Consider the following 62,664-nt stretch of genomic DNA (forward strand, 5'->3'; position numbering starts at 1 on the left):
CCAAAGTTGGAAGAACAGTTCCCGTGGGGCCCAACTTAAAGTGGGAACCTTATCTCCAAAACAGAGAAATATTGGATATGTCGTTTTATGTTAGTTGAGCAGTGATGCTGTTTGCTTGTTTTCGTGTCCTGAGGAAATAATGGTGATAGAGATATGACATTGTCATAATTTCACAAGAAATCTGCACATTTTCTTTTCCAGATAGATCCAGAAACCAAAAAAGGACACATCTTTTAATTGATCTGCCGATCCCAAAACCTCAGCTATTTTCACGATGGCGCTGAACTTGAAGGCATCATTAATCCTAACTCATGTTCCGAGTAGAACTGGGTTGAGATCCACTAGGAAAGGGGTGCAAAAAGTGATGATGAGCGGAGCGACGGGAGTACCCAAGTATAAGGGGACGCAGATGAGAGAGAAACAGCTGACGGAGATGATAGAGAAGAAAGTGAAGGAAGCTAAGGAGGTGTGCGGGGAAGACGCCAGGTCCGACGAGTGCAAGGTGGCATGGGACGAGGTCGAAGAAGTCAGTCAGGCTAAGGCCCATCTGCGCATCAAGCTTCAGCTCAATCAAGATCCCCTTGAACCTTACTGTCAAGATAACCCTGAGACCGATGAGTGCCGTATCTATGAACATTAATTAATTAATTACGCTCTTTCATTGTTGTACTTCTAGTTGATCTCTACTGTATTTCTCTCTTCTCCTGCGTACTGCAGCAGTTTACTTAATAAATGGAAAGTCCGAGCTTTCATCTTCACAAGTTACGAGCATTACTTATGATCATTAAAGTTATTATAACAAGCCCTCAATTTGGCCCTCACTTTATTAACATAACATCCCTGGTTTAGTTTATGTCGCTGTTCTATCTTTCCCTTTAGCAAATGCAGACTCCTGACGCACCCAACGTTTTTTCGTATTGGTGCACTGAGCAAGTCTATAAAACAAAAGGTTAAATTTACCCTTTTACTTTCAAAATTAATTTATATATTTATCCTTCATTGTACTTTCCGAATAAATTTGTCCCCTGTTAGACGACTTTTGTTCAATATAACGAAACCAACGGTATAGGCAAATTATATGGGTAAGTTTAGCCATTTTTTGAAGTACATATATAAACTTTCTCCCTTAGGTATAAGTTTTTCTTTTGTCACGTATGTTTCACGTATAATTCTTGAGATGATTTACTTTAACGGTACTTAAAGTAGTTAAACTTCAGCTCTAGATAAAAAAAAATTAAATTAAAATCTCAAATATCTTATTAATTTAAAACACACACTAAAATCTCATTAAAAAAATTATATCTAGAAAATATATATTTTATTCAAATTTTACAAGCTAATCTTAAAAAGTACAATTTTTGTTTTATTAATTCTCAACAGGGGAAAAAGTAATTTTTCTTGTGAGCAAATAACTTCTATTATCATAATAAATAAAATCTCATTTATAAACTTTTTCATGTCATATATATAATTTACAACGTATCCGAAAAGTAGTAATGATAATAATTACCTCAAATCATACTTATCAAGTTTTTCTTAAAAGTTTTCACTTGAAAGAAAATATGTACCATGTAAATGCAACATATAACGGTTTCAAAATTTGTCAAAGTTACGGGGTCTGACATCTACGTCATTATTTTTCTCCGTGATTGAACACAGACACTTGGTCACTTCTTGAATAAAAACACGTTGCCCTCTCCTGATAAAATGAAAAGTTGAAAGTCTTAATTTTTATGAATACTGTTGACACCCAATTTTGTCCCGCCTCTCCTCCAAAATACCTATTTACGCTTCTAATATTTTTAGAAAATTAAAAATATATATATTTATTTTTTACTAAATTATTAGCCTCTTATCAATACCGGCACTTTATTATTCTATTACAGTTACTAATTATTGTTATTATTATTATTATTACTATTACTATTATTATTATTATTATTATTATTATTATTATTATTATTATTATTATTATTATTAGTTCAAATCCGAGCCCAATCAACTCATACTATTTTGGACCAGTCCATTAATAACCAGCCCATATTTTAATTCATCAACACCCTATTCATAAAATCAGCCCACATTTTAATTCACCTCAGCCCAAAAAAATAAATACTCAGCCGACATTTTCAGTCCATTCCTTCTACCCGACCCGGCCCACCACCCTACCCGACCCGGCCTAATATTCTTATTCCCTACCCTAATCCCTTTTCCCTCATCCTCTTTTCCCTTTCTCTTTCTCCTTCATCTCCTCATCGTCACCCCCACCACCGCCGCTCCTCTTCATCATCTCCCAACCCCACCACCACCGCCGCCTACACCCCACTCCCACTTCCCTCTGTTCCCCACCTTCGTCTTGTCCCCCCGCTCCTCTCTCTCCTTTTCCCGCTCCCTCTCCCTTTCTTCTACACAAAACCTAAAAAAAACCTATAAATAGTTGAGAGTGGAAACGTGTTAAGGGACGAGATTTTGGAAGGCGAGAATCCCTTTACGAAAACAGGTTTTAAAACCCCAAAAAATTGCCTTGCAAAAAAAACGGATCTGGAACCCCGAAATCCCCTAAGAATCAAGGCTTTTGAATCGCAAAATTCCCTTGAAATTATGTTCTGAAACAAGCTCCTTTTTGTTGTTTTTTTTTTTGAAATCTTCGAAAAATCTCTAAAATATAAGCCCTTTTTTGCCGCATAGAATTCCTTAAAAATCAGTTTCTTTAGCAGTCGTAATCTTATTTTAATATCGGGTCAAAATACTAGCTTCAATTCGTATTCGTTTGCCCTGTTGTTGTCGTGAATCCGAGCATCGCAAGCTCGGATTTAATAGTCTTCGAGGTAGATATCGAAACCTTCGCCTCACTTCGCTGCACCCGGAGAAGGTAATTCCCCTTTTTCTACTTGTTTTCGAATCCTTCAGTTGCTATTCTACATGCTGTTTAGTAGTAGAGTTGATTAGCTCAGTTTAAATAGTTTGTTTGCATGTTGATAGTAATTCGGACTTAATTTGTTTGGTATGATGGTTTGATTATCGAGCTTGGCTCTGTTTGTGTAATTACATGCATTAGGTGCGATAACTGGGCTTTAATTGATTCAAATGTGTGGGTTAATCATGTTAGCTGGTTTAAATGGCGTATTGTTATACAAATCTGGTTAATTGGTCAGTAGGATATTCGAACTCGTTTAAGGGTTGTTGTTAGGTCAGACATGATTAGTAGTCGAATCTGTGGCTGATTTCTGTTTTACTTCTGATTATATTAACGAAGAATACCTCTATAAGTTTGTTCAATGTGTTTTAATAATGTCATAGTAATAAGGTAGGTTAGCATAATCCTCGGAGATTCACTGATTACTTGTTTATGTTCAGTTTTAATTAGTTTTCAGTCACCTGTGATTTGTTGAAATGAAATCAGTATGATTAGACATGCTATTAGTATAGTCCATAGATCTTGTTTGATATTGAAGTAGCCTGGGGTGCTGTTTGGTTTTGTTAACTGAATCAGGATTCTGTATCGAATTATTGACTCATAATTTGTGAAAACATGGTTAGTTTAAACTTCAATAATGTAGAGGATTTTACCTAGTCCAATCCAGTTTGCACATGTCACTCTAAATTGGCCTTTGTGTCCAAATTCGTATGATGAATTACCTGCAATTTAGTGGTATATTTAATTAAGACCTTCTGCCTAATATTTAAGACTCTGGTTGTTTTGTTCTTGTCATGTTATACCTTCCCCTTCTTCTCTGCTATTTTCCTCTATTTCTAGGTAGCTAGTTCATGCCCTGTTAAATATAAGTCCAGTCTGCAAATCTGTTTGTTTGTATGTTGTGTGTTGTCTCTTTCGAGTGCTTGTTGCAGTGTCTCAAAATGATATCTTAAGTACGCTAACAAGTTGAAAATTGCTGCTGTTTGAGTATCCTTTGTCATCATAGATAGGACATTATCAAATATTTTTTTAAGGTCTAAATACAGGTTCGGCTGGGATTAGTATATTCAGTTGTAATGGGGCTCTCTTTGCTTTGTTTTGTTACCTGACCCTGCTGTCCCTGTTCTCTGTCAAAACTGCATTAAAACTAAGCAGCTTATTTCATTTCCTGATGTTGTACAAAGTCCCCAATTCCTATATAGAGATAGTGAAAGCCAACAAATCAACCACTGCTCAACTCTGCAAATGTGCAGATTAACTTGTAAACCATGAGAAACTGTAATAGTTTCGTTATGATTGTTTGAGGTAATATAAATGTGAGGTTTAATTCACAGATCAGTGTGTGTTTATGTTTAATGTGGACACTGTTTGGTATAATTATTAGGATGTGTTAGCATCAGTTTCCTTCTATTATGATTAGTGTAAGTTGATTTAATGTGGAGCATGATTTAAACTTAAAAACCTCTTCTACCCGAAACTTTCTTTTGGGACAACTGATTAAGGATGTAGCCTTGTAACATGATCCTTGTGGTTATTATTGTTGTTGATTCCCATTTGCACTCTACATTTAGGTTGAGTATAATTAGTTGTTGAAACATTTTAGTTTGACTTCCCTCTGGTGGATTGGTTGCTGCATTAGGTTTTAATGTTCATTACTTTGTTATGTACTGATGTATCTAGTAGCCTTACTTTGTGTCGGTTGATGTCAAGTGTTGATCTTTGTATAGTTTGTTTGGGATTTACTGAATAGTAAATGGTTTAAGGGCCAAAGCAATGTTATTATGGACATGTGTAATAGGAAAAGGACATTTCATGATGTCATTCTTTCGTATCTCATCTTTGGTTCAAAAATTTAGTTCAATGCCCTTTCCCCTATCCCTTTATAACTGTTAGCCTTTGTAATACGTACATGCCCATTCTGAGATTTTAACTATAAGCTCTAAAGCATGAATTCTGCCAAAAAAAAAAAAAAGTAACAAAAAGTGCTTTAACCTTGACTTTGTATGATCACATCTTTCAAATCTATGCTTCCTTCTATTCTAACTAGTTGTTTTGAATACTAAGAGGAATTCCTAAAACGCCATACTCTGTGTACTGTCATATTCAGTGTAGGTTCTAATAAACTGGAAATTGATTCGAACTGAAATTTGCCTCAGTGATATTTGGTGTCCTCTTAAGTGTATGAGTTGTTGAAATAAAAAAGGGGTCATTAGCTTTGTTTGGTTTGCTGGCTTATTGCTGGTGCATTTGTAAGCTGCTGATACTTAAAATGTGTTAAATAGTAAAAGAATAGTTTCAGGTCTATATGAATGTTGTGATGAGTTTATCCTTGTTTAAGTCCATACATGTTTGTGCATTTGCAAGTGTGGGTTGTTTGATTATGTATATGTATATACATAATATATACATATATTACACATATAAATCAGTCGCCTGTTGAGATTGCTCTATTATATTGGCACGTCAAGGTCCTACTCTTGTTTATTAGTTATGTGATGGTTTATTTGGTTTCGATTACTTGTTTTTTTCTTTTTTTTTTAGCGTGTCTTGCATATCTTCACTATATTAATCCTTTTCTTCCTTTTTTTTTTATGCATGGCTATCGCGTACGAGTCTAAGACTCGTCGTCTTCCGCAGTCGATGTTGGGCCAAGGTCCAACGAAACAGCCTTCTCTCTCTCCGTCCAGCCTTTATAGGAAAACAGGAAATCTTCTGGGCCAAAGCCCAACAACAGCAGTGATCGCAACAGTCTAAGATGGGCTGAGCCCATTCCTGCTCGCAGCAGTTGGGCCTGGAAAATGGGCCAGATCCATTTAACTTTCTTCCCCTCTCCTTTATTTTATTGTTGTATATTATGATTTGCTTTGTATGACTAACCTTATCTTATTTTATTTTCTTAACCTAGATGAATCCTAATGAATTAGTAGGTTTAGTTTTAGTAGTGGGTAGTTTAGTTTAAGAAAGACCAACAATCAATTCCATAAATTTTACTCTCTTCTTTTCATGTTAAAACTATTTATAATGTCTAATATTTATTTTATCTGGAACAATTGATTTGCTAAATGGCATGACTATATATTTCAAGTAAAGGGAGTCATATTTTTATCATAAACGTTTCAAAACGTCACTAATACGCAAGTAAAAGTATATTTTATAAGTAACTCTTCAAGTTTTGAATCAATCATGCATATTTTTAGCTAAGCATAATTAATAATAAATAATAAAAAAAGGAGAAAGAAAATTCACTTCCTTTTGAATCCTATTTATAAGCCTAGATTTTCTACATTGCTACATTCATATAATATAATTTATTCAAAGTTCAAAATTACTAAATCTTTTCTCAAAAGCTATTATTTATGGGCAAATTATCATATTTTATACAAATCTTATATTAAACAGCATTTTATTTTAAAGTTTAGCCACATTTATAAGTCTTCTTCAAATGACATTTTTTTCTTAACAATGCTTAAGTTTTATTTCATGCAAATTATCACATTTCCTATAAATCTTATTAAATATTATCTTTTATTTAAGGCTTCATCAATATTTTCAAGTCCCATTTAAATTTTTAGAATCTTCTTTTACACACGTTATTATGTTTTTCTACGAGTATTATTTTAAACAACACTATTATACTTTCGTCTAAAACCTTAACAACATTCATAAATCGTATTTTTTTTAAAATGGCATTCAAAGTCTCTGATTATTATATTTTCTGTAAATCTTATTTTAACTAACATTATTTTCTTTTAAAACTTTAGCAATATCTAAAAATCATTTTCTAAATTTTAAGCATTTTATTTACTCTCAATTAATTAACCTAAGTTTGGTCGGATAACCGTAAGTTAACGGATTCTAAAGGATGCCTAACCCCTTCCCTTTAGGATAATATAGAGCCCTTACCTAGAATTACACTGGTTAAGCAGACTATTAATTGAGGTTTAGTTTTACCTTTCCCTTAGTTAATATTTAGGTGTCCTAATTCACCGTTAAATCAATTAGGTGGCGACTCCTTAAAACAACAAAAATAGGAATCACCAATACGTCATACTCCCTAAATCAATTGACCGGGTTAAAATGGGGTGTGACAAATACGCTATCCTACTTCCCAAAAATAAAATCTGAAAGTTTTATTGTACATTAGGAATTATGTCCACTGAACAGAGCACAATCCTTATAAGTGGGGTTTGGGTATACTCGCATACGTTGGATGGTTCAAATCTAAATTCGACAGTACGAGGTGTAACATCTTCCCCTCTTAGGAACATTCGTCCTCGAATGTAAGGTGCGGCTTCGAGGGAACTAACCTTCGGAGTACTAAGATTGTTGGCTATAACTTTACCTTATATCTATCACATCACAAGGGAAGGATATTATTACTGATATATTGGGTTTATGCGAGGCCAGGATATCTCTAGTTCATTCAATCCATTAATAGCTCGTAAATAGAATCTAGTTTTGTTGAAGTGTATACTTAAGAGGCTAAAATAAAATGCTATCGTCAAACCACATAGATAATTATATGTTTAAGTATTGACTATATAAATATTCCTTTATCATGATTGGAACCACTAATTGCTTCTTTCTTTCGTCTCGTATAATTATATGTTTAACCAATTTTAGATAAATTCTAATTCGTGGACTAACACTAACACTTCGATTTAGTGACATTTTCATACAAATTAGAATATTTAAATTTGAAATGGCTTTTCAACGTGAAATTTATGTTTCTATCTACCGGCTCTTCAGCTGCGATCATTTCAGGTTCTCCCAAATTGTTATATTATGCCTTCACTGCTTATTTATGATAGATTCTAATTGAATTTCATAAAGCAAATGAAGTACTCCTATTAGATAAGTGAAAGTATCATGACAATTTTTATGCGATACAAACTACAAAGTCAAACAAGGCAATTGATTATTGAATTGTTCAAGATGAAGTCAACTTCAAACCTCATTATCTAGCTATGTAACATCAAACAAGAGCTAAGCTTAGCAAAAAGAAAAAAAGGAATATAAAGAATTAGAGGTAAAAACTGAACACAAACTTGTTTTCAAGCTTATGTAATTGTAAACAAGGCTGGTATTATACAGATATGGAGGGACTTTTTGGCAATTGAAGGTCACAAACATAAAGATTTGATCATTTTAAAAGTTGGGTTCAAGGAAATAGATTTTCTTTTCCTTGTGGTTAATTCAAATCACTGAAAGATTTTAAGGAATTTGTTATCTTTTCAATATATCAAAAAAATAATTCACAAAATGCGAAACTTAAAATAACCCTGTGTGATAAGTATACTTCATTTAAGCAGTTGAATTAGTGTCAGGTGGTCGAATCCGAACGGCCTTTGATTGGGCTTACGGTTTTAGAGGCTGGGAAGGAACCACGTCAGGATCTTGTCAAAAATAACAAGAGTGCTGAATGCGAAGGAATGAATGCAGGAGTCATGAGCCTGCTCCATCCATCATCCTCCACTTTGATTGGATCCGATTTCATAGTCTCAAACCACCAAAGGTTTTATCGCAGTCCAAGTGTAGTCGATTCATTTTCGCGCCACAAAGCTTCATGGCAAGAGGTGTGTGTGTGTCTGTTTGTGTTTGCTTCTTCGGGTAGCGATTGAATACCAAGACTAACCAATTTTCTTCATTGAAGCTCGCGGGTGTTGTGGTATTCTCAGCGATTCCTTTCACCGCCGTCAAAGCTATCGCCAACAGTAGCTTCGGCGAAACACTCCGTAAACGCTTGCAAGAGAAAAAGAAGGTTGCGCTACAGAATTCCGCAAAGTTCAAGGCACTTGCACAAATGGCAAGAAACGATAGGTAATCATTCTATCCCTATCACGTGGTAAGCAGCGCCCCTTGTTTTCACTTGACTGTAGATATTTTTTGCCATAAGTTATTTCCAGCTTTGACATACTTACCACTCTTTTGGTAGTCCCACCCCCCAAAAAATGCTTTCGTTGAAATAGATATCATCCAATTACTCTCAAATGTATACTTCAGCGTGCAGTCTCTTGCTGCTGGAAGTGAATCAGTATAATATGGTGGAGAAAAACAAGACTTTCTTATAAGTAATGCAATACTGCGTTCAGGCCATGTACTTTTCGTGACTATGAAAATGTTTATCCCTTATGGAGATAACCACAATTTTGCTAGATATTGTACTGTATAAATCTCTGAAGTTGCACCTGGCCATGCTTGAAATTTTTGTCTGCATATCCACTTTGTTTTCACAACTGCTGGGAATTCACTAACCTGTGATCTATTATCTCTACTTTGCAGTATCTGGTATGGAGAAGATCGCCCCCGCTGGCTTGGTCCAATTTCTTATGACTACCCTGCTTATCTTAATGGGGAGCTACCAGGGGACTATGGATTTGATATCTGGGGGTTGAGCAAGGATCCCGTGGCCCTTCAAAAGTACTTTAAGTATGGATTAGATTTTGCTTCTATTAGCTAGTTCAAAATTGCTTTTATTCTAAGTAGATAATGGTGATGTACTACATCATGTCCCATTAAATGATTTGTGACCATTTATGCTTCTTCAGCACATTTATCCTTTTAAAGACTGGAGCTTCCCATAAAAGAAATGAACAAAGTCAGTGCTTTCAATAACCTATTGAGAAATAACCCCGAAAGTTAGGATTAGGTGATTGGAGACATTTCGGATCCTCTTTTAGTTGGAATAGAAAAGACACGTTTCTTGAGCAAAATTGTAGCCAAAATGTATTAGAAATCGGTATTTGAGGAGAAGGGGGGGAAAAGGGTTGCAAAATGCGTACCTGGTCAGTGTTTAGGGCCATGCAAAGACATGGAAGTTGCTCTACTGCCAGACATGTTTGGGATGAGGGATTGAACATTTTCCAGCGTGGATGTTCAGAGATCCCATTGTGTAATCTTTTGGAGGAGCTTTTGGAATTTTAAAAGTAGCAACAAACACACACTCATACAAACTATTTGTTCAGAAACCACACAGAAGCTCCGTTAAATTCCATTTGAACTTATTTCAGTTGTTATGGTTACTTCACAGTTATGAAATATTGCATGGCCGTTGGGCTATGCTGGCTGCTCTTGGTGCTTTGATTCCAGAAATTTTAAACCTGACGGGACTTTTTCAGTTTGTGGAACCTGTTTGGTGGCGAGTGGGCTACTCAAAGCTTAAGGTTGGTTATCTTTCATATATGTGCTTTTGCTAGACTTCCCTTGGTTAATAGATGATGCTCCCTTAGCTATTGATATATGAGTTCCAAATGATCCCATGCTTGAGCTTTCCCCTCTAAATTAAGGGACCAAATGATCACCCTTTCTCCTACTGTCTGCTAGCGACTGTTAGATTCTTTACTTGGGTTTTCTCCAAAACTTCTAAGCTTTCCTTCTATTTGATGCACTCAGATGGTCCAAGCCAAAGTTCTCTTAACAAGCTTCGGTCCACTTGTCTCTACTTATCATGCACCTTTTATTTTGACTGCTGAAAGGATAAATCAGTTTTCTTCTGTTGGAGCTTATAGTTAGTTATGGTGATCTCTTTCATTTGAGACATTGATTTAGTTGGTAGCTTGGAGTTTTTAGCTCAATTAGCAGCTACTACTGACTTCTTCATGGGAAGGGTATATAAGCAGGTTTCCTGGGACTCAGATCTATAAATGCAAATAGCCTTTAAAGGATTTGGTCAAGTAGAGCAGAACAGAGATAGGGGATTCCTATGACCAACCCCTACTATTTTGGGATTGCGGAATAGTTATTGCTTTATCCTTTGAAGGCATGAGGCTCTTTAGTTTCTTGAAATATTAATCTGATGCAGATAGGGTTCTGATACTTAGGAGGAGCAATACCTGGATTCAATAAGAATAAAGAAGGGATGAGGGTTGAAAACCTCACTGCTTAATATGAGTAAGATGGAAATGAAGCAGTAGACAAAAATGAAGTAGCTGCAGCAGTTGCGAGAATACTAGGGAGTAGAAAGGAAGAAATGTTGGAGAATAGAAGGAGAGCAGAGAAGGATAGCAAAGCAAAGAATGAAAGAGGCGGAGGAGGAGAACAATATAAGTTTTGTCATATATATAGAAGTATAAGTGGCTGGCAGCAGAAGAGCGAAACTAAAAAGGGGAAAGGAGAAAGATGAGAAGTCAAATATAGGAGTGGAAAGCAATGGCAGATAACTGGCGGTATGCAAAAATGTTAAAATAGCAAGAGGGATTTCAGGAAGAGGATTTTCGAGAAGTTATAGAAAGAAGAGGAATTTTGAAAGATTTCAGCCGGTTAGAAATAAATAACAAGGAGGAAGAAAGAAGAAGCAGTAGTGCCTTAAGTAGAGAAGAGGATGAGAGGAAGAAGAATTTGACTAGCAGCCAGGGAAATGGAAGAACAGGAGAGTAGGAGAGAATAGTCTGGAGGGAAGAATGGAGAGTACCAGAAAAAAAAGAAAAAAGAAGGTGGAGAGAGCTAACAAAGGGCACTTAGTTCCTTAAAATTTAACCTATTGAATATACAATTTCTATATCACTAAAGTAGTGAAACTGTCATGGGGTTTCCATTGTAAAAATGCTATAAGAAAGATTTAGATTGTGGTTGTGTCTAGACTTGTATGAGGTGTGACATACTTGGACCAATCTCATCTCTCCAGTTATCCGACCCTTGTCTGTCGACCCAAACAACTCATGTCAAATGTGCAAGTAGGTGAGAATCAGATGACTTGATAATGCTGCAAGTAAGATAAAAACTAGAGTAACATACTCCAAAAGTAACTTAATGTCTTCCAACTATTTCTATGAAATGGATTTGTTTTATAATAAGCCAAACGTCCACTAGAATACTATTTCTTGGCAAAATTATTATCCAACGCTTCCTTGTTCTCAGGTTTCCGAGTAAACATAATTTGGAATGATTTCACAAAGTTTTCATAGAAAATTTCACTTAAATTCTGATATGATTTTCTTATGAAATTTCCGCTTTTGGAATCCAGTGTTTAACATGCAAGTATTCCTTTCAATAATTAATTCTTAGCACCCACCTGCTTCATATTCTTATCAAAGTGTTGTTCTATTAGATTATTGACCTCCTAATAACCTTATGAATTCTGTATCCAGCGCTTATTGCAGGTGTCTTTTTTCTCTTATTTATTTCTCTCCATTTTTTTCCAGGGAGATACACTTGACTATTTAGGGATCCCTGGACTCCATTTAGCTGGAAGTCAAGGAGTCATTGTCATAGCCATTTGCCAAGCCCTTTTGATGGTGAGTGTAAACACTTGCTTTATGTGGATCTTTCTAGTAATTAATTAAATGTGTTGAGTGCGAAAAACACTTTCTGGTTACTATTTGAATTCTTCTTGTAAAAGGTGCATTCTATCTCTTGCAATGCACTCATTGTATGAAAAAGGTAGGCATTTTGCAGTCGTGGAGATGGTTGATAGTACATTGAATCTATGAACTGAAGGTAATCTGAGTTTTTAGCTCATGATACAGTTTTCCAAGATTAAGATAGCAAGTTAGCAACCCTATAGATCAAGCTCTTTCTAGAAAAGAAGTACAATGTAGCTTTGTGTTCAAATTGCACCCATACAGCTATGCTTGATTGGTTAAATATGATTAATAGATGGCTGCTTCCTTCAGCCATTTTGTTCAGTCGATCAATGCATTTGAGAGTGAATACTTTTAATGGGGCATTGAGATAAAGTGCAAATGTTGATCTTAAGTTCGAATTAAGTGTCTGTTTTTGCATTCAAGGGACAGTTTGCTACTTATTCCTCTTAATATGCCTGCCTGTGTGCTGTAGCTGGTGAACATGTTGAAACAATTCTCATGGGGATAATCCCATGCCTAGAGAAGAAATAGGACCGTAAATTCTGTAACTGTAGTCTGTAGTTTGACCATTCACAAAAGAAACTACTATCTTGTTTGAACTTGACTTAGGAAATGGTTTCTTTCACATGAACAATGGGAATTTGACTTGATTTTTTCTTTTCTTGCAATAACTGTTCTTTCATACTTTTCTGTTATAGGTTGGACCAGAATACGCAAGGTATTGTGGGATTGAGGCTTTGGAACCCTTAGGAATTTACCTGCCTGGTGACATCAATTATCCTGGAGGCGTTCTTTTTGATCCACTGAATCTCTCTAAAGATCCAATGGCTTTTGAAGAGCTAAAGGTGAAAGAAATAAAAAACGGGCGCCTTGCTATGGTTGCCTGGTTAGGCTTTTATGTCCAAGCGGCTCTTACAGGTAAAGGCCCAGTGCAAAACCTGCTGGAGCATATCTCAGATCCACTCCACAATAACTTGCTCTCAATTCTAAAGTCTCTGTAAATATTTTAGAAAATTCACCTACCCAAAGTTGACAGTGGTGGTTAAGCCTGTGGTTTTGCATCCTCCCAGGTATAATTGTTCTGTATTCTTTATGTTTTAAGGCTGTAATATGAGAGCTCCTAATTTATCTGAAATCTCTTTGGAAAATAATATCATACCTCGAAAAGGTGAAGACATGTTGTGCCCAGAAGAGTATTCGAGATTGTCCATACCCAGGGAAATTAAGCTTATATGTAGAGGCGAATCTAGGATTTCAAGAGGATGGGTTCACCATTAGCTATGGGATTTTTTGATTTTTTTTGCCTTTGGTTCGTTGCAGCTTAGCGCCAATGGTTTTTTTTTATACTTCTTTTGTCTTTTGGGACTTGGGGTAATTAGAAGTATAGGGAGAAAAAAAAGTCATTAGATGTAATATTAAAAAAAAAATGTTTTTTACTTTTGGGTAATTAGAATTATAGAAGAAAATAGATTTAGAATAATATAAAAATGAAAGTTAAAAGACTGCTTTAGAAAAAAGCAAAAAACAAATACGTGCAAGAGCTCGAGTTCGATCCCAAGACCTTGAGGAAATATACATAGTCCCTCCCTAACCAGTGTTCCACTCAGCCTAGTTTGACCATGTGTTCCTTCAGTTAATATTAGATATATTTTTAGAATTATACACATAATATATCGAGTTTAGTCAAGTGACCATGTGTTCACGTGACCCAAATTTTAAGCATAAAATTGCCTCTGCTTATATGGTCTTGTTTATAATGGGATGTAAAAAAGACTCATGTTCTTGAATTAACCAAATAACTTCTGTTTATGATGCGATGTAATGATAGCGAAGCAAAATGTTACTTCTTGTTATATATTATGTGACATGCATCCTTTTTGTAATATCTAGAAATTTATTCATTCTGCATCATTAAAAAGCTTCAACAAGTTAAGCTATTAAACAATTTAACAAAGAAATTCTTATGTCTTCTAAGCATAATAATGATAAGGAATATTTATTTGCATTTTGTTCCACTTTCTTGAGAGTGAAAGAAAATGGAGGGGAATTATTTGGGAGGGAATGGTGCTGCCTGTGGATTGGGGCATGCTTCATCCATTCTTCTTCTGTTACTCCTTCTTCTTCCTCTCCCAATATTCTCAACCAGAAATTCTCCGACCCCTTCTCCAAATCCTTCAATAAGACCGCCAAAAGCTTTGATAAAAACCTGAGAAGCAACACGAGCAGCAGTCCCAAGCATATTGGGCTTCTTAGGAGGCTTGATTCCATATTCTTGGAGGCCATTGATCATGGACTTAGCACACAGTGCATGAAGATGGTAGTCACAGACTGTGCAGCTGTACACTCGACCTGATGATCTTTTCTCCCTGCACTCACCGCATACAATTCCTGATTGATCATGACCACCACCAGCGCCACCCAACAAAGCGTTTCCTGGTGGTAAGACTTTTAGTCGGTGCTGATGATTGGGAAATTTAATCTCGGTGGAAAGCATGGCACAACATGGATGCATCTGGAAATTACAGGAGTTGACTCTACATCTAAATGTGAATCCTTTGGTGGACTTGGAGCAGACATCACACCTTGGCCGCGCTATTCCAGCGTTAACTGATTTGTTTAGAAAAAGATCATGTGAAAATTCTGGAGATGGGAAAAACCATACCACAGAACATATGCCAAACAACATATGTATGCATTTAAGTTTGTAGAAGCATATATCTTGCAAAAAAAAATTTAAAAAAATGCACCACTTTGTGTAGGAAACATGTGTACCTTGTCTGGGTTTAGCATGGAAGACGAGTTGGTGCTGGCCATGGAAAGGATGAGCCTCAAGAGAGGGTGGTGATAAGGCACAGAAGTGATGAAGCTGATAATCACAATCTCGGCATGCATACCTACGGCCAGTGCCAAACTCCTTGCAACCTGAGCAAGTAAATAGTTCCGAGAGAGTAATCTCTGCAAGTGGGTGCTTTGAGTGAGTATGATGAACAATGGTTCCATTGTGATTAGCATGATACCCAGTGTGATCATCAGGTGGCTGGGGAGATGTTGGGAACTCTATGTAGGTTGGAGTGGGAGATGGCTGGTTACCATCCTTGATCTTTGCAGCTGAGAGTGGAGCTTGTCCAATTGAGAACGAAGAGGTATTGTTCAATCTTTTCGTTGCTACTAGAGATGTCCCTGATCTCCTCAGGGGTTTTGTGCTGGTTCTGTTCATCATGTTCTACTTTGGTTCCAAAAGTGAAATTCTGAAGAACCTTAATGAGTTAGTTGAGTGTGAGCCAGCTCATATATTTATGCTTGGTTGGATTGCCTGGCTACGGAGAATTTCGTCTAAATTATCAGTAAGGGTGTACAAAGTAAACCGATAAATCGCATCAAATCGATAAATCGAGTTAAACTGAGAAAAAACCCGACTAGTGGTTTGGTTTGACTTGGTTTGGTGTTGGAAAAAAAAACCCGATCATAATTGGTTTGGTTTGGTTTTAGCTAAAAAAGGTCAAAACGAACCAAACCAACCCGACATTACATGTATTCAATTTTTAAAATATTTTATACATAAAAATATTTATTTCTAATGTAATTTATAAATATTTCTTAATTTTTTTCATAATTTTACATCTATTATCATAATATTCAAGCTTGAACTTAGGATTTTGAATGTGATTAAGTTTTATATCCTATGGATGTTAATAACTCATATAAAGTCCAAACCAAAACAAACTCAACACTAATACTAACAAAAGAATTTCAATTTACCCATAGAAATGACAATAATGTTGGATATCTATTCTTTAGTTTTGCATAATTGGTTTAGAGAGTGAAAATACAGAACTTAAGTATTTTTTTCTTGTCATGTAATTAATACGTATTAGCCGTACTTATTTTAGCATGACTTAGTATTTTTAGATTATGGTCATTTTCTTTATGGCTTATTAATTAGCAATATTTATTTTAATCGATTTTATTATCTTTTGTTGAATATTTTAATACAATGTCATCACTCTTCTCACATTTTGTGTTGTTTTCTTATGAAACACCTTAATTACATAATTGTATCTTCCTAGGACTAAAAAAATATTTGACGCAAAAGTTATATGTTTTGTATCAAGATTATTCTGAAAAAAAAAACCTAAATAACCCGAGAAAACCCGAGGTTGAAAAACCCGAATTTTATTGGTTTGGTTTGGTGTATAAATTTAAAAATCCGACGCAATTGGTTTGGTTTGGTGTTTAAGAAATCCGAACTAACCCGGTCCATGTACACCCCTAATTATCAGGTTAAATTAAATACGGAAACAATAGGTTGATTGACAACGTAAAAATAATCTAATTCGACGAATCTTTTGAATGAATAGATATAGATGAATCATAAAGTTTGATTCAACTAATTTGGAATTGAGGCATAATAATTGATTGATTTATCAAGTAAAACCAAAATGATGCAATTGCATTTGCTTGATAAAGTCAAAGATTAGCTTTTAAGGATTTCTTTGGTAGTGGACAAGTTTGATTTTTGAGGGAGAATTAGGCCCCTCCCCAGTACCTTTTATTCCCTGCAACAAGAAGGAGCAATATTTTCCAACCAAAGCGTGGCTTCTTTTTCTTTTTCTTTCTTACTACAGTTCAGTAGACAATAAAAGCCATGGCACGAATCAAAATCACTTTCTGGGAAGATACTTATTCTGTTATAAAGTAGAGGCGTAAAAATGTTAACAAGGCCACAATCTTATTTTTCTTTTAGGAAATTGCTTAAAAGACTTCGCCACATTCAATAAGTGGCATCGTGTAAATTATAGATTAAAGATCAAGATCTTTATCCTATTCCAATTTGCATAAAAAGCTAAATACTATTACTGTAGATGGTAGATTTTGAGCATTCCTCTTCTCTGCTGTCGAATCTTCTATATGATAATTGATTTACAGTAGTTCGTTGGAGTTTGTGTTCCCAATGATACCCAATTATTGCTAATTCCAATTCTAGATGCTTTATTAGTATGCACAATGTTACTGTAAGGATAGGAAAGTTGAAAATTGATCTTTTTAAAGTTCTTTAGCTTGCATTTATCACTTTGTCTTCCATCGTTCATTGTCATCTTCCCACTTTGGTTACATATTAATGTCATTATAGTAATTTTCATTCTCAAATATTCGAATGCCCACAAGGCCAAAAACTGAAGATCTCTATTTCTTGTTAATGCCAAACGCTCCCCCCCCCCCCCCCCCCCTCCCCCCAAAAAAAAAAAAAAAACACCTCCCCAGAAATAGAAAAAAAAAAAGATAAAAAAAGACTATAGTAATATTAGACGATGATGCTATTACTATGTTGTCATTTTTCTCGTTAGACATCCCCCTCTTTTTTCAGTCCTTGCATCTGTTTTGACGTGACACTAATTTAGTACGAAGTCTAAACTATGAAGTAGCCATTCAATTGTAAGACAGAATCTGTGATTTTTTTAGCATAAAAAAGAAAAAAATTGAACCAAACTAGCACAAAAAAAAATATTAGTAGGTTTCACGCACTAAATTAGTGCATTTAGTGCGTGAAAGGACCAAACTGCAAAAATGCAACTTGGGCGTTTCACGCACGAATTTTGTACGTGAAGGAGGTCTTTTTTTTTTTCTTTTTTCTTTGGTGTTACTTTTCAAATCACGTTTTTTTTTCATACTTTGGGCAAAGATTAGTCATGTTTCAAAACCCCAAAATATCAATATTTTATATAAAACTTAATATCTTTTTTTGCGTACAATAATGTCGGCTCATTACATCAAGTCCACCTAAACATTTGGATCGTCGTTTTAGGGGTTCTAAAGTGCCCCGAAGTAAGTTTTGAAACTTGTCATATTTATGGGGTTTTGATTTAAGTGTTTTATTATATTTGAATGTACAAATATAAATATTTGATTTAATAATAATTCATCCAATACGAGAGGTTTATACTAATTAAAAAATAATTCATTTCATTTAATTACAGTACTAATTCAAAGCAATACAATAATAAATTACAATAACAATACAATCTTCAAGTTCTAGAGGCTCTATTACTTCAAGACGTGCTTGTACTACCATGGCCTTGTTGCCCACACGAACGCTTGTCATGGCCATATTGCTTACATGTAGAGCACTTGCGAGAGTAAGTTCTTTTACTAACATCCATTTGATTGGGTCTACGACTCCGTGAGTTAATGCCCAATTTCCTGATGTAATCCTTGTTAGCAACCATTGAAAACGGCTCGTTTGGCCAATAAGCTTCATTACCAAGTGGGTGGAATTGGCCGGAATATGCTCTAAGTTAACTGTGGACCTTGTATTCCCCCACCACATAACTTGTTACCATTTTTCTCATTCTCTCGAAACACTTGACAGCATAAGAACACGACATGTGGTACGTTTGCCACTTACCACAAGTGCATGTTCTTGTTGCCTCATAAACAGTATGCACGTTTCCACCCTTACCGTTGCAATAACCCGTCCTAACTTCATACACATATTGAATTGGGTCATACTCGGTCATTTGGTGATGCTCACATTTTTTTTTCCATAATGCTCCATATTTTTGAAGGGCTTTGGCATCCATGTCCCGCCGTCGGCTAATATCGCTCTGGCCTGCCTTGTCCTAACAACAAATCGCTCCACAACCTGCTTGAAAGTCATTCTCACCATTACAGTGACAGGTTGTCCTCGAGCAGATTTCACCAAGTCATTGAAAGACTCTGAGCTGTTTGTTGTGAGCATGCCCTATCTTTTGCCTCCATCAGCATGAAGCGTCCATTTTTCAACTTCGAGTTTCATCAACCAAACGTATGCGGGTTCACTCACTACTCTGATCAGATCCATTTTTGCAGCCCATTTTCTTTATTGATGCTCCATCGCAGCCCCCCACATCAATTTGTTTAGAGTGCCATTGTGAAACTTTGATTGTAAATTTGTCTTCAAGTGCCTTAAACAATAGCGATGGTAAACAAAAGGAGGCTGTCACCCCGATAAATTATTCATATTGTGCAATATGCCTTTATGACGATCAGACAGCACGCATATGCCGGTACGATCCTTAATAACATGAGTTTTCAAATGGGTCAAAAAGATCCCCCATGTGTCGTTGCTCTCGTTAGCGGCAATTGCGAAAGCAAGAGGAAATATTGATCCATTAGCATCCATTCCCATTGCAATTAGGAGCTTGATGTCGTAGGCACCATATACATGCATACCATCTATGGTTATCATTGGTCGGCAGTGAGCAAAACCATCAATGCATGGTTTGAATGTCCAAAATACGAAGTTGAAGATTTTACCCTCTATAAGCCGCCACTCTACAATAGTACCATTATTAAAATGTTGTAGAGCTGCCATATACCTTGGCAGCGATTGAAAAGAAGTATGCCAATTTCCAAAGACCATCTCAAAAGCGCGTCTACGCCCGAGAAATCCCTTTCTGTTGCTTATAGTTTTACTATATACGGTTTGAACGTTTCGAATACAATTTTTGATGGGGAACCTGCACAAGTTTAAACAAACAACATTTAGTAATGATCTTTCAATTGATATAAGACATATAATGTACTAGGTAGGATAAGTTACCTTGGCGTTTCGGCAATGTCTTTAAGTAACACTTGAGCAATCATGTTTGTATCTAAATTATAATGATCTGCTCGATTTTCTTCCATATCACAAGTGTGTCTTTCGCAGAATTTTGTGATAGCCCACATACTATCAGGCTTAACAATTCCCCGAAGCAACCACTCACAGCCTTGATACCATCGTCTACAAACTAGCCTCCATATCTTTGTGTTTGACTGATCAAACTTAAACTCCCTCATGTCCTTAAAACAATAAATTTTGACAGCCCGTTGCAACGCCTTTTTGGATGCGAACAACATTCCCTTTGCAAGGTAGCATCGATCTTTGTTGAGATCCTTTGGTTCAATCCAGGTTTTTAGGCGACTATCACCATCTTCTCTTGTGAAGACAAATGCATCATCACGACCCTGCAGGCTGTCAAGATAAGGGATATTGTTAGAATGCCACTGAATTGGGCTTTCAGAAGTTGGGTTTTCAGCCATCGGTGGTGGTACGTGGTGGTGCATTGGTTCTTGTTGGTTTTGGCTTTGAGGAATATTGTTGGGCATACCAACTTGAACATCATCATCATCTTCATCATCGGTTACCTCTGCATTATTAGTTATTTCATCGTCATCACTTGATGATGACTCATAATAATTAGGAAAATCTTCATTATCAAGTGCATTCATCCTCCTACACGAAAAGTAACATATTTTAAATACCAACATCATATATATATATATATATATATATATATATATATATATATATATATATATATATATATGAAGATTTTCTATATATATATAAAATTTAATATCAAGGTGATGAACTTACTGTTGTTCATAAGCACTGTCATGGTGTGGAGAACGATCAACTCCACCGAACTGAGAGGATTGACCAACATCCATACTTGGTACCACTGGCGAGTTTTGAGAATAGTTCCTATAAAGATTTGAAAACTGGTTATTTACCAATTCATACAACAAACACGTGCTACTATACATAATAATAATATGAAAAATCCATATTTACCAATTTTCATTGTAAGCTTGATTAAATTGCTAGCTTAGATTTTTCAGCGGCACTTGACCACTCAAAATGTCTCCATAAGAACTAAAGTCCCCATAAGTGTTACCATGAATAGGCTGGACTTGAGGGACTTCTTCTCGAGGTATCTTTTCAACATACATCTCAAGAACATTAATAAATACTAAATCACGATATTCTTTCGGCGATCCCAAATAATCACTCAAAGATTCATCATCGTTGATATTGTGCATGCCATAACGCACTACACCGTTTGATATTGTTTGTGGATATCTGCCAGTTAGTGAGATTCCAAACTCAGTGGGTGTAGTTTTCATTCTTTTGTGCGTGTAACTGACTAGTGTTTCATAATTTAAAGTTGTTGGAAATTTAACATGGGCTTTTGGTTTGATACTATAATGAATGGAGTAATTCTCCTCGACGATATCTCCATCCCAAAATAGTGAAACCTTAACAGTTGAAGCATTTTGAGACATATGTATCAATGGACACCGTGACATCCATATGTGCTGACCAGCCCTACAAAACGCTGGCAGCTCATCCAAAATATGATCATACGGCGTCCATATAAAAGCCTGTAAAAAGAATTGAACTAGTTAACAATAAAAAACTAAAATAGTAGCTATGTGGTCTAGCGTGTGGATCCAAAATATGAACATACCGTCTGCGCCGTCATGCGGTCTAGCTGATCCCTAAATGGGAGAAGGTTGTGGTGCGTCTCCACACGTCGGCGTACGCCTCGCGACCATCTCCGCGCGTATGTGTTACATCCCGTATTTTCATGCGTTGGAAGGCGTGCGAGTTAAATGACATTAGTAATGGAAATGAGATTATCCACCAAGTTTATGGGTGATTAGAGTGATGGTACATATACGTTGGAAATATTAGAAGTTAAACAAATCGAAGAAAATAAGTTTCGTTGAGGTTTGAATTTATTTGAATGAAATACGATCCAAGCTATAATACCCTATATTTTTGGACTAGAGAAATTGAACCGTCCAACATGAGCAAATTTACCCGAGCCCGGAGGATATGGTCATATTCAAGCATGAAAATTTAGAACTCGGTGTACAAAAAATAAAATGAAGTCCCAAAATGATTTGAGATGGAAGAGTATGACGACGATGGTTGAAAATAATATTTTATGTGGTGCAAACAAGGATATGGGCTAGTGCTATATCACATGAATATAATAATGAGCATATGAAGTATTAAAAATAGGTACCATTCAAGTGAGTTGAGACCAAAAAATTAATTATGTGTATAATTGATTAAGCGTGGGGTTTGTATTGAAAATAAATAAAGTAATGAAATTATTGGATAACTTTCACCTGGATAGGTGACAAGTAGGTGACATGTGTCCATGCATAACATAAGTGGTGGCACAATTTAATACTTAATTACAAGTTATGGGCCATAGACCCACACGTGTATGGAGAAGGACTAGTTATGTCCTATTTTATTGTTGGCTTTAAATGACATCTGAAGTATGTATATGTATTTTTAGCTACAGCAACATGTTTTCACTTCTTTGAGAGTTAATAACGTGTAACCTTGCAAACAAACAAAAACAAGAGTGTTTTCTTTGTTCCAAGGAAGAAGAACGTAATCTTCCTCAAAGAACAACGTACGGATTTTGGTCTCATTGTCTCTGCTTCAATTTCACTGTTCCGTTTTGTCGCGTTGTTTAACCCGGGCTTTCTTCATAATGAAGTAAGGTGGAACTGGATTAAATCTTGGCATATAAGGTAAGAAATCTTCTCTCCTAGATGTATTTGAGTTATCCGGGTCGTATCTACGTTGCTAGATGAAAGAATTACGAAAACTATATTAGAAATCGGATAAATTGTTATTGTTATCATGTGGGCTGTTTGGTGGTTGTTATAAATTATTTTGTGGGCTGGAATATCGTGGGATTGACTGTAGTTGTTGTTATGTTTTTTTTGTTATACTATGTATACACGGAAATAAAGAAATGTATACAAGCATCGATATAGGAATTTATATTGGGCTATTTTGAAAGTGATTTAAGAATGAATATGATTCTATTTGGATATGTATTTATTGATATTGTTGTTGGTATGGTGATTGATATTTTGGCTAAATTGGAATCACGAGGATTATTATGTTTTAGGGAAGATGTTGCCCGAATATCGTTAGATTTCTAAGTAATTAAGGGTTGGTTTGAAAGAGTATCCTAATTTAATTATTGGCATATTTGGTTTTATTTATAGATTGGTGAAGTCCAAGACCTAAGTTATGGTTAACTTGAGAAGCGACAAGGTATGTAAAGTTATCCCTTTTTCTTCTTTTGGCATGTCCTAGGTATACTAGGTTGAGATTTGAGCCTCGGGGACAACTCTGTTCATGAAAATCCGAGTTTGATTTTGAGTACTATTCATTCAGTGTAATTGAACTATGATTCTTATGTTTTGTTGGCAAAATGGCCAAACATTCATAACTTTCTCAAATGTAATCGGATCGCCTTGAAACTTTCATGGATGACTCCATAGAGCCTAATATTTGTGGTTTTATGTCCGCCACTTCGAGTTGACTCGAGGTGGGCCCACTAGCCCCGAGACTTCCTTCTTTGTCCTATCCGACTTACTTTGGTAAAATGTTAAAAAGGAACTTTTGTTTATGATTCTGGCTATAAAAAAATGATATTTTAGTGGCTTCGTTTGATTTGCTCCATAAGTTATTTGAAAGCTCCCCAATGTGAATGATACCAAATTTTCAGAAAAAGGCTTATGAAGTATATTTTCGAAAATTTAAAGGCTTATATCTTTTGTATTCTACTTCCGACAGACTCGATACTTACTTTGGACCTTCTGATCTCAAAATATATGTATACGTACTTATTTGTCGAGTCTGGGAATTTAATTATGTATATGCATATGATTTCCGCACTACTCTGCTCGTGCCTGCTATTATGACATCGTTCGCCGGTTCCCGGGCCGGTTTTGTGATCGTGCGCACTATGATATATTCGGTCGTATGCTGTGTTACGGTTCCCGAGACCTCGCCATAGGGCCGGGTACCGTTTATGGAGTTATGCTGTGATATGGCTTATGATATGATTTGATGATGTGATATGTTATGTTCGGAGATGTACGGAGATTTGAAACCTTCTGGAGTTATGCTGTGTGTGGCACCAGCGTCAGAGTGGTGACCACGTTCCTTAGCCTTATGCATGATTTTTACTTGCATGATATATATATATACATATGCTTTCAGCACAGACTCTGATGTACTGATTCGGTAATGTCTCTCGATACTTTTTTTTATGTCAGTTATGGTTTGTATTTCTGTACTTTATGCTTTACATACTCAGTACATCTTTCGTACTGACCCCCTTTCTTCGGGGGATGCGTTTCATGCCCGCAGGTACCGAGGTTCGTGATCTGCCAGTGTAGGCCACACATTCTGCTACTACAGAGTGCTCCATTTTGATTCGGACCCCACACTTTGGTATATGCCCTTTTTGTCATACATATGCTTATGTATATTTGACTATTTGGGGTACGGCGGGGCCCTGTCCCGTCATATGATTCCGATATGGTTTGTAGAGACCTGTAGTCATATATGTGGGTCATGGGTCACGTGTGTGTTTGTTTGTGCATGATCTGCGTTTTAGTGCAGTTCTGTTTGCTAGTATGGCCAAAACGGCCCATTTGTCAGCACACGTATATGTATCTGGCAATGTACATTCCGCCAACCTATCAGATTTGGATACGGCCAAAATGGCCTGTATATTTGTATATGTGCATATGTACGGCGATGTATATTCCGCCGACCCTTTTGACTTGATATGATATTTTGTATACGCGACCGCTTAAGATATTATTTATTTTCAGTTTTGTTTAAAATGATGAATAAGCAATCTGAGTTAAGCTATAATATGACGATTTGGGTTGTATGTCCGTTTGGGTGTCCAAGTAGGGCACCAGTCGCGGCCCACGGCGCTGGGTCGTGACAGTATGGCATCAGCACAGTAAGATAGTCAGCGGGAGGGTGAGCTGGTATGGGCTGAAAAGGTCTCAACCTAGTCCACACCTATATCTGATATAGTCATTTCAAAAAAAAATTATCAGTCGTCGTTTTAAAAAAATATATTTTGTGTTGAATTACACACACTTAAATATATTACCTGAAGGAGCGAGCAAAATGCAGGGACCTCTACCCTCGTGCCCATAGAACATCGGCAGAATCCTCGATACATGTAGCCCAGCACAGCAACGCCCCAACTATAACATCCTATCTCGGCGAGATCGTCGATATACCGAAGATACCTCAAGCTCAAATGCGAACCCGAAGTGTTTGGGAACAGGATAGCCCCGAATATGATGAGTAGGTATAGACGCGCGCGTCGGTCAACATCAGCCTGAGGTGTGTCCTCTCCAATCGGATGCTGCATGTATGTGAGGCGCAAGTGAGCGTAAAGGGCCGACAACAAAAGCCTACTCTGGCCGGAAATATGACCATCCAGAGCCGCGAAACCGGTGATCCTAGTCAACTCATCTCGGTAAGGCGGCAGCATAGGAGGCTCCTCAATATACAATGGGCGTCCATCAACCTGTAGCCCATAAATAACCTCCACATCCTGAAGGGTAATGATAGCCTCACCGGTGCGGAGATGAAATGTGTGCGTCTCCGATCGCCATCTCTCAATCAATGCCGTCACTAGCGACCTATCGTGCTGTACCCGACCAACTTCGACGCACCGGTAGATACAACCCCGACGTAGTATATCCAGGATACGAGGATGTGGGGGGCGAGCAGCTAAGATCTCCCATGCTGAGTCCCCTAACCGGGTACGGACCTGAGACTCAGGCTGCAGGTCGGATGTCCATATATGTTGCGACCTATGCTTGGGCTGAAGATACAGTAACTCTCGGTCGAAGGGCCCCGGATCAAGAGGGTGGTGATCCATCTGTTTTACGCATTTTAAATCAATCATTAACAAGTAGTATTAGTTATGTAATCTTTTATCAAAATATTTATTAAGGATTGTGGTGACCCATCTATTTTACGTATTTTAAATCAATCATTAACAAGTAATTTTAGTTATGTAATCTTTTATCGAAAATTTTATTAAGGATTGTGGTGACCCATCTGTTTTACGTATTTTAAATAAATCATTAACAAGTAATATTAGTTATGTAATCTTTTATCGAAAATTATATTAAGGGTTTTCAATCCTAAGCTACGGGTTATGAATCCTAAACTAAGGGTTTTCAATCCTAAAATATAAAGATTAAAAATTAATAAGTCAAATAATTAACAATTAGTTAGCATACAATTAGTATAAATAATTAATAAATAAACAATTAACTAACTAATCAAATAATTAACAAGTTATTATCATATATTTAATAAATAAACAATTAAGTAACTAATCAAAAAATTAATAAATTATTATCGTATATTTAACAAATAAACAATTAATTAACTAATGAAACAATTAAGAAATTATTAACAAATAAACAATTGGCTTTACAAAAACTAAATAAATAATTAGCCAGTCTAACAATTGAAATAGCTAGTCTAACAATTAATAAATACTTAAGTCGCTAATCGAACAATTAACAAATACTAAATAAACAAGCAATAAATAATTAACTAATTAACAATAGATAAACAAATTAAAAAAAAATTAAAGGGGGCAGTCACCACTGCGGACTGCCCAAAAACACACAAAATAAATGCGCAATCCACCACAGATCCCTCCCACCATACCTAAGGTAATAATATATTTAGCAATGTAATAAAAAATTCGTAGTAAAATACCTAGAATGAAGGTGTTTTTGAGTTTTCAAAATGAGCTCCGCGCTGCTCTATTCCAAAATCTAACTTTAGAAACTTGTTCCTACACTTCAATATACCAAGAATATTGAGTTTCGGATTGAAAAACAACACGAAAATAGTGTTTTGGGAGGTTGGGGACCGCATCAATGGCGGGCTGTGGTGGGGTGAAACGGTCGGGATCTGTGGTGGGGAAGGAGGGGGCGACTTTTTGTTGCCTCCTTCACGCACGAAATTCGTGCGTGAAAGGCCCAAGTTGCATTTTTGCAGTTTGGTCCTTTCACGCATTAATTTAGTGCGTGAAACCTACTAATGTTTTTTTTTTTTGCTAGTTTGGTTCAACTTTTTTTTTTGTGCTACAAAAGTCGCGGAATCAGTAAGAGAAAGATGAAATACTAAAATGTTCTTTAAAACTAGTTTTTTAACAAATAAGACATCATATTAAAGTTTAAATCTGAATAATTAAATAAATATAAAAGTTCTAAATAAGAGTTAGGGTCAATGCATAATTAATCTCTTTTCCCCTGGATTAGGCAAATAGAAAATTTTCCTCCGTAATAAAGGCATTAATCATTTGCTTCCTAACTTGTCAAATAAATTTGTATATCAATTATTAACTTCTGTTACGTTTATTATTATATACATCTCCTCTTAACTCGTGGTCAATCAGAATCGGATGTTCCTACTTAAACTTTAGGGAGGTCATCACTCTCCACTCTCCGGACCTCCAGAATTCTACTAACAGAATTTTTTAACACACCATAATATTCAATTTATCACACATTGTAAGAACACAAAGGTAGAGGTACTTGTATATTTTCTTGATAGCAAATACGGAAAAGGGCCAAATATACCTCTGTACTATTGGAAAAGGGTTAAATATATCATTTGTTATACTTTGAGTCCAAATATGTCCCTCCAATTATACTTTCGTTCAAATATACCTCTCTTCCGTTAAACTTGTCTAAGGTGGACCCTAAATCTAATGTGACATGCCACCTCACCACCCAACTCATTTATCCTCTTCCGCTTCTTCACTCACCACTACCATCTCTTCTCCCTTTACAATCACTGCCACCGTTAGCACCGCCACACCACCATGGCACCATCTCCACCTTCAGAGCCTGTTTGGATGGGCTTATGCCTATAAGCTGTTTGCAGCTTATAAGCTAAAAAAAATAAGTTGGGGTAGTCTAACTTATTTTTTTTGGCTTATAAGTTGTTTTCAGCTTATAAGCTGCTTTAGATAAGCTAAGTCAAATGGGCTCAATTATTTTTTTGAGCTTATTTTAAGCACAAAATGACTTTAAGCTGGCCAGCCAAACACTCAAAAAAACTGAAAACAACTTATAAGCAATTTATAAGCAACTTATAAGCCAATCCAAACGGGCTCTCACTCCCTCGGCCAACATCAACCCTAATTTATTCACTGTGCTTAAGCCCATACATACCTTTTACCAATAATAATAACCCCATTATAGAAAAATCAAGCCGTAGGAAGAAGAAGGTCGAAATTGTTACATTATTTTTTATTTGGATCAACTGTAAGTCGAAATTAAGGTAAGAAAAGGAAGTTCCTTTGTATTTTACTGTTGGAGATATGTTCTTAATGAAAAGTGAATAAATAAAGTGATTGTCGTGTTCGACCTCCAAAGCCACCATCGCCTATGGTCTATACATATAACTATAAATAAGTTGATTTATATATATACAATTTATATATAAGCATTTGCAAAATTGTATATTTTAGTATTGATGAATATTGAAGAAATCAATCACTTTGATTTTTTTTCATCTGAGAAAATCGAGAAGTTTGTGGTGTTTGATCGGAAAAGTGAGGTCCAGCAATGCTATAGAACTACGAAGTCGTCGGCGTTTAGAAATTTAGATTATTCGTGCGGTGGTGCTAATGGTAGCAACGGTTATAAAGGGAGAGGACACGGTAGTGGTGAGTGAAGAAGGGGAAAAGAGTGGTAAATGAGAGGTGACATGCCACGTAGTGTCCACCTCACTGAGTTGTCAGTGACACGTCAGATTTGATGTCCAATTTGGATAATTTTAACGGAGGAGGGGTATATTTGGATCAAAGTATAACTGGAGGGATATATTTAGACCCAAAATATAACGGAAGGGATATATTGGAACCCAAAGTATAACGGGTGGAATATATTTAAACTCAAAGTATAACGAAGGATATATTTAACCCGTTTTCAATAGTATAGGGATATATTCGGCCCTTTTCCGTAGCAAATATAATAAACCTAAACACGATATCCAGATCAAGAGGAAAGGGAAAAGTCATCAATCCTCGGATGAGGATATTTGTTCTTAATCGTCACCTTATTCAATTGTCGATAGTCAATGCACATTCTCAAGGAGCCATCTTTCTTTTGGACAAACAATACGGGTGCTCCCCACGGGGATGAACTAGGCCTAATAAAGTCTTTCTCAAGCAAGTCTTTCAATTGCTCCTTCAACTCTCTCAATTCTGCGGGAGTCATTCTATAAGGAGGAATAGATATAGGCTTAGTGTCTGGCAACACATCAATAGCAAAATCAATCTCCCGCTCGGAAGGAAGGCCTGGAAGCTCTTCCGGGAATACGTCCGTAAATTCATTTACTACGGGAACTGACTGAAGAGTCGGTGGTTCAGCTTCTACATCTTGAACCCGAACTAGATGATAATACAACTTTTCATCTTTTTCTTACATATAAACACACTAATCTAAAAATAAAGGCATCACGAGTCAAAGTTCAACAGAAACAAAAAAGAGAGTATAATATGAGATTATGAATAGAAACAAATTTGTGAGACTTCGATTTGTTTATCATGTATAAAATTATATTATATGATATATATGTAATGATACTAATCACATACCCAAATGTTTGTGAGCGTTACTGCATCGCCATGGCTTCTCCCTTCAAAGCAATCATTTTTGCCGCCTTCGTAGCCATGTAGTCATTTTTTGTTGTTAAAATTGTCGTTAATCTCATACTGTTGAGTGAAATTCTGGTATCTTCTATCGATGGGTATGACATTTTTTCAAGATTTAGCCTCATAACACCAAAGAGCTCTCCCCATAATTCTAAATGAGAACTTGAGAGAAAGTGTACTACTCTTTCATTGACACTTCATTTTTATGGTGAGGAGAGCCATTACGCCTTTATTTACTTTCACTTTATCACATTGAATTAGCGGTGAAAACTGAAAGTGAGAATTAGATGGAACAGTAAGATGAATGGAATCTGTCATTAAAATTTTAAAAAAAAAATTGAATAGGTGAAAATGAAATAGAAGCAAGAAAGGGAGAATAAATCCAAAACGGTGCGTGGGATAGTAAAAGATAAAGTTAGACAATTAATGTAACTCACGCTCTAGAGAGTAAAAAGGCACCAGAAGTTATAAAGTAGTAAACAGTTTTGGTTCCGAAAAGGCACCATCATTTTAAAAGAGTAATTTTTGTGCTTGAGAAAATCAGAGAAAACTCAAAAAATTGAGAAAAAAATTTAGAAATTCTAGCTTAAGGGAGTGCCACATCACCTGCCCCATATCTTTGCTTTATATATTTATATAGATTAGATGCTACTGAAAGGTAAAAAAAGTGCATTAAGAAAAAAAACACCCAAACATTATCTTTCCATCAAGAAAAAAGAAAAAAAAAAAAAAGACAAAAGCAATCATCCAACTAAAATGCAATTTTGTAAAACAAAAACACCTTACATATAAGAATTTTACATATCGACAATACATAATTAACAGACAAACACAAAAAGAAAGGAGCAAAAAGCTTCAACAATTAATTTTCCAAATGATTAGAATTTCTAATAATCATAATTAAGTTGGTAAGAAAAAATCAGCTCAATTCAAAGGAAACAAACTAACAAAAATGATTCGGAGAGATATGTAAAGAGAATTCTCACCTGAATTTAGTTTGAAGACGATTATGGAAATAACAGATTATGATTTATAAATTCGTACATTTGGAGCACTTTTAAAACTAACACAAAACTAAACTATTTAAATACTAACGAAGAATTTCAGCAATTAGTAAACTTAGAAGTGGGGAGAAGGGGAGTCCTTTGCTTTTACTAACAAAAAATTACTACAAATTAATCACAATTAATTACCGGAAGGAGTCAAGAGGAGTAAGTTATAGCAGACGTGGGGAGTGGGAAAGTTCTTTGTTTTTCTTTGTTAACTTCATAATTAGTCATTGCCTTTATTGATATTAATTTTGTAATTATAGGTAAACAAATAATCACATAAATATATTAAATTCTAATAAAAAATTACTTAAAAGCCAAAAAAATGAGAAAAAAAATAAATGTTAATGAAGGCTATAGAGATGTGCCACATAGGATTGTCTATGCCTAGCTTTATATTATATATATATATGTATTAGGAAAAGTTTTGGCTAGTGGGTGTCTAGTTTAAACCTAAGGAGATCTTATTTTACTCCAAACGTCTGATATTTCAAATTCAAATTCTACATATACTGTATTTCAATTCAAATTTAAGAATTCAAAAAGTTTATTACAAAACATATTAAATTTTATCTTAAAATTATCAAGTGACTTGTTATTAGCTTGCCACTTGACTTAACCACATTGTTTGTACCTCTCCTTTTTTTATATATATAGATTATTGTTAATTTGGATGGATTGTAATGATTGAATATGGGTAGCCGATTTGCCCTTTTCGGATAGCCGATTTGCTCTTTCTTAAAATAACATAAAATAATTATATGGGCCCAACAAATGATGAAGGCTCACATGTAATTTTTCTTGTCAAGTGTACAAGTTTTTTTTTTTTTTTTTTTAATACTCCCTCAATTTCAAAATAATTGTACTTTTAGGCTTTTTATTTTATTTTAAAATAAGTGACATTTTAAGATTTCAAGAAGAAATTAATTTTATTCTTTCAAACTTACCTTTATTATTTTTCTAAGCACTAATTAGGGATAAATTGGTAAAAACACTCTTAATTTTTTAAGAATGAGTAATTTCTTAAGGAATGTGCATGAGTTAAAAGAGATAATTATTTTGAAATGGAGGAAGTACCTAATTAGTTCTCTAATCCTTCCACTTAAAATGATGCATCCAACTTGCCCCACTTGGGATTATATATATATATATAAGCATGGGTTGGGGGATGGATCGTCATCCGCCCCCAACTAATGTTAAAAAAAAAAGGATTGGACCCCATGTTAAAAAATTTAAAAAATATTAAAAAAAAAATCCTCCAAACTCATGAAAAAAAAAGTGGATCTCATATTAAAAAAATTAAGCAATATAAAAAAAAGTTGACCCCATATTAAATAAAACGTGCACCCCATATTAAAAAATTAAATAATATTCATGTAATTCTCAAAGTATTTTCATTAAGTCAATAATGGTGGATTCATTATCACATGCGTATCAACCCATTAGTGGGAGCAAAATATTTCTTCAAAAGATTAAGTGGTCAAACCATACAATTTCCTTTCTTTTCTTATATTAGCCTGAGATCTAATCTAGATATTTCACTGTTATATTTGCTATTCCGCGATGTCATTTATTTGTTATGTTTACTAAAATAAATATACTTAAAATATTTTTATTTTTATTTTAATTCTTACTCTAATAAATGTGAAAAGAGATTAATGTCGTAAAAGAAAAAATAATATTAAATGGAGATCAAATAATAAATAAGGTAAATTAGTAAATTATAATTCTAATTGATGTTTCCTTAAAAAAAGTGTAAAAGACAACATGACAAGTAAAATGAGCTAAACCAAGAATATTCACCAAAAATTAAAAAAAAAAGTAGTTCTTCGTTTAAATAGAAAATCAAATCTCTACTTTGTTTCGTTTTAAACATGTAAAATTAATTTAATAATTTGAATTAGAATTATCCAAATCAAAATTTGATAAAAAAAACAATAAGTATTGTTTAGGTCCAGTCTACATACATTAACAATAGAATATTTTATACCTTTAAATTAATCGAATTAAAATTTAAAGTATCAACTGATGCTTAAATATTGTTATTATTTTGTCTGAAAGAGAGGAAAATAGTTTCGATTTAACAAGTTTTCTCTTTTAAAAAGTATTAATAAATTTTTGCAAACTTTGTATTCGTTGCAAATACTAATATAATAAAGTTTTGGATACGGAGCACAAATTACAATGTTATATTAATCGTGTTTTGAACATAGTATATATATATATATATATGTGTGTGTGTGTGTGTGTTTATTAGCAATATATATATATATATACCCAAACAAAATTACATACAAATAGATACACTATAATCAAAGTGTTGGGCCCGTGCTCAACACGGGCATTGGAGGTGGTATCGTCGTCCACCTCCAACTCATGTTAAAAAAAATGAGTGGACATCATATTAAAAAAAAAAAGCAATAAAAAATAAAAAGTAGACCTCATATTAAAAAATCAAGCAATATCAAAAAATAATTACACACATAAATACACTATAATCTAAAATATTGGGCCTGTACCGCCATCTAGTATATATATATAAGCAGGCCAAAGGGCCACTGACGTTACATCACCGAAATTCAGAATTTGTATTTATCTTTTTTTACAAATTTTTGAGGGGAAAAGAAAAAAATAAAAAGACACCTTAAAAACTAAACACCAAACACACACCTCTTCGCTCTTTACACCCCTCCAACAACTGCGCCCGATTCTCTTTAAAATTGAAAACTCAGTGGTCGCTTTACATTTTTACCACCAACAGTCCCTTCATTCCCTCCATCTCTTCCCTTTTTTCTGCTTCTGTTGGATTCTTATTTCCCTCAAGGCCGCTTGCAATTTTGCTTATCCTCGACCAATTTATGCAAGGAGTTACAGGTAAAATATCCTTCCCTGTTTATGTAGTTTAATTTCACATGTGTCTTTTGTGTGTGTTATTTTAATTTTCTCTTACTTAGGAGATCCAAAAGTGTTTCCTTGAGCAACTTGAAATTATTAGTAAATGCCTGAGAAATAACATGCTAAAATAGTTAGTCTATGATGTTAATTGATAAACCTGAATTTCATATTTGGTTAGCACCTTTATTATTTATGTTAATTGACAAAGTTGTTGCATTAGGGAGAAGATAATATTAGCCACTTTCATTTGTTCTCAAGTGATGCATATTTCATATTTGGTTAGCACCTTTATTATTTATGTTAATTGACAAAGTTGTTGCATTACGGAGAAGATAATATTAGCCACTTTCATTTGTTCTCAAGTGATGCATATGGTGCTTTAGTACTATATCAGGGCCTAAGAATGCAATTCACGTGTACCAATATAACTTGGCTATTGCCAGGAGCGGGGTTTACCCTGTGCGCACCACCCAAAGGGTAGCGGCTGCAGGTTCCTTTGTCATTAAAAAAATAAATATAAACTTTTGAGATCAAATTGGCTTGCGCACACAATTTATGAATCGGATCTTCACTGTGTTGAGAATGTTACTCAACAACCAAATCATGCTACCTTTTCACCCCTCTTTTGTGTGGTTCAATAATTAATCGTACTTCAAAGTCTGATTAACATTTTTTTTTAAATTTGTGAGACAATATAATGATGGGATAGGTGTTTAAATTGTGTTAATTATTTGATAATTTCTGTTCGAATGGAAGCTTATAATTAGGCATGTTTGTTTTAGTGTTTAGTTGATAGATGATAGATCGTTTTCCTATACCATCCACAAAGGGAATAAGAACCATGAATGAGAATTCTTAATTGTGATGCTTTGAAATATTGTCATGCACTCCATGATGCATTTGCATTTGGCAGCCACATTATGTGTTGCGTCAATATGATTAATTATGGGGTCAAGTCAAAACTTACAATACACAACATAAAAGAGGGGTAGTAAAGGAGACATTTGGAAGAGACAAAATCAAGTGTTTCTTCGTCATTGATACACCCCAAGATAGCCATCAAGCTTGCGGATCCAACCTTGTATCAAAATATTGCTTGAAGTACTTTGAAAATGCATGGAAGGAGGATTTGAGGCTTGAAAGGATGCTAAAATGGAAGTACAAGACTCCACTTGGGAGAATACATGAAGCATGGAAAAAGAGGCCATTTATGCAAAGGGGCTATTTTTGAAAAACAAGCTCATATACCAAAGAAGACAAAGAAGACCCGACCCTTATTTCATTTGGTTTATTCTAATAGTTAAATGCATATTTGATTGTTAGTTTTAACCTTTCTCTCATATTTCTCCCTTAATTTCTATCTATCCTATTTGTATTCTTTAATTCCGTGTTTTTCTAATTTGAATCATATCATTTGGTATCAGAGCCTAGTTTAGGAATGGGATTGAAAGTTTGGAACTAGTTTATTGAGCTGAGAAAAGATATGGGCGTTTGAAGAGCTAAGCTTCTGGTTTTCCTTGTTGATCTGAAAAACCTATAAACTGGACTCCATTGAAGCTTCAATATATATATATTTCTTTGAAGTTGTTGGTCTTATTGTTTATTCGAAGTTGTTGTCGAGAAGCTTCACCGAACGTCTTTGTGTTGAATTGTCAATGATTTGGAGACCATTAGGTGGAAGGACATACTGGTTTCGTGGTCTCCATTTAAGGTACTAGGCTGAAATCGCCATTGATAACCATTATAGGAGCTCGGAGCTTCCATTTCAAATTTCGGGTTGCCGCAAACGTGAATCGAATCGAGTGGGTAATATATCAAAATAACCGCAACACCGAGAATAGTTCATATCCAAATTTTGGGGTTGTTTGGGGGAGATTTGAAGTGCATATGGATCCATTTTTAGTCCAGTTCACTTGAAGAAGATGAACCGCTCTAATTTCCATTTTGCAGAAATAGCCCTAATTAGTCTATATGAGTCCAGGAGCCAATTTCTGTCCAATTTAATATATAACCTTTTCTAGTTTGTTATCTTCATTTCCTTTTCATCTTATTTTGATTATTTCAAGAAGTCGACATTGGTATTAGTCCATATTAATGTTGTCTAGTTCATTTTGTGTGCCTTTATCATTTCGTGCTTGCTTTTCTCGTTTTTGCTTCATTGTTAATTGTTTGATTCAAGTCCGTTTGCTTTCATTTGTCCGTTCTTCGTGTCACATAAACTCCACTCAGAACCGATACTTGGAGCTCATTCAAAGGACAGTTAAAGTTGTGGTTCTTGAGATTGAGGATATAGGCTACTTGTGCGAAAAGGCTTGAGTGGTGAGATCAATTAAGTGCGGTCACAAAAGCCATCGGCCTTTGAGTGATACACGAGCGAAAATTGAGTGAAATTGATTGAGTACCACATATAAATGTGAGGGTGTGATTGTGAGGTCCTTGTTTTATACTAACCACTCTTCTTTGTTTTAAAATGTCTTTAATAGGTACAAGGAGTTATATGGGAGAGATGGATGGCTATGAAGCTTTGAAGTATATTCCTTCTCGTAACTCTCATACTAGTAGAATATCATATGAATATTGTTATGATGAGTTGAATGAGAATCCTCAAGATGTAAGGGTAATTGATGTGAAAGAAGAGATTTGTAGATTTGAGGTGGCCATCAACTACCAAAGGGGATACACTATTGAGGTGGGAAGAAACATATCGGAAAATCTTATTAGTCCCGCCGTTGTAAAAAGGTTGGGGTTACTATGTTATCAATTGTGTACTTCAAAGTTCATCAATCAGACACGGATCAATGAAGTAATGGATAATGTATATATTAGTAAAGGAGAATATTTTTATAATTCGCCATATGTGTTTCCTTTGGTCACTTGTGACCTATGCTTGGGATCTCCTTGGTATAAACGTGGTTATGATCTTGTTTATGAAGATGTGCGTAGAAGATTCATGGTTCATACTCATTGGAGTTTTAATGAACGTCTCTTTAAGAAATTGCCTATCGAAAAACCACAAAGGAGTAAGCTTGTGGAAGCCTACCAAGAAGAGAGGAGAAATGTGTCTTCTTAATCTACTCCAAGTAGAAGTTTCTATAAGTCCTCACATGATGACACATCAAGAAGTCCTACAAGTTCAAGAAGCCATGAAATTAATGAAATAAGTGTTGGCTTGAGAACTACTCAAGAGGTGAGCTATAAGTCTTGTTACCAATCCAAAATAAAGAAGTCAAAAGATAGATCTCTAAGTCCAAGGCTTGGAATTGATTTGAAGGGCCATCCTAACCCTTCAAAGGGTATTCTTGGAGTACACCCTAACTTCCCCAAAGATGAGAGACAAAAGATTGAGAGAAGTAAGGGAGAGAAAAGTGGCTACTTAAGAGAGGAAAAAGGAGAGAATGTGTGGAGTGATGTGAGAAAGTTGCCACACACTTTTTCTAACTCTAACAATTTCAATCTTTCTTCTCCTATTTGTGATGTCTCTTGTGTAGGTACTTTTGGAAGCAAATTATTATTGGAGGATCCAAAGGGGAATGCCCTTAAAGAATCCGAAATTTTCCCATGCTTGAAAGACAAAATGGAGGCCAAGACCATTTCTTCAATTGGTCAAGTGAACTTGAAATTGGGAAGTCAAGGTAAAGAAGATCCTTTTCTTGAGAATCAAGGTAAAATAGCTATTCCTAATACTTCAAGTGTTTATAATGTTATTAATGTTATTAATGAAAGCGCTTATACACTAGTCAATCCTTTTGATGACCGAATTGGTTCTTTTTTGCAAGATTAATTTGTGTCCATCTAGTGTTGACACTTGTGATATGAATGATAGTGCAATATCATGTGATAAGAGTGCTCATACACTAGTTGATCCTTTTGATGACCGAATTGAATCTTCTAGCAAGATCAATTTGTGTCCACCTAGTGTTGACACTTGTGATGAGAATGGTAATATTGTTGACACCTTGAATGTGAGTGGGTGGCTTGTATTTGTGTAATCTTGATAATTCGTCTTCTTGCAATATGAACCAAAGTGATTGTTATAGGCATCCACTAGTTGATGTCAATTGTGTAGCTAATGAAGTTATTTCTTGTGAGCTTGTGAAGTTACAAACTAGTGATGTGCAATTTAAGAACGTTAGTGGGCTTGAGAGTGCTTCGTTGAGTAATTGTTTAATTCATGATCCTATTGCTACATTTTCTCATAGAAACACTATTCTTGTTACTAACTTGATGGAGGATGATTGTCTTTTTGCAAGTGAATTTAGTTGTCTTGATTCCTTATCTTGTAAAGGCATGAACTCTAGTTGTGCAAGTAACTTTGAGTTGAGTTTGAAGAATGCAAGTGCAATGTCATGTGTTGGCAAGAGTAGAAAGAGTACTTTGCTTGAAAAGAAAGATAGCATGATAAAAATTCATTCTTTGTTCTATTTCATGAATTCCATTAAGAACATAGGTTTGGATGAAGATTGTGGTAACTATCCCTTTATTGATATGGACCTTTCTCTCTTGAAAAAGGATGATCCTTTGGTTGAGGAAGAATTTGATTTGCTTGATTATTTGAGAAATCCAACTAAAGATTATTCTTACAATGTTGGCATTGATAGTGACTCTTTGTATGACTCTCCACCTTTGTTTGGTGAAGATAAAAATGAATTGCTTGATTCTTGTGGTCTCTTGAATTATGACATTCTTGATTCAAGTGGTGGTTCATGTCATGATGAAAATGTTTGTCTTTTGAAAGAAGATAACACTTGCTTAGAACATGATACTCCTTTGAATTGTTCTAATCTTAATCTTTTGCTTAATTTTGATGAATCCAAAAGTGAGCTTGAAAATGAGGGCATCATTGATGAGTTTATATTAAGTGAAACCTTTCTTTTTGACTTATTTGCCCTTGGTGAAAATAGTATTTTAAAATATGAAAAGTGCATAATTTTGGGAATATGTTGTGTGAAGAGTTGCTGGAAGATTCTACATGTTTGGATGTTAGCAAGCTAACTCATGATTTGTTTGATGAAAGCAAATCATTTGAGAGGCAATCCTTCAAGGGTGAAGAAGGATTCTTAAAGAAGGAGGGACACTTGATGGTCAAGGGTAGTGAATTAAGAGATATTAGCTCTAATATCAGTTTCTTTACTTACTCTATTCCCGATTCTGAATATACTTTTGGGATGGACTATGCTAGAGCTTCTACTTTAAAGAGTAAGAAGAATCCATATGAAGTTTGGCATGGCATACATGAGCTTAAAAATAGAACCTTTTCTTGTGATTATTCCATGTCATTGATTCTTGACTCATGCTTAGATATGGTTCAAATATTTTTTGAGTCTTGCGTGGGGGATACTTTTGTATTTGATCCCGGAGTAGTTTGTGTACATTCTTCTTGGACATGGATTGGCGTGTTGTGTAGAGTGTGGAATATTGAGTATAATGCATTCATGTATAAGAAAGTAGATTCTTCATTTGAATTAGAGGGAGAATTATTCTTTATGATCACTAGAGCCAACATGAACTTCACAATTTGTTCTCTTAAGATTGTTGGTTTTATTTATTCACCCTTTGTTCATAATTATGTGGATAGCCAAGTATTTGCATCGTTTGTGTCATACATGCCCTTTGTTGAATTTCTAGATGCTTGGTGATATCATAAGAGTACATTTTGGGAAAAATTTGTTGATGCTTCTCTTGTTTGTGTTATTATTGCTAACCCGTCTTGGAGATTACACTTGCTAGTCCTTGGATCTTGTTTGGGTTTTGTTAAATTTATCATGTTAGACAAAAATTCGAGAACGAATTTCTTCAAAGAAGGAGGGAATGATACACCCCAAGATAGCCATCAAGCTTGCGGATCCGACCTTGTATCAAAATATTGCTTGAAGTACTTAGAAAATGCATGGAAGGAGGATTTGAGGCTTGAAGGGATGCTAAAATGGAAGTAGAAGACTCCACTTGGAAGAATACATGGAACATGGAAAAAGAGGTCATTTGTGCAAAGGGGCTATTTTTTAAAAACAAGCTCATATGCCAAAGAAGACTAAGAAGACCCGACCCTTATTTCATTAAGGGCAATTTTGTAATAATCATTATTAGTCTTTATTCTTAACCTAGTATAAATACTACACTATGTCATTTTATGAGGGTTAGATTGTGTTGATGTATGAAAAATTGAGCAAGTGCTCTTTGTGAGGATTTTAAGAATTCCTCTTTCTTTTTTGAACCCTTTGACTACTTTGGATGAGTGAATCCAAGTATGAGTTCAAGTTTCAATTCTTCCTTGGTTTATTGTAATAGTTAAATGCTTATTTGATTGTTAGTTTTAACCTTTCTCTCATATTTCTCCCTTAATTTCTATCTATCCTATTTGTATTGTTTAATTCCGTGTTTTTCTAATTTGAATCATATCATTCATTCTGAAGAATGAAATGCAGGTGGATCTCCTCAATGTCAGAACCATGTTTTAGACTTTAATTTATGATATAAATGGATCTAATAATCAAGGGTTAAACTGATTTTTGAGTATTGACGACAGTTGGTGCTTAGGGGATCCAATTCATTCGGGTCTCTCTGTATATGTTCCATTTTTTTCTTTCTCCTCTCTATATTCCTTCTTTTGGATTTCTTTACGCTATTACTATAGAAAGTTTGTTTAAGAGTGATGGATTGATGTTTTTGCTGCAGAAATATTAGTGCAATGAATTTATTTTGCAATTATTCTTATAGGAAGTGAAAAGGAAAGAAGAGGTTTTAGGCTTTTAGCAAGAGGTATTTTTCCACTGGTGTATTACTAATACGTTTAGAGCTCTTGAATTATATCAAAATTTTCCTCTATAAATTAGGAGTATTTGGTTTCTGATATTCCCTTTTCTTTTGCCAGCTGATATTGTTATAGAGGAAAGGAATTAGCCATCAATTTTCTTCATCATTCATTATGACAATTGCAAATGAAATCCATCTACAAAAGTTGCATTTAAGGAAGAAATAACGAAGATGAAAAGTACCATAACTTTCAAAGACCCATATATATTCCAACCTATCTCTCACCACTTTGGCACCCGATATGTAAGTTCACTTTTCCGATTTGAAATTGTTAGGAAAAAAATTGATAGTTAATAATAGTTTAGTGAAAATAAGTTAAGATACAACTTTCTATGGAAATTAATACAATGTTTTTAAACAAAGTTAATTGAGCTTGACAAGGTTAGCAGAAGATGCAAATTTGTTCCATCACCTTTTAACTTTTAGCCAATAATAAATACACGAGAACTTTATTAAGAAAAATTATTGGTAACCGAAATTAATGACTTAATATTTGAAATCCCAATAAACTTTTTGTGGATAAATATTCCTAAGTCCTCACAGAATACTTCTCATGAGAAATGTTGTTTTTGTTGGTCATAAGCGTCCTCTAGATTATGTTCGTACTAATGTCTTCATAACTGCAAGCTCTATAAGAAATCACGGCCCTACAAGATTGTGGTGCTGCTGCCAAATATTATTGGCTTGAATTTTGTTTGAACATGTTCTTTTTACTTTTTAATTTTGTTGGGTCCGGGTTAAGTATTGTCCTGTAATCTTACAAATTTTTAAATTTTAGTTTCTGAAACTATGTAGACTGAGATGTGGTTTTTTGTGTAAATTTTTCTCCCTGTTTTAATTTCGATTTGGGCAGAAGTAGTTGCGATTTTTGATATTTATTGGGTTGTTATTACAATTGCATGAAGGTATATGTCAAAGCCTTTCTGCAACGTATGGGAAGTGTTGGAAATCTTTCCTGAACTTGAAACAGTGTGACCACGAGCCACTATTGATATTCTGGCACATGCTTTGCACACAGAATTTCCGAAGGCCAATTTTTTTTTTCAACATTGATAAAACATCTCTAAAGATAGAAGTAGAAGATGGGGAAGAGTTGCTTTAAAAATTATTCTCTTTTATCATGCAAGTTCTTTTGATGTGTGGCAGAACCAACCTGTCTTGAATACTTTTTAAAGATAAGTATTTCTTAGCTTAATAATTCATATCTTGAATGGATAGTCATTTGCTCTATCACCTTCCATTTGACAACTATGTTGAGTAGATGATACTTTTTGACTTAACATTTTTTTAGCAGCACATTTGTCACAGTTACTTAGTTGTGCCTGACCTATTGTAGATTGTTAAGTTCAAGTTGCTGGCTTCATATGATATCGCGAGTAAAAGAACTTATATCTTGTAGTTTACCTTTTTTGTATTCATTTGGCAGATCATGGAGATGCTATACTCTGCATTCAACGTTGTTTTTCAAACTTCATTCTTTAGACACTTTCCTATTGGAGGCTTGGAGCTCTAGACAAGGAATTTTTAATGATAAGAAAAGCAAGATTGTAAAAATTATAGATCCTTATAGAAAACATCTTAGAAAATACTCTGGAGTAAAAACAATGTTACAAAATACTAACCCTCAAAGAACAAATACTTGAATTTCAAGACCAATATAATAGCTGCTTGGTAGATCATTTTCTCTTTGGCATAGGCTTTTTGTAAAATGTTTTATGTATTGGAGCTTATAATTCCTTAGGATATCTCTATGCAGATTTGTTAGTTTTAGAGTAGGAAAAGGAAACATGAGTTTGATACATGAGGACTAATTTGAGTTGATGGTAATTTTACTTATCAAATTTATGATAAAATTGTGTGTTAGTTCACTGGGATTCATGTTGACTTGCTTCGCTGTATAGCAGATATTGTTTTTTCTGTGTGGCAAGTTCAAGAATTACACGGAGAAAAACCCCCAAAAAGAATAGCTTTGAAACAGAAACAAAAGCAAGGCATGAGAAGGAGAAAATTGAAATGGCTGCTTCAGAAGAGGAGGAGAATGTTGGATTCCAACTTCAAGATTGATCATTTGCAAGGCAGTGTCTTACCCAATTTACATAGAACTTGAATGTGATTTCTCACATAACATGTTACTTTCTTCTGTAATTAAGCTACATTGAACCAATTTAATGAATGCACTAGCTTATTTGCAAAGTGAACGCCTTTCTGAAAAAGATTAATTTGTAAGATCATCTATTTTTTTACTATCTCTGCTTATTATTGCATAACTTCTACCTCATTGGTGTTCTTTCCTCCCATTTGTCTTCTTGGATTGGTTCGGTGATATCTATGTATAAAGCATGTAATATGTGACGGAGCAAGAATTTTCACTAAGGGGTTTCAAAATATAAAGAAGTAAACACAAACAATTCAACAAGATTCAACAACTACTACATATGCATAAAAAGTAATTTTAATTATATATATACAGTGTAATTTTCTCCCGAAGGGGATTCGGGGTTCGGATGAATCTTGTTGCTCCACCTGGCTACCTCCCTAATGTAACTGTGCATATATAGATCACTTGGCTTGATATTTTTATGAAAGGTTGAGTTAAGCTTAATCGTTAGATGTAGTTTTCAATATCATGTAAATTATACCTTTATCTTGTGAGTATAAGTGACAAGGTGCGAATCACAAAGTTCAAAATGCATCTTGAGGTTGTTTCTTTAATAATTTTGTTTATGAGCTACCTCAGGATTATGAATTTATAATTGTATTTTTATATTTTACGTAACTTATTAAATTATTGGTCAATGTATATAAAGCGAAAAGAAGTGATATTCCCCGCTACATGTAGCAACACAAAGTTTTGGATTTTATTCATAACCGCACGAAGCGCGGGCAAATACCCAAGTTCTACTATATAAGAATCCAAAATTTCCCTTCCTCCTAACAATAATTAGAGATGACAGAATTTATTGAATTGGTCATCAAATTGTTGATTATGGTGTTTCATGTTCCGTTAGTATCAGCATGTTAAAGTAATACTTAACAGGATTTTTAATACAATCAAGTCACATGTTTATACGGATTACAAATATTATCTGTCTTCATCTAAACAAAAGCTAGACAGATTAAAACCCATACTCAGAGAGACGGAACGTTTAAATGTCTTAATTAGTACACCCTCTATCTCAATTTATGTAGCACAATTTTTTTTATAATTTGTCTAAAAAAGAATGTCACATTTTTATATTAAAAATAATTTAATTTTATGAAATGAGTTATAACTACACAAATATCTAAGGCTTATTTTGGATCACAAATTTCAAAAATCTTCCCTTCTTTTTTAAACTTTGTGCAAAGTCAAACTCTGTGCCCCATCAATTGGAATGGAGGGAGTAGCAGACAGATGACAGTTGATACCGTAATCAAGCAGAATCCTCATGGTTGATGAACAAACGAAAGAAAAAAGAAAAGAAAACAAATGCAGACTCTAAACCATCGAAAATTGATATTCCTGGTTTAGTGAAAGAGTAGAAAGCCCACTCCATCATAGATGACTCTTTTTACTTAAGCCCAAAAGGGTTTGGATTGGATCCACTGTTGGACCTCTTCTGCTGCCCAACTATTGAACACATTTACATTTTACTGAATGATTGTTTGGTTCATAGCGGTGAAGCAATAGATTTATCCTTATGAAAGAATTTATGTGGTTGGAATGTAAAATAAATGCTAAATTATTCACTCAGAACCAAATCAAACGAGTAATCTACCTGACCTTTCCTCTACGTACACTGACTTCAAATGAAGAGAAGAGACCTCCCATTTAGTTTAATCTTTTTCTTTCTGACCTCCCCTCTTTTTTTTATATTTCAACCTTTGTTGACATATTGATTTCATGCAAAGAAAATTAAACTACACATTAATTTGATGTTGTGCAAATATTATCGTTTTATTCTTAGAAAATATGAGCTAATCGATTAATATATCAAAACAGCTGGGAGTATCTATTTGATGAAACATGCTTTAAAAAGTGATCGTCTGCAGTGAGCAGGGGAGTAGAAGCTATTACGAGGGGATATATACTGTGATTTTTAGGATTGAGCTCCTCTCCATGAGTCCGGAACCAAAATGATCCCAAAAAAATTATTTTGACCCAAAATATCCTAACAAAAAAAAATGTTACAAAACTACCTTTAGCGCAGTAAAATACTGCGCTAAAGCACTTAACCTGAGCGCAGTAAAATACTGCGCTATAGGACACCACCATTTTCCAAAAACAACCTCTTATTACATTTTCACTCCTTTTTACGTAGTTTAGCCGTATATTAATCATGCTTTCAGACTCCGGAACTTCAATATTTTATATAGAACTCTATTTATATTTGTACAATTAATAAGATAGGCTCAATACATCAAGAATATGCAATACTTTGGATTGTCGTTTTGGTGGTTGAAAAGTGCTCGAAGTTCTTTTTTATTTGAAGACTTGTAGTCATTAGCTTTACGTTATTTATCTTTTAGGGTTTCGTCTTATTTTTAAATTAATGCTTAACTATATTTCGAATGTGTCACGTTTTTTTTTATTATCAATTTAGGATGTGAAACTATAAACAATAATAAAGACTAAGATAATATTTATAAATATGCAAAAAATATATAATATTTACGATAAATTGTACAACACTAATGTATATACACTATCGAGGATGGGTCCCACATGTAGTATGTCGGAGACTATCCCTAGGCCTAAGGCTCATACCATCCCCACCGCCCTCGCCATCGTCTCCATCGTCTTTTTTTCCTCTTAATAACCGGGCGCTCGAAGTCATGATCATCTCCTCTTCCCCTGGACCGTGCGCCCTTGACTAGAATGTGCTTCTTCTTGGGATCTGATCCCGCTAGCACGGGCAGAAGCTCATCATGACCTGGATCTAGAAACTCGGACTCTTCCTCGTCAGGAGTCGCCACCGCAGGCGTCGAAGGATGAACCTGAAAAGTATATAAATATTAGTATCATTTCTTATTTATACTGAATACATTAACGTTTGTTGAATAATCAAACATGTATGTCAACAGGCGCCTGAGTAGACTCCTGAGATGGGTCTGGTGGTGAATATGAGGTAGTCTCCTGGACGAGATGTTGTTCGAAGTCCAAGTAAAGGTTATAAAAAATAAATAAACATTTACTTTATATTGAATAAAATTAATTTTAAGTAAAAAACTTACATGCGCCTCGGTAGTCTCATGAGAAGACACCTCTGCCTCGGTAGGCTGATGAGAATGCTCCTAAATGGGTCGCTTCTATGGACCCACTGGCGCCAAATCCTAAAATATGAAAAAAAATGAAATAATAAGTAACGTACATATTTAAAATAAGTACTTTAAATAATCAAATATGTATATTAAATATTGACCTTATATTGAATAAAATAATTTTTAATAAAAAGCTCACCTGTGGCTCGACAGTCACATGGGAAGACACCGCAGGCTCGGCAGACCCATGAGAAAACGCCTGAGTGGGTGGCTCTGGTGGACCCGCTGGCGCCGAATCCTAAAATATAAAATATTACTAAATAATGAGTAACATATATATTTAAAATAAATAAGTTAAATGAACAAATAAGTATTTCAAATACTAACCGAGATCAAAAACTCATCGAAGTCAAGAATCCTGGCTCCCTCTAAATTCCTCACAGGCTGCTCATTAGCTAATGAAGCGCGTAACGCCGCCCAATCAACGTTATCACGCTCCTCCATGTATGCATTCTGGCTCGGCTGTGATGAAGACCCAGTTATCTCAGCAAGTAAGAGCGCCGACGTAAACGTAGGTGAGTCCCCAGGTGAGCTGCCACCGGCCTGGAACGGCTGCGGATGGACTAGACCGGGAACGCTCTCTGGAATGGGATCGGCCCCATTTGCCTCATTTACTAGATGGTGTCCTCCACCACCAGGCCCTCTAGCAGCAGCACGACGTCCTCTACGCGCATGGCGTCCTCCGACAGCACGGCGTCCTCTGCCAGCACGGCCTCCTCTTCTGGGAGCATCCCGGTCCTCCTCCTAGCGCTGCCTGATACTCAACCTCCGGAGCAGGCTCCTCCCTGCGCCTAATCTCTTCTACCTGCCGAATACCATCCTCGGATATCCGTACCATCTCCGACGCAAGCCCCGTAAGCCTAGGGTAAGGCATATGCTCTAACCCCAAGGTGCATAAACGTTGTACGACCACCAACTGCATTTGTGTTCAACAATATAAAAAAAAGTTTTTTTTTTAAAACGTAACAATTAATGCAATTAAATAAATCTAAATACGACAAACTTACCAATGCCTCATACTGCCCCGCAAGTGCTCAGCATCCTACATCCCTAGGGGGATACAAAGCTGGGTTGCCGATCAATCAGCGTGTTGTGATACCCCATTTTAACCGGGTTGAATTAGGAGTATGACATGTTGGTGATTTCTATTGATTTTGTTTTAAGGAGTCGCCACCTAATTAATTTAACGGTGAATTAGGACACCTAGAGATTAACTAAGGCAAAGTTAAAACTAAACCTCAATTAATAGTCTGCTTAACCAATTGTGATTCTAAGTAAGGGCTCTATATTATCCTAAAGGGAAGGGGTTAGGCATCCTTTAGAATCCACTAACTACGGTTATCCGGCCAAACTTAGGTTAATTAATTAGAGTTAAATAAGATGCTTAAATTTTAAGAAAATGTCTTGCAATGTTACTAAGGCTTTAAAAAATATAATAACGCTGTTTAAAATAAGATTTAGAAATATGTTAAGACTTTGAATAAAAAATGCTATTCTAAAACAAGATTCGTAGGATAATTTGCACAAAAAGAGATTTTGAATGTTATTTAAAGTAAACTATAAATATTGCTAAGCTTTAAATAATAATGTCATTTTTAAAAAATGAGACTTGCAAAATATAATGATTCGCATATAAATAGAAGCTTTTAAGAGAAGACCTAGCCAATTTAAACTTAGGATAAAATTACATTATATGAGTATAGTAGTGTAGAAAATCTAAACATATTTTATAAATAGAATGCAAAAGATGATGAGTTTTCTTTCTCTTTTTATTTAATTATGCTTGGCTAAAAATATGTATAATTGGATGAATCTTGAAAACAATGTTTATAAAATATACTTGAGTTTATATTTGCGTATTAGCGATACTTTAAAATTTCCAATACAGTTTGCTTTAATATAAATAAATATTATGGTTACTATACATGATTTAATATGCAAGAAGAAAAATGAAACTATGGAATTAATTATTGATTCTTCCTACCCATTTTACTAAAATCAACCCCACTAATTCCGCTAAAGTTCACCTAATCTAAGCAAATAAAACAAGCAAAGTGTTAGTCGTATAATTACAAATTAAATGCACAAATAAAATAAAATAAGATAGAGGATTCAAATGATTTAAATGGACTCAGCCCATTTCAAAAACTGCCACTGTCCACTACTCTTCAGCCCAGCGAAATTTAGTAGATGCGGTAGACTGTTTACTATTGGGCTGTGGCCCAGCAACTGATGGGGCTGACTCGATAAATTCCATTGGGCTCTTAGCCCAACACTGAATGCGGAAGAAGAACGAGTCCCTCAGACTCGTATTGCGATGGTCATGCATAAAAAATGAAAAGAGAAGGATGAGTATCTGGCCGATGAATAAGTTAAACATGTAAAATATCAATTCAAGAGATTCTTATTTCATGGAATCAACTAGCCTAGCATATGCAGTTACAGGGAAGGGAGCTTAATGATGAATTAGGAAAGCTGCTGTTTGAGCAATTGGGAAGTCTAATGAACTTGATAAAGGTTAAATTGATATCCTATTCAATTCAGTTCACAACACAGTAACTAAAGGAACAACTGGAGACTAACTTAAACTAAAGCGCAGATCAACTAGACATGTAAAGGAGACCTACCTCTAAATATATTTGATGCTTTGATACTAGGATAACAATTGAGGCTCAAACTGTAAGCATATAAATATGATACGTAATTTAATGGTATCATACAGTTTTGGCAGACAGCTTTTAAGGAAAACATCCTAATCCCATACAGTTTAAGAGAGAAATAGATTAAAAGATTGCTAAGCAAAAATATGAATTGCTGGTTTTGTTACTTACGTTAGTATAAACGTGCCTTTAAATCCAATACCACATTAACTCATAGCACGAACTCAAAATTCAAACACAATACAAAACGACCTCGCATTAAGGTAGCAACTGATAACTAAAACCCATAGATCCTTTAAGGGTAAACCAATCTTAAAAGCAAACTGTCATGAAATGAAATAGACACATCAAAATATTTTGGGTTTGCTGCAAAGCTAGGTGTTTTAAAGGATTCTCATTTAGCTCCCAAACACAACAGAAGTTAACACACACATATATTTTAGACTAAACTAATTCTAAAATGATGAGATTATTATTTCAAATGCATCATGCAAACCCAGAACTGGACATAACTTGTCTTTTAAAACTAGTAGCAGACTCTTCAAGGCATCGTTGTTACTACTAAACGAAATAGTTCTTCATCACATATATGCTAGGTTTCGACATGGATCCTCAACTTCCTCAGAGAAAATTCAAAATAAACAGACTTGTACTATAATTACTACTTAGGCAGAAAGAAGCAAAGTATAATATAAAGGCAAAATATCTAAAGTCAAGTTATCCTGACACTTATTAATCCAAAGGGTTGCCAACTTCAATTAATATTTAATTGAAAACTAGAACAAATCTTGATCTACTGGAAACTTATATCCAGAATTATGACTGGAGCTTAACAAACTTTTCAACATTATTAAAGATGAACAAAAAACATATTATTCCTTATCCTTTTCCAGTGATCAAATAAATAGCTAGTCACTCAATCTTAAGAGTTATTCTCAAGGACAAAACATGAAAGAAAAGAGATCACTGAACCCAATATGTTTTAACTCATTTTTTGATTTATTTTATATGGGAATAGGCTCAAGCTTCCTATTATCATGATATCTAATGTACATTTTAATGAGTCACATAAAGGAATTTGAACACAAATAAGTCTTTATCTTATTACTCTGAATCAAATAAGGGACAATAATGAACACCTTTTTGAACCCTATTAATTACAAAGGTCTTATTCCTTTACAGTAAGTGTTCTCAATCGATCAACAAACAATATGTGAAAAAGAAGAAGAATCATTTTAAAGAGATAGAACATGATTCAAAGATTTGGGGTTGGAAACCGAAGTGGTCATGCAAGCTTCAAGTTAAACCTCATTTTTAAACTTAGCTAAAAAAGGTACAGGGAAGGACCACCAACCATAACTTGCTATTCATATACAAACATGTACAGGGGACTTTTAAGTCATGTAATTCTTCTTCTTCTTTTTTAAGAATATTTAATGGTTAACCTTTGAGTGAAACATTCTGAGAAACATACATCTTAGACATGAACCATAATTTTTAGCTCCAATAATCTCAAACCAGGTAGAGTGTATTTAAAAAAAAAAAAAGGAAAAATAAACATTCAAATCTGAGGCAAGCTCATGAATTGGATTTAGTTCTTCGTAAGTTTAGCTGGCCACTAAATGAACATTTAGATGCACAGGCACATGGGACCATAGTCCCTTTAATCATACATTGATAACCAAACTTAAATGAGCTCTAAACCACCAAGTCATACTTAATTAAATTATCTTCATTTTAGGCAAGAATGATACTAAAGCAGACTAATCCAAAAAACGCCTATTAAGCTGGGATTCATTAAGCTACCGATTCATAACAAACCAAGCTTATAACCATCCCACAAAATTAGTAACAAACACTTATACAGTTATACCACACAAATGACATTTGAACTAAAAGAAATCTATAACTAACTTACACTTTAACTAAAGGGAATTGAGCTGACTAACAATCATACTAATAGTGCACCAAGCTCATTGTTTAAACTAGAATAGAATCAACACTATATGATTATACACCAAGCTAACAATCATATGACAGATAGAATTAAATACCAAAATAAAATAACAAAAAGGATTGGGAATTACCTGCTTCGAGTGCAGCGAAGTGGGTACGGGGGTTTTCAGATTTACCTCGACGACTACCAAAACGAAGCTCGAAAGGCTCGGATTCACAGCAACGAACAGATGAATAAACAGACAAACAATTGTGTTAGTGTTTTTTGACTCGATATTTCGAATTGTCACAACCACTGCAAACTTGTTATTTTTTAGGGGGGAATTTTGGACGACTCAGAGAGATCTATCTTTCAGGGGGGTGTCAGGCCATGGAGGAACTCTTATTTGATTAGAAATTGCACCACTAAACAGGCTCTTGTTCAAAGAGTTTTATAAGGTTCCAGAGACTTCGTATTTCCGGGGGAAGGGGGAGGTTTTTCCGTCCCCTTTAATGACTCGAGAAAGGACCATTTATAGGGTGGGTTTGGGATTTCTGATGAAGAAAGAGAGAGAGAGGAGCGGGGGGGGGGGGGGGGGGGGGGGGGGGGGGGACACGGGGAGTGGAGGTGACAGAGGAAACGTGGGGGGAACAGACACGTGGGGGACAGGAAGGAGTGTGCGGCGAAGGAGAAGAGACGAAACCCTTAGGGTTTCATCTCTTTTGTTAAAGAGAATGGGCCAATCGGGTCGGGTAATGATTTGGGCTGGACCGGGTAGGATTTGGGTTGTGGGCTGATCTGAAACGTGGGCTGGGTATTAAAACTGGGCTGGTCATTAATGGACTGGTCCAAACAGGTTTGTGGAACGGATGAGCCCCAAAATTGACTGATGGATTTAAAATATGGGTTTTATAAATTTAAATAAAAGACTTATTTAAATAACCTGTGTTAAAATATTACTTAATATAAGATATGCAATTATTAGTGCTCAGATAAAAATGGCGTTGTAATAGCTGTGCAATAATATTTCGAAAATCCACAGTAAATAAAACTATTATTTAATTATGCGAAGATAAATGCGATGTGAGTGCGTAAGCCGGTAAAATGTGCTGAAATGATAAAATGTGAGTTATAATAATATTAATAATAATAATAGCAATAATAAAAATTAGTATTGTAATAGAATAGTGAAACGCTGGCATTGATAAAAGGCTAATAATTATAGTAAAATATAATATATATATATATATATATATATATTTTAATTTTCCAAAATGTTAGAAGCATAAATAGGTATTTCGGAGGAGAGGCGGGACAAAATTGGGTGTCAACACGTGTGATCTGATAATACCAGCGCATGTAATCCTCAATGGGAGTCAAATGGCCGACCACCGCTAAAGTGCCCAACCTGTTCTCCCAACGGTGGAGCTGGACATCCATGAAAGCCAGAAAATCATCATCAACGGCAGCCCCATCGTCCCGCTGGTAGTGTCGGAGCTCATGGCGGACGTCAGGGGGTATACTCTGTGTATGCCCAAACTGTCGTAAGACACGCTTGGACATGTGGTCCTCTACGATGTTCAGGTGTATCAATGGACACCGCGACCTCCAAACCTCCTGACCTGCCCTGCAAAAGACCGGCAAACCATCTAATATAGCAGCGTACGACGTCCATATAAATAGCTGCATAACATATAAATACAAACCAGTGATCACCAAGTAGAAAAGGCGTTTAATTAAATTAATAATGTAAAGTTAAATAGTTTTACCGCATCGTCCGTCATGTGATCAAGCTGGTCCCGGAATGGAAGAATACTGTGGTGCGTATCCACATCCCGGTCAAAACCCGTTGTCCACCTCCTCGCATAAGGCATGTCACTCTCGAGGTGATGCCTAGGTACGGGCTGAAAAGGCAGCATCTCTCCCATGCCCATAACTATAAGCGATATTAGAAAATACGATTTTTAAGTCGTCGTTTCAAGAGGTTTGTCTACATTAAAGGAACACACACTTAAAATATTACTTGGAGAAGAGCAAAAATTTCACACACATCTTTGACAACACCAATAGACGCTCGGCACAAGCATCTGTAAAGATACGTCAAAACAGCACCGCCCCAGTTGTAATCTCCCAAGCGGTCCAGATGCTCCAGGAAAACCAATTAACGTAAACTGACAAAGGCACCCGATGAGTTCGAGAACAAGATGCCCATGAATATAATAAGCAGGTACAAACGGGCATGACGATTAACATCGTCCTGCGGGGTGCCGTCCACAACTGGATCCAGACCCTCCAAATAAGTGCAGAGTGCACTAATCTGAACCCGACTCTGTCCCGAAATCTGGCCCTTAGCATTAGGCACGAAGTGGGTGAGCCTAGTCAACTCTGTCGCCCACGTTTGACCAGGAGGAGGCTCGTACCGAGTGTATAGTGGCTCTCCATCTACCCGCAATTCAAAGAGGACCTCCACATCCTGAAGTGTAATCGTTGCCTCACCAGTGCGAAGATGGAAGGTATGTGTCTCTGGACTCCACCGTTCAACCATGACCGTGATGAGAGCCCAATCATACTGTACCCGACCAACGGACACGCAACGGTAGATGCCGCCCTGAAACAATATCTCCAAGACACGAGGGTGTGGGGGGTGCTGGCGTAAAAGAGTCCACGCTCTCTGCAGCTTACGGGGGCGGAGCCTAGTAGATATCTCTATAGTACCATCTATAATAACTCTGACCTACTATTGCCTTGCAAAGACAATACTAATTTATCATCGGGCCCCGGGTGAACAGCGGGCCCCGGGTGATCATTGGGCCCCGGGGGAACATAGGGCCCAAGGGCAACATTCGGATCCATGAAAGAGTCCGGTCTGTACAAACTAAATTAGTCATTATTCTTGAAATGAAAGATAAATTATATTAACTAATTAATAATTTGTAGGGAATATGTGAATTATGTAGTCTTATATCTTGTGAATAATTAACATGGGACTGCAGTAAATTTAATATGTGATAGTAAGGACACATATGTGATGGCAAAGACTTTTAAGTTAATTACTTTTGAATTATGTGGATGGCAAAAACTTTTAAGTTAATTAGTTTGGGAATCGAAATTCAGCAGTAATATTTGTTTAGAACTCTATTTTGAATATGTGATATATTTTTAGTTGACCAAATAGCCAATACAACTACGATAAAATTAGACTAAAAGAGTATATTCGTCGACCACATATTTTCCTACAAACTTTACATTTTTTTCGTTAACTTATGTATTTATAAAAAGAAGAACTTTAACTATTGTTTTTTAGATAATCTTTTTTTATTTAACATATATATTCATGCTTTTTAAATAATATAGATTAACAATTCATAATCATTTACAACTTGTTTGGATGGTTGTTACCTATTATATTATATTATGTTGTTAGTTTAAATACAATGTTTGCTTTGATTGTTACTTTAATTTTATTGTTATGTAACGACAAAAGGTCCTATTTTATGTAACCATTGATTTGGTCCTATACAATACAACACAAAGCGATACATTATGAAACAATACATAACAATCATCCAAACAAAATGTTAACAAAATAATAATTCATTACCAATCAACTTCTTTCAATTCATAAACAATATTTAACAACTAATTAATTCATAATCAATATTTAACAAATAATTAATGAACAAAATAATAATTCATTAACAATTAACAAATTAACAACTCATAAACATATAACAAATTAACAATTCATAAACATTTAACAAATTAACAATTGATAAACATTTAACAAATAATGAATTAAAAAAAAAAAAAGGAATAGTGGCAAAAGCCACTGCCCAGTCCGAACAAGAACAAAAAAAAAATTGATTTTTTTTTTGGAAAATAGCAAGGATTAAATGTTGAGCATGCTTAGAATATAATGTATATAACAAAATAATAACAAAAGTTCATAGTAGAAAACCTTAATCGAAGATTTTTTGTAGAGTTATTTTAATCGAGTTGTATGCCGCTTTTTTCCAAAATTCGAACTTAGAATCTTGCTCCTTGACTTGAATATACCGAGAATCTAAACTTTCCCGATGAAATTTAATAGAAAACGATGTCTTTGGATGTGGGGACCACCTCGGTTTCGCCTCCAATGGCGTTTTTCAATTTTTTTTTTGCCAGTGGTGGAACCCGACGGGATTTATCTTGGGTCCTATAACGCAGTATTTTACTGCGCTATAGGTGAGAGAAAAATTTCTTTAGCGCAGTAAAATACTGCGCTAAAGCACTTAACGGGGCTGTTACGGTTAAGTACTTTAGCGCAGTATTTTACTGGCTAAAGGTAGTTTTGTAACTTTTTTTTGTTGGGGTATTTTAGTTCAAAATGTTTTTTTTGGGGTCATTTTGGTTCTGGACTCCCTCTCCATTTCCCATCTCTCCATTTTCTCCAAGTTCTACATCAGATTAGAGATACATGTCATGGATTAGAATTAATGGCTAAAATTTAATTGACAAAAGCAAGACTCTCTAACCATGATTTATATAATTAATAATTTATCCATAAATATATTAAAATATTTTATCTGTCTTCCTATTTTAATTCCATTGTGATATTTTTCGGAATAGACAACTCTTTCAGAAATATACAATTGCCAATTGGATAATGGGGTCTATATTATGTGAATTAGAAAACATCATAATTGAAAAAGATGGAAAATATCACCAATTGAATAATGGGATCTATTTCTACGTAGGGATAAAATTAAGTGGGAAAAATAATCGGGTAGAGGAGAAAAGATATTTTACTGCGTAAGAAAAGTAAATAGGAAGAGAGAGAAAATAATTTTAATATATAAATGGATAAGTTATTGATTATGTAAATCATGATTAGGACCTTGCTTAAGTCAATTAAATCTTAGTCATTGATTCTAATTCATATCATGTGTCACTAATCTAAGATATAACTTAGAGTAAATGAAGAGAAAGGGAAATGAAAAGGAGCCAATCCTAATTTTTAATACCAAAGAGGAAGTTTCTTGAGCCATAGCAATCTAGAAGAGGTCAATGTAATCGACAGAAAATTGTACTCCTTTTTTGTTGACAATTAATGTTTGACCATCTCCAAATAAAATTTTCCATAAATGTGCAATTTAAACTTTTCCTCACGTTACTTCCTTTTCTTTCCTTCTCTTTTCTATATGTACTAGCAAACTTTGCTCGTGCGATGCATGTAGCCTAATATAATTAATTTGGTTATTTAATTTAATTAGTCTTTATGATTTGTATATTTTGCAAAAGATACCATGATTCTTCTTAGTGAGTCTCCATATTTTTTTTTCGTCTTATATTTCCCCTTAATTTTTCAATTATTGTTAAAATTTATCTTATTTTGGTTATGTTCATCTCTTTTTATATTTAGTAAGTTGACAATTTAAATATTCAGTATGTCAAGTTTATAATCACAATATTCAAAGGATATTTTATTATATTATACATATTTTTAATTTAGAACTACAAGATAATCTATCTTTATTTCTTAAACTCTGTGTCTAGTCAAACGTAAACACTTAAATTGAGACAGAGGGAATATATGTCAAATGAAGGAAATGAAAGGACAATTGAGACACTGCCGATACGTAGAGACTTAACAAGTAAACACACAAGAGGTAGTATTAATGTTAAACTTCTGAAATATACACATGTTAGTTCTAACTTAGAGTACAATTTTAGTTGCTTTTTGTACAACTTATTGTTGTTGTGTTCGTCCACTTGGGCATTTGTTGTTAAAAAATAAAAATAAAAACATTGTCTTATTTTGGTTATGTCCGCCTCTTTTATATTTAGTAAGTTGACAATTCAAATATCTTACATGTCAAGTTTATAATCACAAGATTCAAAGGATATTTTATTATATTATATACATTTTTAATTTAGAACCACAAGATTTGAAAGTCTATTTTTATTTCTTAAACTCCATGCCTAGTCAAACGTAGACACTTAAATTGAAACAGATGGAGTATATGCCAAATGAAGAAAATGAAAGGACGATTAAGACACTGCGAACCTGTGGGGACTTAAAAAATAAACACACAACATGTAGAATTAATACTTCTGAAATGTACACATCTTAGTCCCTGCTTAGAGTACAATTTCAATTGCTTTTTGTACAACTTATTGTTGTTGTGTTCGTCCACCTTGGGCGTTTATATATAAGAAGAATAAAAATATAGAATAGAAAAATAGACATATAGTTTTAGTAATGTGGCCAAGTAATATGGGACGAAGGGAGTACTTCATTTGTTAATTCTTAAAGAACGTGAAAAGTCAAGTATAGTAATGTGGCCGAGTAATATGGGACGAAGGGAGTACTTCATTTATTAATTTTTAAAGAACGTAAAAGTCAAGTAATGTAGACAAGTAACATAGGATAGAGGAAGTACTTCATTTATTAATTCTTAAATAACATGAAAAGTCAAAAGTGAACAAGTAAAAGTGTACGGAGGAAATAAATATGTGTCGGAGAATTAAAATTGAAGTGCACGCAGTAATACATGAGAAAAGAATAAATATTCAGCAAGAGCATGAAAAGTCAAAGGTGAACAAGTAAAAGTGCACGGAGGAAATAAATATGTGTCGGAGAATTAAAATTGAAATACATACGTGTATTTATAAGAAGAGAATAAATATTCAGTACTATGACATATATCCGCGTGGGATTTATTAATTCTTAAAGAACATGAAAAGTCAAAAGTGAACAAGTAAAAGTGCACGGGGGAAATAAATTTGTGTAGGAGAATTAAAATTGAACTACATACGTCTATACATGAGAAGAAAATAAATATTCAGCAAGAACGTGAAAAATCAAAAGTGAACAAGTAAAAGTACATGGAGGAAATAAATGTGTCGGAGAATTAAAATTGAAGTGCATGCAGTAATATATGAAAAGAGAACTATAACATATGTTCACGTGAGATAAAAAAAATAGTTGGTTAAAAATGTACAAATTATATAGCTTATAATATAAATATTCATTACATATATAATTTGTAAAACTTTTGGTATAAGTATTTGATATTGTGTTGGTCCTCTTTATAATAATAGAAATGAGCGACAAAACAAATTAGTTCATGTTATAAAATGAAGCTAAAAGAGTCACAATATTAAAGGATGAAAACCATAGAAATAGAATGACAAAAGAGGAGAGATTTTTACTATTCTTCCAAAATGTGTTACAAGTGTATTTCATATGAAAACTTATGCCTCTATTTATAGTGCTACATATGCATTCAATATATGAGAAAATGGAGGAACCATTAAGATGGTGGAGAAAAATGGAGGAACCATTAAGATGGTGGAGAAAAATGGAGGAACCATTAAGATGGTGGAGGAAAATGGAGGAACCATTAAGATGGTGGAGGAGAAGCATTATATTTGTGTATTGGACATCCATAATATATTTCATAACACTCTGATAACGTCCAAATCCACCCTATTAATTAGAATGGGCACGGTCGTATGCAAATATAATTACCCAACTATGAGTCGAGGTCGAATCCCACAGAGAACAATATGTAGGCGATTAGGAAAAGTAGGAATTTTCACCAATAATAGCTAAAGCCAAACGATGGATAATATTTTGGTTTTGGAGAAAATTATAACTAATGCAAGAATGTAAACTAACCTAGAAAGCAAGTAAAATGATCAATGACCACAAGCATGGATACAAGGGAAACTACGCTCAAGTAACGATCCAATGTACTTCATGATTTACAAATAATGGTGAGTTTATATTACTTAGCCTCGGATAATGACTCTAAATTAGCTTCTTCCGAAGACTAACTAGACTACCTAATTGAATATCCCTAAAGCAATTAGGAGCATTAAGAACACCCGAATATGGCTACAAGTGGTGTCGCCTATCCCTAGGTCGATTTCCATTAGATGAGGGTTAACACCCCAAATTCTTGTTAATTAATCTTTCCCAATCCCGAGTTTGCCTCTTCCAAGTTTAAATCGAAATAAATGGGCAAGTATTAGGGTTAGCTACTCCCTTAAGAATCATTCAAAATGAGATTAATTAAAGAAACAATAATCCACTTCATTATGAATAAAATCATTCAACACATAAGCAAAACAAGAGATTCAATCCAAACTTAAACAATATATACTTCCATAAACAAGGTTCAAGTATTGAAATGAAATACTACACACATAAATATTCAATACAAAGCAAGAGTAGAAGAAATGGGTAAAGAATTTCTCATTGGGTGCTTCCAAATCTTCTCTTCCAAGGTGTTGGTGATGAACCCTAGCCTCCAAGAACTTGTGTGTTGTGCCAAAGATGATAATGTTTTTTCCCTAAGCCTCTCTTTTATGCCTCATATTTCAGATTTGCAATTCTGCCCGTTTTTTGCGAATCTGTCCCGTTTTTGCAAAACTGTCCAGTTTTGACAGTTTTGCAAATCCGTCCAATTTGACCTCTTTTTGACTTTATTTTCACTTGGTTTCTTCCGATCACTTATAAATCACATAAACCTGTAAAATAGATGTAAATGATATTAAATGCACTATTTTCTCAAGCAAACATAGCAAAAATATAAGATTAAAGAAGAGATAAGTTGGTAAAATACCAACTTATTACACTCCCCCTTGGATGTCCATAGATGATGTGCATCGTTAAAAACCTTATTGGGAAAAACCCTGTGGGAAAAAGCCTCAATGAAGGAAAAAGAGTACACATATCTAGTAATACGCTTTGAGAGTTGCCTCATTAAAAACCTTACCAAGAAAACCCAATGGGACAAAACTTGGTTAAGGAAAAAAGAGTACAACATGTATTTCACTCCCCCTGACGAAGACCAATATTCAAATGTCGGAGTCTTCGCATTCCAATCTTGAATATCATTTTCTCAAGAGTTGAAGTTGGCAAAGATTTGGTAAACAAATCTGCAGGATTGTCATTTGAACGAATTTGTTGCACATCAAGATCACCATTCTTCTGGAGATCATGTGTGAAAAATAACTTTGGTGAAATGTGCTTCGTTCTATCTCCTTTTATAAATCCTCCTTTTAATTGAGCTATGCATGCAGCATTATCTTCATATAATACTGTGGGTATTTTTGTATCACACTTCAAGCCACATCTTTCTCTGATGAAATGTATCACTGATCTCAACCACACACATTCTCTACTTGCTTCATGAATAGCTATTATCTCAGCATGATTCGAAGAAGTAGCAACAATGGATTGCTTTGTGGATCGCCATGATATAGCAGTACCTCCGCATGTAAACAGATATCCTGTTTGAGATCGAGCTTTATGTGGATCAGATAAATAACCTGCATCTGCATAAGCAACAAGATCTGTACTACCTTTGTTAGTATAAAACAGACCCATATCGCTAGTTCCCTTCAGATATCGCAATATATGCTTAACTCCGTTCCAATGTCTTCGTGTAGGAGAAGAGTTATATCTTTCTAGCAAATTAACAGAGAACGCTATGTCAGGTCTTGTAGCGTTAGCAAGATACATAAGTGCACCAATTGCACTAAGATATGGTACTTCAGGACCAAGAAGCTCTTCATTTTCTTCTTGAGGTCGGAACGAATCTTTAACCATTGGAGTACTTAAAGGATGCGCATTGTCCATGTAAAATCTTTTTAAAACCTTTTTGGTATAAGCAGATTTATGGATAAGGATCCCATCTGTTAAATGTTCAATCTGCAAACCAAGACAAAGTTTTGCTTTTCCCAGATCTTTCATCTCAAATTCTTTCTTTAAATATTCAATCGCCTTTTGGAACTCTTTTGGAGTTCCAATTAGGTTTATGTCATCAACATAAACAGCGATTATAACAAACTCTGATTTTGCTTTCTTAATAAAAACACATGGACAAATTGCATCATTTGTATAGCCTTCCTTTAACAAATATTCACTAAGGCGGTTATACCACATGCACTCGGATTGCTTCAAACCATACAATGATCTTTGTAATATGATTGAATACATTTCCCAAGACTTTGAACTACATGCTTCAGGCATCTTAAATCCTTCAGGGATTTTCATGTATATTTCATTTTCAAGTGATTCATATAGGTTGTGACAACATCTATTTCTATCTAAATATGTGACATCTTCTGGTGTCCGGACAACAGGTCCAATAAGCTTTACGCTTACCAAGATGCGTCATTTCACTTGATACTAATTTCTACATTAGCATGCTTTAATAGATGTAGAATTTAGATCCTCACAATCTTTTACAATATTGCGCTATATTGTATCAAAAATATCGTCGACGGTATATCATTTATATCGGTTCGCAATGTGACATAACTTATTGAGATCTCATCACTTCCATTATTTTTTAGGTACCTAAACCTCTCATGAGGTTTCATGAAGTATTATGTCGTAGGATCTTCAAGAGCATATTGCCTCTTTATAATGATCATTGACCATTTGCCCCTCTTTCTTTTCAATGATTATTACATTTGGAACCGATTAGTCTACCACGCTTCATGCATGCTGTAGACTATATCCTTCAGGGACATGAATTTAATAGGAGCATTTTTGTAGCTAAAATTAGAAATTAATTTTGGGTCAGCAAATGCTTCTAGCATTTGAGTTGAATTATCCTTTTAATGAGGATCACACTAATGATAATTCATAACATATTCCTCAGTTGCTTATTCTCTCCCCCTTATGTTAGAAAAACTAACATATATCCCATCTTCTTTGGGGGAATCCATCTTTGTGCATCATGGTAGATTCATTAATCATATACCACACATAAAAAACTGTTAGATGGAAACATTTGGTTCCTAACCCTGAACCAATTGTGAGGAGAGAATTTATCATAATTTATTGGTCTGAAGCATACAAGTGATGTTGTATACAATATATCATATTTCAGATCACCACATAAAGCTTTGTTCTCATAAGTAATGGTTTAGCTATTTAGTAGAGTCATTTAACGCCAAACCAGCTTGGATATAAACCAAGATTAACAAGATGAATTCTCTTGATTACATAATCTGAAAATTGTGCTCTCAACTCAATTATTTTGAGCAAGTAACTTTGCATATGTCAAACTGCGGGTTGACAATAAAAGCACACGTGACCGTCTTATCGATGCATCTATTTAAGACATCACATAACAGGTGAACGGGCCCATATTCACCTTTTATATTTTTTCAGAATTTAGGGAACTCAATCCCAACTTTAGCCAGTATAATCAACTTATCATGAGAACAAGCAACAACAATAAATTATTGAAGTATCTTCTAGTTCTTCAATATATGTCAAATACTCAATCTGCACATCATATTTGAATCGGGATGATCAAATCGCTCATGCCGACTAATAAAATTATTTATACTAGTAAACTTCAAGTTTACCATGTCATGTGCTATTTGTTTTAGTAAACTTCTGGTTTACTATGACATGAATTTTATATCAATATAAACTTCTGGTTTATTGTTCATGTGATTCATCACGCTTATATTTGTAGTACAAATCGGGAAACCTTTCATAAATATATTTCTTACCCGTAGTAAGTTGAAGGTATTCAATCTTCCAATCATTTGTAGTATTGATCATTTTTATCAGTAAACTTCGGGTTTACTACAACTTGTATTTCGATCATAACAACTTTTTCAACTTTTTTTTTTATATTGCGATACAAGAAGAATGACATAATAATAGATAAACTCTTCAGGAGCTTTCAATATGCTTTCCATAATCATATATTGTTTGGACACTGCTGGGTCATGATTCTTGTGCACAAATAATTAAGCTCTTCTGGAGACCTTGGTCACTAATTTTGCACTACCAAATATTTCTTAGACACTGCTGGTGTCACGAAAGTAAATTTGATGATCTTTCTGATGTCATGTAAGAATATAGTAAACAAATTTACTTTTAAAGATAATAAATTCATAAATAACTAACAATAAACATTATGCTTTAAACTTCAGTATTTCAAACATCTCCTTCAGGGAGATTTGCTATTAACATCTAAATATTTTGTATCTTAGCGATGAGCACATAAAATTACATCCTTGATCAAGAAAAATATATGAATTTGTTATTTCCTTCAGGAAAATCAATAACAACTAACCAATGCTATATCAATGTGGTTATAATAGAAAATATTCTACAAAATCCCTTGGAATGATATGTTATAAAGGTATCCAAGATAATTTGACGTACGACAGGTACGTCCAGCAGTGACCTTCATACCATAAAATAGCATCTATATCCTTTGTTATTTTATCTCTTCAGGAGGTGTGTTGTGGTATTTCTTCATTCACTTCGGGGAATGAAACTTGGTCATTTAGATGAGCTTTATACATAATTTTTTTTAGCTGCTCATTATTTTACTCAAGCACAATAAACATATGACAATCTTACGAGCATATAATTAACACCATCGTCTATAAGCAAATTCATGATAACAATT

The 62,664-nt window shown here is 34.8% G+C and overlaps 4 protein-coding genes and 1 long non-coding RNA gene across 13 annotated transcripts; 4 read left to right on the forward strand and 1 right to left on the reverse strand.

Moving 5' to 3' along the window:
• The first annotated feature begins 86 nt into the window (after positions 1-86).
• On the forward strand, positions 87-761 carry LOC132628274 (calvin cycle protein CP12-3, chloroplastic). The gene has a single exon (XM_060344059.1). It carries the CDS (start codon positions 275-277, stop codon positions 638-640), a length of 366 nt encoding a protein of 121 aa, XP_060200042.1. The 5' UTR covers positions 87-274; the 3' UTR covers positions 641-761.
• Positions 762-8,056: 7,295 nt separating this feature from the next.
• LOC132628273 (chlorophyll a-b binding protein 7, chloroplastic) lies at positions 8,057-13,392 on the forward strand. The gene is made up of 6 exons (XM_060344058.1): positions 8,057-8,493; positions 8,571-8,737; positions 9,200-9,346; positions 9,948-10,080; positions 12,058-12,150; positions 12,918-13,392. Exons 1-6 carry the CDS (start codon positions 8,350-8,352, stop codon positions 13,218-13,220), a joined length of 987 nt encoding a protein of 328 aa, XP_060200041.1. The 5' UTR covers positions 8,057-8,349; the 3' UTR covers positions 13,221-13,392.
• A 701-nt stretch (positions 13,393-14,093) lies between these two features.
• LOC132628272 (uncharacterized) lies at positions 14,094-15,524 on the reverse strand. The gene is made up of 2 exons (XM_060344056.1): positions 14,992-15,524; positions 14,094-14,826 (listed from the first exon to the last, which is right to left on the reverse strand). Exons 1-2 carry the CDS (start codon positions 15,437-15,439, stop codon positions 14,267-14,269), a joined length of 1,008 nt encoding a protein of 335 aa, XP_060200039.1. The 5' UTR covers positions 15,440-15,524; the 3' UTR covers positions 14,094-14,266.
• A 6,621-nt stretch (positions 15,525-22,145) lies between these two features.
• LOC132624093 (uncharacterized) lies at positions 22,146-24,656 on the forward strand. Its single transcript, XR_009576524.1, has 3 exons — positions 22,146-22,578; positions 23,065-23,113; positions 24,218-24,656. It is a non-coding gene; the product is annotated as an uncharacterized LOC132624093 (long non-coding RNA).
• Positions 24,657-32,897: 8,241 nt separating this feature from the next.
• Positions 32,898-42,595, forward strand: LOC132628275 (uncharacterized). 9 transcript variants are annotated; one of them, XR_009578093.1, is made up of 4 exons: positions 32,898-39,759; positions 40,190-40,273; positions 40,386-40,570; positions 42,232-42,595. XR_009578093.1 is itself a non-coding variant. In XM_060344062.1 (2 exons), the coding sequence occupies exon 2, from the start codon at positions 37,532-37,534 to the stop codon at positions 38,507-38,509; it is 978 nt and encodes a 325-aa protein (XP_060200045.1). In that variant the 5' UTR covers positions 32,898-36,704; positions 37,006-37,531; the 3' UTR covers positions 38,510-39,793. The 9 variants fall into 9 exon arrangements, 3 of the variants coding, with proteins under 3 accessions (XP_060200045.1, XP_060200043.1, XP_060200044.1); XR_009578094.1 differs by having other exon boundaries at positions 40,232-40,273; XR_009578097.1 differs by lacking the exon at positions 40,386-40,570.
• The last annotated feature ends 20,069 nt before the right edge of the window (positions 42,596-62,664 follow it).

The sequence above is a fragment of the Lycium barbarum genome, chromosome 2 (genome assembly GCF_019175385.1).
Source record: "Lycium barbarum isolate Lr01 chromosome 2, ASM1917538v2, whole genome shotgun sequence".
NCBI classification, from domain to species: domain Eukaryota; kingdom Viridiplantae; phylum Streptophyta; class Magnoliopsida; order Solanales; family Solanaceae; genus Lycium; species Lycium barbarum.

What these genes read in the sequence shown, in the direction of transcription:
- LOC132628274 (XM_060344059.1), top strand. Translation starts at nt 275, where the DNA reads ATGGCGCTGAACTTGAAGGCATCATTAATCCTAACTCATGTTCCGAGT.
- LOC132628273 (XM_060344058.1), top strand. Translation starts at nt 8,350, where the DNA reads ATGAATGCAGGAGTCATGAGCCTGCTCCATCCATCATCCTCCACTTTG. An exon ending in GCCCTTCAAAAGTACTTTAA is followed by an intron (nt 9,347 to 9,947) that starts GTATGGATTAGA and finishes GTTACTTCACAG; the next exon opens with TTATGAAATATTGCATGGCC. An exon ending in TGGGCTACTCAAAGCTTAAG is followed by an intron (nt 10,081 to 12,057) that starts GTTGGTTATCTT and finishes ATTTTTTTCCAG; the next exon opens with GGAGATACACTTGACTATTT.
- LOC132628272 (XM_060344056.1), bottom strand. Translation starts at nt 15,439, where the DNA reads ATGATGAACAGAACCAGCACAAAACCCCTGAGGAGATCAGGGACATCT. An exon ending in CCATGCTAAACCCAGACAAG is followed by an intron (nt 14,827 to 14,991) that starts GTACACATGTTT and finishes TAAACAAATCAG; the next exon opens with TTAACGCTGGAATAGCGCGG.
- LOC132628275 (XM_060344062.1), top strand. Translation starts at nt 37,532, where the DNA reads ATGAACCAAAGTGATTGTTATAGGCATCCACTAGTTGATGTCAATTGT.